The sequence below is a fragment of the Sorghum bicolor genome, chromosome 10 (genome assembly GCF_000003195.3).
Source record: "Sorghum bicolor cultivar BTx623 chromosome 10, Sorghum_bicolor_NCBIv3, whole genome shotgun sequence".
NCBI lineage: Eukaryota > Viridiplantae > Streptophyta > Magnoliopsida > Poales > Poaceae > Sorghum > Sorghum bicolor.
This window is the reverse complement of record NC_012879.2, coordinates 23,886,105-23,958,193: the sequence shown is the minus strand read 5'-3', so window position 1 is coordinate 23,958,193 and position 72,089 is coordinate 23,886,105. Positions and strand designations below refer to the sequence as shown.

The following is a 72,089-nucleotide window of genomic DNA, read 5'->3' as shown; positions in this document are numbered from 1 at the left end:
CATCTAGCCGATCTATGAAAAATATTGGAGTGCACGAGGAAACATGGCTTGAAGATGAATCCTAATAAATGTGCTTTCGGTGTATTAGCAGGACAATTTCTTGGTTTCATGGTGCATCAAAGGGGGATTGAAATTAGTAGGAGGTCCATTGATGCCATCAACAAAATAGTTGCTCCCACCAATAAAACTGAACTTCAATCATTGATCGGCAAGATTAATTTTATCAGACGATTTATATCTAATTTGTCGGGTAAGATTTGTGCTTTCAGCCCTTTGCTTAAGTTAAAAGCCGATCAAGAATTTGTGTGGGGAAAGGAGCAACAATTAGCATTGGATGAAATCAAGAATTATTTGACAAATCCTCCAGTTTTGGTTCCACCTCAACAAGGAAAGCCCTTTAGATTATATTTGTACCGATGATATGGTCATCGGTTCAGCTCTCATTCAAGAATTTGAAGGAAGGGAGTGTGTGATTTACTATCTAAGCAGAAGATTGGTAGATGCCGAGACAAGGTATTCGGCTATTAAAAAATTATGTTTATGCTTATACTTTTCTTGTGTCAAATTGAGACATTATTTGCTATTAGCCGAATGCACCGTTGTGTGCAAAGATGATGTAGTCCGGTATATGTTATCAATGCCGATTATGAGTGGTAGAATCGACAAATGGATATTAGTGTTGTCGGAATTTGACTTGCATTATGAATCGGCTAAAGCAGTTAAAGGTCAGATCATGGCCGATTTTGTAACTGAACATTGTGGTGTGGTGGATACTTTGGGAATTGTTCCTTGGATGCTCTTCTTTGATGGATCTACATGTGATCGGGGAGCAGGTATCGGTATAGTGCTAATTTCTCCTCGAGGAAAGAAGTATGATTTTTCTTTGCTGATTATTGCCACGTCGACAAATAACCAAGTTGAGTACCAAGCTCTGATCAAAGGATTAGAGTTATTGAAGGAAGTTCAAGCCGATGTCGTTGAAATTTTTGGTGATTCTATGCTTGTTATAAACCAGCTGGCTGGGAGTTATAAATGCCAAAGTGAGGTTTTAATAGCATATTATGAGAAATGTGTACAATTGTTGAAGGAATTCAGGGATTTCCGATTAGAGCACATTCCTCGGTTACATAGTGAAGAAGCTAACCGGTTGGCTCAACATGCCTTGGGATATCAGCCCATCCTAGAAGTATTATCGGCAGTCAGTACCGATGATTGGATAAAAGAAATTATTGATTATTTAAATGATCCATCTAGGAAAGTTGAGAGGCGTGTTAGGTTTCAAGCTACAAAGTATGTACTCCTTGAAGAAGAATTGTATTATCGAACGATACATGGAGTTTTGCTCAAATGTTTAGGTGAAGATGAATCCAAGAGTTTGATGGGCGAAATTCATGAAGGAGTATGTGGAGCACATGAATCGGCTTTTAAAATGAAGTGGATGATTAGGAGAAACGGATATTATTGGCCGACTATACTTGAGGATTGTTTCAAGTATTTCAAAGGGTGTCAAGGATGCCAGAAGTTTGGCAATATTCAAAGGGCGCCCGCATCGGCTATGAATCCTATTATTAAACTTTGGCCGTTTCGGGGTTGGGCTATTGATCTCATTGGTCAGATCTATCCACCATCAAGCAAAGGACATAAGTTGATCCTAGTTGCCACCGATTACTTCACCAAGTGGGTTGAGGGTATTCCTTTGAAGAAAGTAACATCGGCTAATATGATTGATTTTGTGAAGGAGCATATTGTTTACCGGTTTGGCATTCCCCAAATGATCACTGCCAATCAGGGTACTATGTTTACCTCAGGAGAGTTTGATGAGTTTGCAATCGGTATGAGGATTAAAGTGTTGAATTCTTCTCCTTACTATGCTCAAGCTAATGGGCAGGCCGAAGATTCTAACAAAGGAATTATTAAGCTTATTAAACGAAAGATTGAAGAAAATCCTAGTAAATGGAACACATGGTTAAATGAAGCCTTGTGGTCATATCGGATGGCATGTCATGGTTCAACCAAAGTATCACCTTATCAATTGGTGTATGGACATAACACAGTATTGCCATGGGAAATTAAAACTGGTTCCAGGCGGATGTTTTCTTAGGATCAGCTAACTGCCGATGACTATGCTACTTTGATGAAAGATGAGTTGGATGATTTAGTGGGGCATCGGTTGAGAGCTTTAATCAGCATAGAGGAAAATAAAAAGAGAGTTGCTAAGTGGTATGACAAAAAGGTAAAGGCCAAAGAGTTTGTTGATGGGGATTTGGTGTAGAAACTGATTCTACCGATTGGGACTAAAAGCTCAAGATTTGGAAAATGGTCCCCTATGTGGACGGTCCTTAAGTACCAAATATAATCATGAAATAAATAAAGAAAAGGATCCAAATGCAACCAACACCCAGACTTAGGGTTTTATCTGACAGAATTCCATGAGTTTTGGTGTTTGTCTATTTCCGCAGGGGGTTATCAGGAAATATGGAGGAAAGGCCCACACATCGGGTTTACATAGAGATATTAACGTGCCGCACAATTTTCTATCATCTAGAAGACTCTAGAAGCCACGGGAACAAAGCGGAAGCCGAGAGGGCTCACGGACAGGGCGCCCGCCCAAGTCCTTAGGGCGCCCGCCCACCTATTTCGCCCTATCATGTTCAACTTCGCGGATTACGCTCCACCGACCTAAAGGATCAAGAATAACCGTTCAATCAATGTCGGTTTGATCCGACGGCCCAGATTCACTTGAGGGGACTATATAACCAGACCCCCTGGCCCCTGGAGGAGGCACCCCCTTGATCCATATTCATTATTCATAGACAGAGCCAAAGCTAGGGTTTAGAGATGAGAGCTCTCCTCTCTTCTCTAAACTAGAGTAGATCTATATAGTAGCGAGATGGAGAGCGAGGGAGGATTGGAGGAGAGGCCGCCTGTCGGTTCTTCCTCCGGTTGTACTTCGCCATGATCAAGCTCTAATCGAGCTTGCTCATGGGATGACTCTGGTAATCTATTTCTAATTCATTATGCAATTACTAATCATGTATGTTCTGGTTCACAACTCTTTTGAGTACTTTAATCTATAGGACGCTATAGGTGAGAGTTGTAGTATAGGTGTAAGCGTGGTGCTTAGACCTAGATTACTTGTGGATATCCTCTGTCTAGCTGGATCGTGAGGTAGGCCGCGTAGGTGACAGTTACGTTGGTCCCCTGTAGTCCACCTCTTGTTAGCAGGACGGGTAGGGTTTATCAGCCTATGGATAAGCATCCTTTGTGGTGTATTCTTATCACGTGGTTCGTCACGGACATCGACATACTCCTTTGAAGTAGAGAAACCATAGTTATCCTCTCTATTCTCCTACCATCGCCCATATACTAGAATTGCTCTACTCTCTATTCCCATATTATCACCTATTGTTATCTTACCTTTAATATTGTTCTTATTCAATTCTACCATCTTTCCTATTTACACCTATCTATTTATCTTGGTTAAGTTAGAGCGTAGTTGGTTCTCCCGTTTCCCTGTGGATACGATAAAACCTTTAACCGGGAAAAAGCTATAACGGTATCTGTGCGCTTGCGGATTATCTGTGTGCGTATAAATACCATAGTACACTCTAGTGCCATGCTAGGGATGACAACCTAGTATTCAAGTGGTGTTAGCAAGTGTCAACAAGCATTTTTGGCGCCGTTGCCGGGGAAACGGTTGCTAAGTTGACTACGAACTAGCTTAATCGTTTTCTAAATAAATAAATAAATAAATAAATATATTTCCTTGTATCCTTTGCCTCATCTCTGCTATTCTTTCTTCTTATCTAATCCTTGATCTCTGGTCTATCATGAATTCAAACATGTCTCTCTACGAATTCCATAGACCTACGGGCACACATCTCGAACCACTAAAATCTTCAAAGCCTTTCATAGCATCTAGTTTTGAGATAGACCCCGAATACATAGAATTTGTTCAAAAACAACCTTTCTCAGGAGAAGGTGAGAAAAACCCATACACACACCTAAGAGTGTTTTATCGAGTCTGTGACCTCCTTCGCATAGAAGGCATGTCCGATGAGACCCTTAAATGGAAGCTCTTTCCATTCTCTTTAACAGGAAAAGCTAGACATTGGTACAAACTCAAAGTAGGGAGTATTCATGGAGATTGGAAGGAGTTATATAATAGTTTTCTTTTAAAATATTTTCCAATCTCTAAAGTGGCGGAACTTCGGCGTGAGATTATTTCTTTTAGACAACGGGAAGAAGAATCTCTTGGCAAATCATGGGACCGCTTTATTAACCTTACTCTCACTGGCCCAAAGCTTTCTATTCCACAAGAAGTTCTTCTAATTCACTTTTTTGAGGGCCTTAGTATGGAAAATAAGCAAACCTTGAATACAGCCTCTAGAGGATCCTTCTATCACCTACCTGCTAGTAAAGCTTGGAATTTGATTGATTTAATGAGCGGAAAGTCTCCTAGCTTTTATATCCCTGAGAAAGAGAAAGAACTAGTTCCTAGACAAGAAGAAGTTTCGATAGCCAGATCACAACCACTTCAATTCCAAACTTTAGCTATCGATCCTAAACCATCAATACCCCAAAATTTTCCAAGGGAGGAAGGAATTCCGACCTTAAATCTTTCAGATACTGATGGTTTAGACTTCTAGTTCCATAAGAGACCTTCAAGCAGGGATAATTCAAATCCTTGCAATAATGTTTCTCTTAGAGAATGTCCTAGTTCCTGTTATAAAGAAGTCGAGGATGACATATCAAGTGAAGGAGAGCTAAGCCATATAGAAAATTCTATCTGCTCCCCTTCCATGTTCACAAGTTCTAAATCCATCCTTGACCTTAGAGATCCCTCTTATCCCTCTTCTTTTCAGTCTCATGATGATCCTAGCAATTCACCAACACGACCAAACCATAGGAGTCATGAAGACCATAAGGATGGCATGTCAAGTAATGCCATAGAAGGAGAGCTAAGCTATATAGAAGATTCTATCAGCTCCCCTTTCCTGATCACAAGTTCCAAATGGCTAGAATGTGTAGAATGGATGGATAAGGAAGAAGTCTTAATGGATTCTGACTTTGGCTCAATTTCAAATGGTGAGTTCTTGACTCCCTTTGAAAATGGGATTCATCCAACTATAGAAGAGGACATAAGTGAGACCAATCTAGGAGAAACTCCAAACATTCAGATTGGAGACGAAGATAACATTAATGAGCATGGAATTTATTTCATAGCCCCTTTGTTCACTCCATGCTCATATGCAACATCTTCCCAATCTATTGGTCTCCCCAACATCACCACATTTGAGATTTCCAACCCCCTCTTCCTTTCTATTTATAAAAACTTTAAAAGGGCGGTTGTCGATGCATATGTCTATAATAAATATTGCAGATCTCGTTGAGTTGATCTTGATATAGGTCAGCGTTGGAAGGGAAACCACTTCGCCGACATAAATTGATGGTTTCCCAAGGACAAGTTTAGTGTCCTAAAATAAGCACTGATCAGATCGTAACATGAGCTTTTAATTATTTACAACATTACCTTGTGTATTGAGCATATAAGGATAATTGTAAAAATATTCCTTTGGGTATTCTTGTCACTAACCTTTCCAGGATTGGAGCAAGAAGATCGGATGAATGACAAGCACAAGGTATGTCCAACCGATCATCATACAACATTGAATCAAATTCATCCAAACTTGAATTTTCAAAATTCAAGCTTGGGGGAGTACTTTACATAAAAACATCCTTTGCCATGTTGCTATGTTGGTTGTCCCTACCTTTGAGACATGCTCAATTTGTTAAATACTAATCACACTACTTCATCTCCACTTGAGTAGATCTCTATAAATGCCATCACGCTACCTTTGTTTATCCTAGTAAGTGTTAGTTTGGAAGTGCTGCACATACTTCTATTGGCTTTTAAATTAAGCATGGTGCTTAGGTTAAACAACCTTCCTTAATCTGATTAGACATGGAGTCTAGTTTGGTTACTGAACTAAAAACTGCTTGAGTAGATATTGGTATATTTTGTCGGACTAACCCTTGCAGGAAAACTTTCAATATCGACCTGGGAAGTCCTGAGATAAACTCACATTGGAGATGAAGAGAGAGACACATCAAGTTTAACAATTTACACAAGGAGGACGTAGCTCATAAGAGATGATCCATGGAGGGTGCCACAAACACGATGCACAGAGAAGTTTCCACAAGGTGAGATGGTACCATCACTCTTCAATTATGGTAACATCTTAAGATATGTGGCTATCATTTTTATAAGCTTTTCCTTGGTTCTAGCGTTCACATAAATAAAGAGACAAACATGTATGATTTATAACTCCAAATTAACCAATCCAACTGATTCAACATGTTTAGTCCCTTAATCTTTGTTCCTAGTACTACCTCCAGGATCCCACACTCCTAATCATATGAGCTAAAATATTACATACTCAATCTTGGGAAGATATAAAGAAAAAGACATATACATAGATAGATTATATCTTCATAAGGTTGAGTGATCTGATCTGACAAATGTTTGAAATACTACACTCATGATCTTATTATCCATCACCTTTGTCTTGTTCACTATGCTTAAGGTTAGAGAAGAACAAATACACTTTTGGTTCTGTTGGTGTTTTCCACCAACAGGGCCCATGCACTTGATCTCTGCCTTGTCTCTATGAGCAGGACACATTTTGAGAAACATGGAGGAGTTTTACAACTCCCAGATCCCACCAAGTGAAGGACTTGGATCTACGAGTACAAACACACTGAGCAAGATACTGCCAACACCGCACTTCAAACTCCTGGGCAAACAAAGAACATGGGTGACACCGTATCAAGAGGTGCAGACGTCAAGGTCCACACCTGAATCAAATGACGCACCTAAAGAATGAACACGGTGAGAAGTCTTGTTCAGAAGACTTAAAACATTGAACCCTCGCTGAAAGGTAAAATCGGTAGTTCTCCATATTTATCCTTTCTGCATTCCCTTTTCCCTTTAATTATTTACTTTCCTTAAATGGCTTGTTAGTTAATCATGCTATATTGAAAAGAAAGAGTAATATTTATTAGAGGAAGCTCAACATGATAAAGACGAAGAGATTTTATGCTAACACTTAACCAGTTCCACAAAGCTTTGTTGTCTATTTGAGCTCCACAGAATTCAAGGATCAAAGAAGACTAGCAGACGGAGGACATTCTAATCGCTGTCAGGGTGCTGCCGACATTCAAATACACCTCCGCCACCTGCTAGCTACATCAGAAGAAATTACGTCAAAATCCAGCTTGGGGGAGAGCACCCCCATTTATCCAGCTAAGTGTTTCTACTCGCATTTATACTTTACTCAAATAATAAAAAGATGCATAATCATAAAAACCCAAATAAAGATTTTTGTGCTTATATATATATCTTTGCTTAGTTTTCTAAATAAATAAATAAAGTTTGCTATGAACCCTCATGATAAGCTCTCACATGGAAATGATGAATAGTTGCTCTGCCATGACTAGTTCTCAAAATTGAAATTTCTCTCAAGTTTAGGCATGACTGTTATGAATTAAGATTTGCTCTAAACCTGAACTTGTGGGAAGAGTACTTGATCTAAAGTCTAAGTCGTTAACGGATATGATATGGGAAGGTTGAGCTGCTGTTTATCTGTTCCTAGAGATACTAGAATTCTGGAAAATTTTATCTTTGAAAATATTTAAAATGTTGCATGATGAGTTCCTGTATGCAGTGTTCGCCTAAACGGCCTAAACGGCCGATTAAACGGTCATTAAACGGTAAACAGTGGCAAACTGTTTTGTTTAGGGGGTAAACGGCAAATTAAACGGTTGACCGTTTAAACGGTCAAAAAACGGGGAAAACGGTCTAAACGGCCTACATGGAACGGTTGTAAACGGTGTTAAACGGCTGTTTAAACAGCCGTTTAGGCAAACACCAGGTGAATCTAGTTGAATTTTATATTAACAATTTGTATACTTAAATTTATTATATTTATAAATATATAAAATTGATTTGTTATATGCATAAATATGTATATTTAATTATTCTAACATGCATAAACATATATACATAATAAAATAAATGGATTTTAGTTGCATAAATATGTATAAATGATAGAATGATTGATTTTACATTAAAAAATATGCACATTTTTGTAATATTGTGTAAAACCGTTTAGACCGTTTTAATCCGTTTAAACACCGTCTAAACAATTTAAACGCTAAACGAAGGGTGACCGACTGTTTACCGTTTAGCGTTTAGGATAACATTGCCTGTATGATGAGAGTTTAAAATCCTACCACAGCCATATATACATACTTATTAGACTATGAACCATACATTTACTTTTTACTGCTTATGAGCATTGAGTGTGGTCAAGCTATGTAGACCCTTAGGAGCTTGTAATGCGGTTAAAATCAAGATTCACTTGCACGTTCACTCATACATGCTGCTTCTACTCCAGAAGTATGCATCTACATACATCCATTCAATTCCATCTCCAGATTTACCTAAAATTATTCTACTCCTATCCAGGAGAGAACAGCCAAAAACATTATCCTATCCCTATTATTCCCCGTGAAATAAATGCTCGAGATATTTTGGTTACTATCACTTGCTACATTATTCCAGGAGGGTGAGTGCTCTGAAAAAAAAAGAGTGAATACGAGGAAATAAAAAGGGGCAAGTGTCTGGAATCTCAAAAGAAAAGAAAAAGTAAGACGAGAGGTAAAAATGGACAAGTGTCCGACAGTAGAATTAGGGGTACAAGATACCCACCTGAGAGAAAAGAAAAAAGAAAATATAGAGCATCTCATTCCTCTCAAAAACCTTCAAAGTGCAAGAATGGTATGTATCCCCTCAAATGAGCAAAAGTAGAATTAGACTTTCACCATTATTTTCACCATTATCACCATCATCACCATACACCATTCATCCGCCACACATGCACATCTTGGTTTGACTTATTGACTTGTTTCTCTGGATCCATGGTTTGACTATGCAATAAATGTCTTGTAAGTATGTATTAGCTGTCTCCCACCTATGAGCTCCAGATATCAAAACCTTATTAGAGTAGGGTGAGAGAGAAGGCAATGTCACTATGCCTCATACCAAAAATACCACATACTTTGGGAGAAGGCATATATCATCACTACCTTGGTAAGGATCTAGGAATACCACAAAAGAAAGATTTGAGAGAGTCATGCAAGGAATCTCTGAGTTTTATTTTGAAAATCTACAAAAACTCCAGAGCTATAGTTGATCAAAGAACAAGAGACATGGTGCTTGACTTGACCGTTCTATCTTTTATCTGCTCAAGACACAAGTAACGGTTGCAAGCCCCATGGTGGAAGGTAATATGAGTAAGTTTAAATCTTAACAGTTTACCCTAACCTGGAGATGAGATCTTGTTTAAATGCATGTGTACCTTTAAGGCATAAAACCACTGCAGAAACTCTTGAGTCCATCCTTGCTCACGGACGAGCAAGAGGTAAGCTTGGGGGAGTTGTTGGCGGTCCTTAAGTACCAAATATAATCATCAAATAAATAAAGAAAAGGATCCAAATGCAACCAACACCCAGACTTAGGGTTTTATCTGACAGAATTCCACGAGTTTTGGTGTTTGTCTATTTCCGCAGGGGGTTATCAGGAAATATGGAGGAAAGGCCCACACGTCGGGTTTACATAGAGATATTAACGTGCCGCGCAATTTTCTATCATCTAGAAGACTCTAGAAGCCACGGGAACAAAGCGGAAGCCAAGAGGGCTCAGGGACAGGGCGCCCACCCAAGTCCTTAGGGCGCCCACCCACCTATTTCGCCCTATCACATTCAACTTCACGGATTACGCTCCACCGACCTAAAGGATCAAGAATAACCGTTCAATCAATGTCGGTTTGATCCGACGGCCTAGATTCACTTGAGGGGACTATATAACCAGACCCCCTGGCCCCTGGAGGAGGCACCCCCTTGATCCATATTTATTATTCATAGACAGAGCAAAAGCTAGGGTTTAGAGATGAGAGCTCTCCTCTCTTCTCTAAACTAGAGTAGATCTAGATAGTAGCGAGATGGAGAGCGAGGGAGGATTGGAGGAGAGGCCGCCTGTCGGTTCTTCCTCCGGTTGTACTTCGCCATGATCAAGCTCTAATCAAGCTTGCTCATTGTTGACGGTGGATATACCATAGAAATCCACATACAAAACACCGTCAACATGCCTCGGTTGCAAGGGGAAATGACATGACATGAACATATTTTATCCATAACTAGTTCCACTTGTACTCTTAGCTTGTTTATGCAGGAACAACAAATTCAAGACATTATTTGACAAAGCCAACATCAGAATCATCAAGAGGAGATCGAGGGGACAACAGGTGACACCCTGGGCCCACAGGGAGGGGGTCGCCCGACCCCTCTTTGGTGGGACCCAGGTGTGCCACCTACTCCACCGACATAAGGGACCATTGTGGACACTGCTGGTGGGCCCAGGTGGTCAGGAGTGGGGTCGCCCGACCCCACATGTAAGGCGGTTTCAGGGTCGGTGGCCTCCCACCGACCTTCCCCACATGTCTCACGTGTTGGTTTGCCCCTGCCGTTGATCAAATGGCGGTTGTGAAGTCGGTTTGATCCAAGGGTGGAGAGGCATGATCACACGGATCGATGACGTGGCGGTGGAGTAGCCCCTACTCCACCTCTCCCTATAAATAGAGGCTGATTTCACCCTTCCAAGGCATGATGAATTCAAGGTTCAAGTGATCCAAGCTAGATACAAGTGAGTAGTAGTAGTAGTCTAGTGTGGGAGTTAGAGTTGAGTCGAGCGAAGCTCGGGGTCTCCGGAGTCGTCTTCTGGAGAGTCTGGTATAGCTCTTGTATCTTTTCTCCTGTAAGACTTGTTTTCTTAATATATTCTCTTTCTACTTTTCTAAGTATTACTTTGTGCAATATTATTCTTGCAATAGTATTGTAGTGTTCTATCTTGTCCTTTAGTAGTTACATATTAGATTGTGATCCTGTAACAAGCTCGTGGCTGTTTCCCATCGCCTTTAGCAAGGTGCTATAGTTGTTTGATCGCAGCTAGAGTAGTGAGAGTTAGCGTAAGCGCGGTGCTTAGGCTAGGTCTTGCCTTTGGGTGTCGCTGGCTCGGACGGAAAGTAGGGGCGCACTCCCTAGTAGGTGACAGATCGTGGGCGGCATTAGGTTCTCCTCACGTACGAGCTAATTCTTAAAAGATAAGGCGTCCATAAGCCCAATAGTCGCTTTCGGTAAGGGGTTAGGTGAAAAACCTTTTAAGCGTCTTACCAGCTCGGCTATCCCTGGCAGCCATTAGTAAGGTATCAATCTAGTGTGTCTCTGCTATTTGATTAAGATTAGTTCACGAGAGTAGAATTAGAAATCCTAGGAACCTGTACTCACTCGTTGTCCTCCCACCTAGCTACTCTACTCTAGTTATCTTGTAGTTATCCTTTTTGATTATCTCTGGATCATCATCATCCCTTCCTTCACCTTTCGTTACCACCTCTCTGCACTAGTTGTAACTAAGTTGAGATAGGATCTCTTTTCTTACAAGCATTTCTAGCTATTGCTTTCCCTTGGGAAAATATAAATTACGATACCTTGGAATACTCCCGGGTGAAGTGCTACAGCGGTACCTTCTGTGCGCTTGCGGAATTATCCAATAGTTAATAGAGTTACCACACCAGGCATTTCTGGCGCCATCACCGATATCCGGTGGTTGCGTTAAGAAGTGCCAACAAGCATTTCTGGCGTCGTTGCCGGGGAAAGCATAGCCTAGAAATCTTAGTAAGAACGAATCCGAAAAAAAAATATCATCAACTTAGTATCAATTAGTTGTAGGGGGGGTTTACCCCTTGCCTTTGTTTCTCTATATTGTGAAGCAGGGCATTGTATGAGTGAGTTCCAATTCAAGGCCACATTAGAAAATCCTGAGACATCCCGACAGAGACCTAGACACCGTCTAGTAACTTATCGGAGATCCAGCTCATACTTGAATTCACTCAAGGAAGGAGGCTTAGCACCGACACTCTACCAGTCAATGGCTTCCTCCTCAATCTCCGACTTCTCATCTCCATCAGTTGCCCATGTTACCATTGGACCGAGGGTGGAGGTCGAAGATGTCGACTTTGAGATTAAGCCATCACTTATCACTATGGTGCAAGCAAGTACATTTAGTGGGAAGCCACATGAAGATGCAAATGCACATCTCCAACACTTTTTGGAAGTGTGTAGCACTATTGCCATCAGAGGGGTAACGGCCGACGCCATCCGCCTTCGCCTATTCCCATTCTCATTGTTTGGGAAGGCAAAGCAATGGTTTTACGCTCAACCCGATGATGTCAACACCTGGAGAAGATGTGCCAATGCATTTCTCAAGAAATTCTTCCCAATGGGCAAGACATCTGCTCTGAGGGCAAAGATTTCAAGCTTCCAACAGAAGGCAGACGAGACTATTCCCGAAGCATGGGAACGTCTCCAGGAGTACATTCAAGAGTGTCCACATCATGGAATTAAAGAGTGGCTTCTGATTCAAGGTTTCTACCATGGGCTGACTCCAGTAGCTCGTAGCCACCTTGATGCCGCCGCAAGAGGATCGTTTACCTCCCTCAATGTCACTCAAGCTAAAACTCTCATTGAGAACATAGTGACAAATCAAACATGGAGAGAAGAACGCCCTCAACTCAAGAAGAGAAGCACGAAAACCATTGAAAAGGTAAATGAAATATCTCACAAGATGGAGTTCTTGTTGAAGAAGTTGGATGAACGAGCCAAGGTAAAGAAAGATCGAGAGGCCATCCAACAATATGCCACTGCACGTGCGAACCAACGGAGCAGGGTGCAAAATGCAAGCCATGAAGCTGTGCAATCCTTCAACAATGGACGACCAACTTCGCGCTTCCAGGGCCAAGGTAACTCTAGTAACTCTAACTGGCTTCCACTTAAAGAACTTGTCATTAATCAAGCTAAAATCAATGAAAGCATGAACAAAAGATTGTTAGCTAATGACAAGACTCTTGAATCATTAACTGCTAAAATGGATTCCCTTGTTTCTTTTGTTAAGGACCAATTAAACTTTAATAAAATTTTAGAGTCTCAAATAGCACAAATCGCTGCTACTGTTCCTTCTTCTGTAAATTCTTGCAATATCTTTAATGTGACCACGAGAGGGGGTAAGACCACTCGTGATCCACCATATCCTGACATGACAAAAAAGACTGCAAGAAAAGATAAGGAAGTTGAGGAAGACAAGGAAGAAGCACCATCTAAGCAGGAAAACACCAAGTTCTATGGAAAGACAGCTCCGCACGAGTTCTACGACACCAACATTATGCTGCCATTTCCAAGAACAAGGAAGCCAACCACCGATGAACAATTCGGGAAGTTTGTTGAGGTAATTCGGCAATTATATGTCAATATTCCACTACTTGATGCAATGCAGGTTCCAACCTATGCCAAGTATTTGAGAGACATCCTCAACAACAAACGCCCGCTGCCTACAACTGAGGTGATTAAGCTAACAGAAGAATGCAGCGCGGCGATACTAAACCAACTACCAGAAAAGAAGAAGGACCCTGGATGTCCTACCATTGACTGCTCCATTGGGACACATCACTTCGAGCATGCACTGTGCGACTTGGGAGCAAGTGTCAGTGTCATGCCAAAGGTAATATTTGATAAACTAACCCATGCTGTTTTGTCCCCTACATCAATACATTTGCAGTTAGCGGATCAGTCAATTCGCCATCCTGCGGGGGTAGCTGAGAATATCCCCATAAAGATACGCGAGTTCCTGGTCCCTGTGGATTTCGTGGTACTCGACATGGAGGTGGATGAAAAGACTCCACTTATCCTGGGAAGACCATTTCTCAGCACTGCTAATGCACATATTGACGTTGGAGCCGGAGAAATTCAATTTACAATCAATGGGGCCCAGGAGAAGTTCAACTTCAAACCAAAGGTAGTGCAATGCTCACTAATCTTGGCAGTGGATGTGGCAACCGTCACATTCATAACTAGGCCAAAGAAAAAGACCAATCCAACGCCAAGAGCAAAGAGCAAGAAAATATGGAAGAAGAAGGTAATACAACCGATGACACCTCCGAAGAAAATTTCTGTATCAACTCAAGGAGGAGGTCCTGTTCTAAGGACCTGAGGTAACAGCTCTTCCATCAAGGTAAGCCCACTGACCTTTAACTTTAAGTTACTTATTAAACTTCCTTCATCTTTTCCAACCCTTCTATCAACTTGAGTTAAGACAAGTAAAGTAAAAATAAAAACTCACTGAGCAAGGTGGACACCAGGTGGGGCCCAAAGGGGGGTCGCCCGACCCCACTTTGGTGGCCCCCACCTATCATCTCGTGTCCTTTGCCACTTCCTGTCATGACATGCTATGCTCCATTCAAGAAAACACCAAAACATTACCATGTCAACTCATGTAATCCCACTTGATCAACGAATTGAACCGTGCATGAGAATTCTCTAACTCTTTCATCTATTTTTCTTGCATGTGCTTGTTCTGTTACTAGTGTAGTGTGCCCAACATTACTCAAGAGTGAGAGGAGGGGTCGGCCGACCCCATGGTTGGCCCCACTTCCTCCCCTCCTCTGGTGTATGGCAGCACAAGTAATGTAGGGAGAGTGAGTATAGAAATAAAGACTCATAAACATCGACACTCACCCTAGGAGCTAGAGTTTCTAGTTCTCATCCCCTGCTTCCACTAAAACGTAAGTGAAATTAGGAGACACTGCTAACTTAACAAAAACCATCTTCTTCTTTCTAAAGTCACTTAAGCAACCCCTAGACAAATCACTCTTGCTAAGTATGGGAAAGATACTTGCTTAAAGCCTTAAGTAAATCAACATTTTGAGAAGCTCATCCCGTGAAGCATCTCATGAGCAAACATCCACCCATCTAGTCTTGTCTTGTTCCCTCCTTTCTCTTTCACCACATTCCAAGAAGAGATTCTTTGAGAAAACATCCAAAAGAAAGGAGAGAGTGAGTGGAGATGGGGAACCAGCCATGGCACACATTCATCATCAATCTGGTGAACAGCTAGCGCAAAGAGGAGGTGGTGATGGGGTCGCCTGACCCCCTCCCTGCAGCATTTCTTATTTCTTTCTTTCCCATCCATCTTTCCTTGACACAGGGTGTTGGCCATTTGTGGTTTCGTGGAAAAAGAGGGGTCGGCCGACCCTGACAAAGTGCCCTCTGCACTTGTCCTCTCTTTCATCCACTCACTCATTCACTCACAACCACTTTCCTCTACTAGCAACTCAAGAAAATCATCAACACTCTTCCTTTCACTTTCCCTATTGCTCAAGTGTTCACCCGTCGAGAAATCAAGAGAGGTAATCAGCCGGTAAGAAGAGTTAAAATCTAAACTAACCTCTCTGGTGGAAGTGGTGTTCGTTATTTTCTTGATCTAGCATGAAGAATCCACTCAAGAACATAGGGAAGAAAGTGCGTGGAGCGTTTAGCGGAAGCTCATCAAGGCGCTCCCATGGCACCATGAGTTCGGTAGAAGAGTACTCCTCTCATCAGGGACTTCCCTCTGAGACTCATGAGGAGCAAGAGCATGAGGCCATGCCACAGCAAACACCACCTAATGAAGAAGCAGCACCTCTACGGATGCAAGATATAGAGACCGGACTTTTGCTCACCGTAGAAGAAATGGAGAAGCTTAACCATCTATGCCACCGTGAATTCAAGCATACCAAGGTAATTGACCCTAAATTCCTCAAAGACACAGGTATGTATGAGGAATTCTTTGATGTCTTTGCTGCAATAGGATGGGGTGAATTTTGGGACTTTTCGGAACACCTAGGTAGCAAGATTCTCACTCTAGAATTTTTGAGCACCGTAAGGGTAACCGAAACAACCATTTACTTTCGCCTAAGAAACCAAGATTATGATTTCACATGGGACCATCTAGCTGCATGTTTAGGCTTTATGAATTTTAAAACCAACGTAGAAGTTGCCACAAGGGGTTTTAATAGACAAGAATTTTGGCATGAAATAACTGGGGAGAATCTAATTGGAAAGACTTACCCACGTACTAGCCATATTTGCCATCCCACACTACGGTTCATGCACAAATGGATAGGCATCACTCTATTCCCTAGAGATGACATTCGGATTGTGCGGGAAATTGATAATAGAATTCTATATGCCATGGTGAATAGAATTCGTATTGCACCGGTAAAAGCCATGGTACATCATTGGATCACTATAGCACGGAAGAATGACCCAATTGAGTTCACCTCTATAATTACAAAATTGTGTGATTACATTTTGATCCTTGATGACACCATCCAGTACATACCCACTCCTAGAACTGTGTTAGGAAAATATCATTTCATTCAAGCAAAAGTAATTACGCGTGGCCCCAATGACACAATTGAATTTATATTGCGTAAATCAAATGCAAGACTCATTTTGCCACAACCAGAGTTAAAAGTATACGGGGGCCACCCGTTAATGCCTAATGTTCCTGGAGTTGGAGGACGTAGAAGTTTTGCAGGGCCATTCACACGTGGACAGTCACGAGCTGAACAACAAGATGATTCAGATAATGAGGGCACTTCCAATGCCATGCACACCTCCGGGACGGGGAGGAGACGTAGTGCCCGGTTGTCTCTTTCTTCTTCGCAGGAGATTGGAAACCGCAGTCACCGTCATGACATGGAGCTACTCAGATCAGGTATGGCTACATTGCGTACTAACCATGAAGCCATTCACACTGCCACTGTGGAAACCCAACAGCAAATCCAAAATTTTGAGGAGAGCAGCAATAGAAACTGGTGCCAAGCCTACACATCATATCACCTGCCCGTACCACCATACATTCCTCAACCACCACATGCATATCCACCTCCTCCTGCACAATATCTCCACAGCAATATCCTCCACCATATCCACCATATCCATCGTATCCACCCCAGTGAGGAAGGACAAGCTTGGGGGAGATCCTCTCCCCCGCCAAGGTAAGTATTCTATCCTATTTATTTCCATGCATTTTATCATTCCTGCTCTAAAAAAAAAATTAGCAATTCCCTTTAGCATATATGCTTCATGTATGTCTATATCCCTCATGGAAATGATGACTAGTTGCTTGTTAATGTTTCTCTAGTACCTAGTATACAACTTAGTATTTCTCCAAGTATGGATCACTTAGCTCACTTAAACTGCCATGAACCTGAAAACTTTGTGGGTTGCAAGTGCTAGAACTAAGTCTAAGTTGTTGTGGGACATGAGATAGTGAGACAAGAGCTGCTATAATATTATTCTAAGCATGCATGATTATCAGAGATTTATTCTTAAAATGATCAAAACCTTAATTGTTCCTCAAGGGTGATGAATTCCTACCACAGCTATATATACTTTACATGATTGCAACCTTTCCACATAAGCTATTTGCTTTGTGTTGAGTGTCGTCAAGTCTTGTTGACCCCTGTTAAGAGACTTTTCATGCTCCTAAGATCAAGATCACGTACACACCACATATATATATGCTGCTTCTACACTGGAAGTACGCAACCACATGTATTTCGCATCCACTAAATAGGTTGCTCCATACTCTAAATGTTAGAATATCTCTCTCTAAGCATTATTTGGTAAATGAGACATCAAAAGCCTAGGCAAAATGAAATAAAAAGATGGACATGTGCAAGTCCACAAAAAAAAAATTGAGCACATAAAGCTCGAAGAAAAAGAAAATGCTAGCCATGTCTCAATATACAAGTAGAGAGAGTGTAGCAAATAAAGGAGCAACCTAGTCCACCATATATCACACTTGCACATCTTGATCTGGGAGTATGACACTTCTCTTCAAGGATCCGAGCTTTGACTTCGCAACACATGCAAAGTAAGTATGCTATCTCCTTTCATCCCTACCTTAAAGCTCCACATAAGCCTTTTAGAAATAGGATGAAATAGAGAAGGCAACTCTATCATATGCCTTGGTGAGGAATTATACACCATTTGAGTGACATGAGAGAACCATATGAGGAACATTTAAGTTTTCTTTTGAAAATATCACAAAACCTCTGATATGAAACTTGCTAAGAATGAGAAAGTTAGTGCTCAAGTCAAACTGTTCTGTCTTTCAACCACCTAAGACAAAGGAAAAGCCATAAGCCCCATAAGGGACTAAGGTAATATGGGTAAGTTTACATAGCTAAATTTTTCATGCAAAGAGAAGAACTTTGTAGTACACATGGTACTCTTGAAATGTGAACATAGTAAATATACCTGATCCACCGAGGCTAAGTTTGATTGTTTGCTCGGGACGAGCAAAGGTTAAGCTTGGGGGATCTTGTTGACGGTGGATATACCATAGAAATCCACATACAAAACACCGTCAACATGCCTCGGTTGCAAGGGGAAATGACATGACATGAACATATTTTATCCATAACTAGTTCCACTTGTACTCTTAGCTTGTTTATGCAGGAACAACAAATTCAAGACATTATTTGACAAAGCCAACATCAGAATCATCAAGAGGAGATCGAGGGGACAACAGGTGACACCCTGGGCCCACAGGGAGGGGGTCGCCCGACCCCTCTTTGGTGGGACCCAGGTGTGCCACCTACTCCACCGACATAAGGGACCATTGTGGACACTGCTGGTGGGCCCAGGTGGTCAGGAGTGGGGTCGCCCGACCCCACATGTAAGGCGGTTTCAGGGTCGGTGGCCTCCCACCGACCTTCCCCACATGTCTCACGTGTTGGTTTGCCCCTGCCGTTGATCAAATGGCGGTTGTGAAGTCGGTTTGATCCAAGGGTGGAGAGGCATGATCACACGGATCGATGACGTGGCGGTGGAGTAGCCCCTACTCCACCTCTCCCTATAAATAGAGGCTGATTTCACCCTTCCAAGGCATGATGAATTCAAGGTTCAAGTGATCCAAGCTAGATACAAGTGAGTAGTAGTAGTAGTCTAGTGTGGGAGTTAGAGTTGAGTCGAGCGAAGCTCGGGGTCTCCGGAGTCGTCTTCTGGAGAGTCTGGTATAGCTCTTGTATCTTTTCTCCTGTAAGACTTGTTTTCTTAATATATTCTCTTTCTACTTTTCTAAGTATTACTTTGTGCAATATTATTCTTGCAATAGTATTGTAGTGTTCTATCTTGTCCTTTAGTAGTTACATATTAGATTGTGATCCTGTAACAAGCTCGTGGCTGTTTCCCATCGCCTTTAGCAAGGTGCTATAGTTGTTTGATCGCAGCTAGAGTAGTGAGAGTTAGCGTAAGCGCGGTGCTTAGGCTAGGTCTTGCCTTTGGGTGTCGCTGGCTCGGACGGAAAGTAGGGGCGCACTCCCTAGTAGGTGACAGATCGTGGGCGGCATTAGGTTCTCCTCACGTACGAGCTAGTTCTTAAAAGATAAGGCGTCCATAAGCCCAATAGTCGCTTTCGGTAAGGGGTTAGGTGAAAAACCTTTTAAGCGTCTTACCAGCTCGGCTATCCCTGGCAGCCATTAGTAAGGTATCAATCTAGTGTGTCTCTGCTATTTGATTAAGATTAGTTCACGAGAGTAGAATTAGAAATCCTAGGAACCTGTACTCACTCGTTGTCCTCCCACCTAGCTACTCTACTCTAGTTATCTTGTAGTTATCCTTTTTGATTATCTCTGGATCATCATCATCCCTTCCTTCACCTTTCGTTACCACCTCTCTGCACTAGTTGTAACTAAGTTGAGATAGGATCTCTTTTCTTACAAGCATTTCTAGCTATTGCTTTCCCTTGGGAAAATATAAATTACGATACCTTGGAATACTCCCGGGTGAAGTGCTACAGCGGTACCTTCTGTGCGCTTGCGGAATTATCCAATAGTTAATAGAGTTACCACACCAGGCATTTCTGGCGCCATCACCGATATCCGGTGGTTGCGTTAAGAAGTGCCAACACTCATGGGATGACTCTGGTAATCTACTTCTAGTTCATTATGCAATTACTAATCATGTATGTTCTGGTTCACAACTCTTTTGAGTACTTTAATCTATAGGACGCTATAGGTGAGAGTTGTAGTATAGGTGTAAGCGTGGTGCTTAGACCTAGATTACTTGTGGATATCCCCTGTCTAGCTGGATCATGTGGTAGGCCGCGTAGGTGACAGTTACGTTGGTCCCCTGTAGTCCACCTCTTGTTAGCAGGACGGGTAGGGTTTATTGGCCTATGGATAAGCATCCTTTGTGGTTTATTCTTATCACGTGGTTCGTCCTAGACATAGACATACCCCTTTGAAGTAGAGAAACCATAGTTATCCTCTCTATTCTCATACCATTGCCCATATACTATATTGCTCTACTCTCTATTCCCATATTATCACCCATTGTTATCTTACCTTTAATATTGTTCTATTCAATTCTACCATCTTTCCTATTTACACCTATCTATTTATCTTGGTTAAGTTAGAGTGTAGTTGGTTCTCCCGTTTCTCTGTGGATACGATAAAACCTTTAACCGAGAAAAGCTATAACGGTATCCGTGCGCTTGCGGATTATCTGTGTGCGTATAAATACCATAGTACACTCTAGTGCCATGCTGGGAATGACAACCTAGTATTCAAGTGGTGTTAGCAAGTGTCAACACCCTAATTGGGAGGGTCCTTATCGGATAAATCGATCTGCTCCCGGCAATAGTTGCCGATGAAGAGTTCATAGATTCAGCAAAGCCTGGATGGACGATATTGCGCGCAGACGGATTTGGTTGGCCTCTTCTATTTGTTGAGTATCTTGATCGACAGAACCTTCGACTGTTTTCAGCTTCTTCTTCATCTGTAGTGCTTTGTGGGCTTGGACATCTCTCTCTTGCTGAAGAATATTGAGCGCATCGGGCAGTTGGCTTTCTTCTTGCCGAGCATGAGTCAGAGCCTCTTCCACTTGCTTAAGTTCAGCTAACAAGGCTTCTATTCTTGCCGATAGATTGGAAATCTTTTGTTTCACCTCATCTCCTGAGGACTATAGAACGCCGATGCTCTTGTGTTTCTCATCGGCAACATGCTTTACTTGCATCATCTCCTCTTTGAGCTAGGCATAAGCAACTCTATCGGCGAGGCGCTGGGCAGCCTTCTAATACTGGAGTTGACGACTTTCTAGGTGGGCAGCTTGGAAAAGGATTTCTTCTACATCGGCTGGAATTTGGCCAAGGAGGGTCTTGAATATAACTTTGGCTGAATCGGAGTCATCCACTAGCCGAGCCGTGTCTTGGTGCAACAGCGCTAGTAGGTCTTCCAACTTGGCCTTGATCTCTGCCGATGTGATTCCAATTGCCTGAGAGGAGCTTGCTTCTTTGCCTTCATCATCAGAGATGTCGATAGCAAAGGAGAATAGGCTATCTGGGGACTCTTGCTCCTAGAAAACGAAGAGGATGAGTTACTCAAAAAGTCTTGAAAATTGAATGACTTACTTGTTTCAGGGCGATTTCCTGTCTCTGACGTGGAGATGTAGTTGGTACTATAGTTTGATCGGCTAGGGATGCCAATGGAATGACTTCAACTGAAACTTTCCAGGGGTGATTATAGCTTATAAATGAAGTCATTGGTAATAATTTTGCAATCAGTGCTTTACCTCGAGGAGATATAGTGATTGTCTGCTCTGGGGGGGACGATCGATGATATGCCCAGGTCAACTGGTTCGGTGATCTATTTAGATACATCGGTGGTATTTTTTGTGTCTGGGGCTCCGATGGAGGAGGAGATGATGTTACTGGGATCGGGGAAACTGGACGAGGTGGAGAAGATGGTGCGGTCCTCTGTCGCTTTGGCTGGGTCTTGGTGCTCTTTGGGCCTTTTCTCTTAGGTGGATCTTGACTGGGCTAGGGGGCATCGGCACCTGATGTTTGAGTCTTCTTGGTCTTTGCCGATGCACCAGTCTGCTACTATTACGAACATCAAAATTTCATAAGTTAGATATAAGAAAGGGATACCAATGGAATTTGTAAAGGAATACAAGTTTAAAGAGGAGTTACCAATGATGTTCCTGTTGCAGCCGATGTACCCTGAAAGGATAATATAAGTAGGGGATGAAATCATTGTAAATAAAGAGAGTCAAAAAAATTACCTTGAAAGCCTGTGCCAAAGTGGCAGCAGCTACCGATGGAGACACTTTCGACCGCTTGGTCGTCTTTTTGAAGCGAATGTTGCGGTGCATCAGAGCTGATAGACTCGGCGCATTATGGCCGATCAAAGAAATTGGGCCTGATTGAAGAAGTTCAATCGGCCCCCCACTCCTGCTAATTGTCTGCGTTGGGTCATTGACCTGTTGAAATAAGAATAAGTAAGTTGCTGATAAAGTTAAAATTGACAGAGGAACTGAGGTATCGGCAGGGGACTTACAATGTCATTGGGAACTCCATAGTCGGAGTCGATCATGCCACGATACGTATGAGCTGATACCCTGAACAGATGCTCCTTCCATTCTTCCCACCAATGTTTATACAACTAAGTAATGAAGAGAGCTGGGACCCAGGCCGATAGATCAATGTCTATCGTATCGGCATCTGGCGGGAGTGGAGCTATCCTAATCCACTCAAGTCCACTAGTTATTGTCTCTCTTGGTTTTACTACATCGGCATAACAAAGTTTGATCGGCAGTTGACCAAAGGCCAGTTGGCGAGCCAATGCCGATGGGTTATAAAACTCATAGGTGGTGTTGATGTTCTTCTCGCTACCAAAGCTGTTCACTGAAATTACTCTCAGAGTGATGATTGCCATAATCAAATCATTATCCTTGTTGAGAGCATTGTCAAAAGGATGGAAGGTGAGCGAAAACCTGGTTTCTAGGTCTTCATAAGGCATCCATGCTCGCTGATCTTTGGAGAGGCCATCATACAGAGTTTGAAAGAATCGGCCGACCTGGTTTTCATTGCAACTGGTACCAGGGAGAACTATGACAGCTTCACCATAATTAAGGGGTGAGCGGGTTGCCAATTCATCGACTGCTAGTTCGTAGTCTTCGGCAATATCTCAAGGGAATCGTTGTAAAAAGAAGTCAAACCGAAGGCGTTTGTGCATATGAACGTTGAGCCACATGTTGATGAACCACCAAGGGCCTCCTAGATTGCCGATGGGTTCACCTAGAAGGAGTTTCTTAGTCACTTGATGAAGGAGATGATAGACGGAGCCTAGCAGGTATCGGCCACCATCGGCTAATCTTTCTGCTGCCGATAAGTAGACGGAGGTTGGTCCTACCGATCGGCCGCAGAAGATGAATTTGTCTAGCCACATGTTCAGAAAAGTGGCATGTTCCCTCTGACCGACCAATCCTGTTTTTTGATATTTCTGGATATACCCTGACCAACCGCCGATGTTGCGGATTTCTACTTTGCGTTCGGCTTTACGGCCGAACAACTGGCCATCATCGGCAGTTGCAATATCTAAACCAGTAAGCATGAGGACATCAGCGAGAGTAGGGGAAGCGAGGCCATGGCCAAAAATGAAAGCATTGAAAGTATCTAACCAGAAATATGAGGCAGCTATCAGCAGTGATTCATTCCTATCCATATCGGCAATAGACAATCTGATGCACTGATCTATCTTGCGCTCACCCCAATATACTTTATTGGTTTTGCTAACCCTCAAAAACCAATCCTTCCATCCTTTAGTGGTGTTTGGCCAGGATCGGAAGGTATGCTTCCACAGATCTAAAGAGAAATTTTCAGTCCTAAAAGGGATCTTGTTGGTCCCTGCATTAATCAAATCGGTAGGATCTGGGTCACCCATCAGACCGAGGCATTAGAGATGGGGTTGTTCAGTGGGAATGACAATTTTTTCACTCAATTCCTGGTGTTTGAAGATTGGAAGAAAAGGAGGAAAAGAAAGGGACAAAGATGCTAAGTAAGTAGACTAATAAAAAGGTTGTAGTAAAGGAAGAAGAAGATGAGAATAGATTTACCTCCAGGACGATGAAGTTGACGACCATTTCTTCCCGAGGAAGAGAAGATCGAAGACTTGAAAGGTTTTTGGGGAGGTTTTGTCGAGGTTCTTGAGCTCTTCGTCAATACCGCCACCAGAGAGATGAGTTTGGGGGATGAAGAATGGTAAGGTGGAGAAGGAGAGCTGAGAAAGGAGGTATTTGTAGGATAAAGTGAGCGGGGGTATTTTTGACTTATCTCCTTGCCGTATTCGTGAAATTCAAGGGTGTTCAGGTGGATATGGTAACTGTTCGCACAATAATCAAGGGATTGCATAAGTGATTTGACAGCAAGTAATCATGATTTTAGGGGATATTTCACTGTGCGAGATCTCTTGGTCGGCTCATCGGCAATCAACTCTAACAGAATAGTTGCCGATGAGCGAGTGTTTTGGAGATTTGGTTTGATGGTTGAGAAATTCGAGGTGCATGTGGAAACCCGAATTAAGTTTGTTTGGATTTAGCAATTAATTTCTATCAGAAGGAAATAATTGTGAAAAGGGCATCATTATCAGGAGAGAATTTCAGAGCATTAATGATTTTATACTCCAAAATTGGGGGGCATGTGTTGACATCGTATTCAGGAAAGTTAATAAAGCCTGGATCGACAGATGGAAAAGTGATGATTGACCATTGAGGGAGTTGCTGATGACTTATGATACTGATGAAAAGGCGACAGGAAAGAAATATGGTTAAGTCTGGAACATTGATTGATCGGTGTCGATGGCTGATATGACGGTTGCCGATGCCGATGGAAGATGATGTGCCGATGATGGTGAAGGAAGACGTGGGAGTTGTCGGAAGGACAATGACGATGTGCCGATCATCCAGGATGGATAAATTGTTGTTTTCCATAATTATTAGAGTTTATTTTACGTACAAGTTCTGTTTAATTTGGGAATAGAATTCTAGTCATATCTGGTTGTAATTCTTTAGGACAGAGTATAAATATAGGCCTAATGGCGATGTAAGAGAACAATCCAATCAATATTATACACAACTTTTACATCTACTTTTGCATCTACATTTTCGACGACTTCGTCAACTCACGTCTTTTCTTTTATTTACGAGTTCTTAAGAATTCACTGAGTCATACTCGATGAGTTCTCGAGTTCCGCATGAATACCTCTTGGCCGTGGCATCCGGACGCATCGCTGTTGTCGGGACCAAAGTATTCGAGTTATCACCTTTGTCGGTTGTAAGGTCAAATTGGCTGGCACACCTGAACAATTGAATTAGGTATTAGCCCTTTGTGTTTGCAGATCCACTTTTGCACCAACATTGTCTTCTTTCACCATCATCGGCATACTGTCTTTCATCGGCTTCGGTAATCATCAAAATCAGCCATCGGCACCGATGAACAACCGTCTCTGGACTTAGCCATATTTCCCTCTTGTTGCCTTGTCATCGGTATCATAGGCCATCGGCAACCTCCTTATTGGCCAGACATATTACTTCTCTAATTGCCGATCCAAGCTTCATTGACTATCCCAATTCGTGTCAAAAAATGGTGTTAACACATGCCCCCAATTTTGGAGTATAAAATCATTAATACTCCAAAATTCTCTCCTGATAATGATGACCTTTTCACAATTATTTCCTTCTAATAGCAATTAATTACCAAATCCAACCAGCCTTAATTTGGATCTCTAGCAAATACCTTGAATCTCTCAACCACCCAAACCAAATCTCATGGAAACACACTCATCGGCAACTGGTTGTTAGATCTGACTGCCGATGTGCCGACCAAAAGATCGTGTACAGTGGAATATCTCCTAAAATCATGATTACTTGCTGTCAAATTACCTGTACAATCCCTTGATTATCGTGTGAACAATTACCAAATCCAACTGAACACCCTCGAATTTCATGGATACGGCAAGAGATAAGTCAAAAATACCCCTGCTCACTTCCACCAATAAATACTTCCTTCCTCAGCACTCTTTCTCCATCTTGCCATCCTCTATCCCCAAACTTATTTCCCCAGTGGTGGTGTTGTCGAAGAACTCAAGAACTCTGGCAGAAGCTCCTCCAAAATCCTCAAGTCTTCAACTTCCTCTTCCTCAGGAAGAAATGGCCGTCAACTTCATCGTCCCTCAGGTTAATCTATTCTCATCTTCTTTTTTTTACTGCAACCCTTTCTCCTTTTGCAAGTCAATTTACTTAGTATTTTCTCACTTTTCCTTTCTTTCTTCCAATCTTCAAACTTCAGGATTTGAGTAAGAAAATTGTTATACCCACTGAACAACCCCACCTTTAATGTCTCGGTCCGATGGGTGATCCAGATCCTACCGATCTGATCAATGCAGAAACCAATAGGATTCCTTTTAGAGTCAAGAATTTCTCTCTAGATCTATGGAAGGACACTTTATGATCCTGGCCAAACCCCACCAAAGGATGGAAAGATTGGTTCCTGAGGGTCAGTAAAACAAAAGAAGTATACTGGTGTTGGGAATTCTTAACGTCATTACCAAAAATAGACTTAGTTTTCTAGTTGTGATAACGGCGCCAAAAATGCCGAACCTATGTCTCATGCCACTTAAGCCAAGTTGTCATCCCCAGCATGACATGAGAGACGCGGTATTGAAATATACAATTGCTCTTCTGAATGAATAATAAATGAGATCTGCAAGAGCACAGATTAATACCGATGTAGCATTTTAACCGGGAAGTATTTCAGGTATCGTTATTTATATTTTTACCACTGGGAAGGGATTGCTAATCATCAATGTTGATTATGGAATGAAATATGAAATTGAGTATCTATCATTGCATGTGTAATAGAGAGCATTTATCTATCTCTTTCATACAGGGATAAATGTCACATAAAATATAGATAAAGTATGAATGGTGACAAAGATAATTAATCTGATCAGCATAACTAGCCACATATAATAATGATAAGCACCTCAACAGATATTCTAGCAAGTCATTAGCATGGAATTAGGATGAACTACAAGAATATTTCCTAAGTTATTCTTAACTATAAAGTCTAGCATATCATAGTTAGTGCAATTATAGTGATATTATCAAGGAAGATGAGAAACATAGCAATCACTCCCCTGTAATAATGTTGCTCTGCCTGCCCTATACACGGGAGGGGGACTATATAAGAATCAACGGAGCTGTCACCACCACGAACTACCCCGCGATTCGGCATATAGGGTACAATTGCAGATAAATACGGTATAGGCACCACGCCTACACAATACTTATCATTTACCCATTGTACACATGGATAAACGCTATACGATCCTAAACATGTATATAATTCCAATCTAACTAAGCCAAACATATAACTATGATAACTAAGAACGATATATTGCAAATATAAACAAGTAGAGCAAAGTCATAATCAATATATTGAAGTAGAACAAAGTCATAGTCATAATATTGAAGAACAATGATGAACAAATGAAGAACAGTAGAGGAATTACCAAGAATCCTCTTGATAGATCTGGAAACCAATCGAAGATTGACTCCTTCTAGTTCTCATCCTATGTAGCTATGCTAAACTAGAGATCTAGTTGATGTGGTGGCTCTAATGCTTGATCAGAGACTTCTTATCCCGAGATGAATGAATGAATGAATTAGGGCTTTAGAGGTCCTCCTCTCCAGGGGCCAGGGGGCCTGCTTATATAGTCCTTCCAAATGAATATGGGCCGTCGGATCAAACCGACCTTAATCGCACGGTTTTCCTTAATCCTCTAGGTCGTTGGAGCATGATCCACGAGACCCAGCCTGATTGGCTGCTAAGCTAGGACGGGCGCCCAAGGGGGAGGGCGGGCGCCCTGTCCCGGGCCCGCTCGGCCTCCTGCTCGTTCCCGTGGCTTCTGGACTCTTCTAGGTTAGGGAAAATTGCGTGGCATGTAATTATCTCTATGTAAACCCGACATGTCGGCCTTTCCTCCATATTTCCTGATAACCCCCTGCAGAAATAGACAAACACCAAAACTCGTGGAATTCTGTTAGATAAAACCCTAAGTCTGGGTGTCGGTTGCATTTGGGTCCTTTTCTCTATTTATTTGTTGATTATATTTGATACTTAAGGACCGTCAACAACTGAGGTGAACGTAAGATAGACCAGTGTATCAGGCTTTCCATTGCCAATATGGAAAAGAATGAATCAATATTGATAGCCGCCTCGTACTTTTGGTCAGACACTTTTAATGCCTTCATCTTTGGCCACGGCCCAGCTTCCCCTACACTTGCCGATGTGGTTATGCTTACTGGTCTAGATGTTGCAACTGCCGATGATGGTTAGTTTTTCGGCCACAAAGCCGAACATAAAGTAGATACCCGCAACATCGGCAGCTGTTCAGGGTATATTCAGAAATATCAACGAATAGGATCGGTTGGTCAGAGAGAGCATGCCACTTTTTTGAATATGTGTGAAAGAGCATCTAGGCCCTTAGTGATTTCGGTGATTAATGACATTGTTGATTACTATGACTAACATGTGTTTTGCAGAGGCAAAGTCACAGGTAAGGTCATGGTAAATAGGTACTCGATGAACAGGGACGTACATGCCTACTTAATAGTGGAAATCGTTTTCGGTTTTCAAAGGATGGATGGACATCGTCAAGACTAGACTAGGTCTAAGTGCCATATGGTGAAGAAGGGCACTTAGAGTAGTTTAGGACTTTGTTTTCCTTTGACCGTACTATTAAGAGGGGCTTTGTTCTAGTAGCTTGACTTAGGCAAGGCTTTAGGTTTAGGTGTGGTGCACACTTGGTAAACCTAGCACTAGGCAGCTCAGAGATAGTCCTTAGATCGAGAGGAACCAACTTCGTTTTGGAGCGATCGCGTTTCGACGAAGTTTGGGTGCCCAAAGGGGCACCGGACGCTGCACCGGACGCTCTGTGAGTGCGTCCGGTGAGGTCCTTAGCCGTTAGAACAGTGTCGTGCTTAGGGTTAGGCACCGGACGCACCGGGTAGCGTCCGGTCCCTTACCCAGGGAGTTTGCAAAGTTTCCCTGAGCACCGGACGCACCGGGTAGCGTCCGGTCCCATGCGCAGGGAGCATGTAAAGTTTCCCCGAGCACCGGACGGTGCACCGGACGCTGAGAGTTAGCGTCCGGTGACCTGTCAGAGAAAAGAGCAGGTAGCCGTTATGAAGCACCGGACGCTCGGTGCAGTGCGTCCGGTGCAACATAATGTGCGTCCGGTGACCCCGTTTTCAGTGGAAAACGGTTGGCCGACCTTTGGACTTCGTGGATAGTATTTATACTCCTCCACCTCGTCCATGAGAGCTCTCTTGCCCATTTGAACTTCAGAGAAACTTGTTGTGGAGCAAGAGAGTTGCAAAGAGCCTAGAGAGGATTAAGATTTGAGTGATTTCTTGAGAGAATCCTCCTCTAGTGAGTTCCAAGAGTCAAGTGTGCATCCACCACTCTCTAGTGCCTTGTTTGGGTCAAGTGAGAGTTCTTTGCTTGTTACTCTTGGTGATCGCCATCACCTAGACGGTTCGGTGGTGATTGGAAGCACGAAGATCACCCGGAGCTCTTGTGGGTGGCTCGTGTCAAGCTTGTGAGCGGTTTTGGGCGATTCACCGCGACGGAGTGTCGGAGAATCAGCCCGTAGAGAGCACTTGGTCCTTGTGCGGACCAAGGGGGAGCAAGACCCTTGCGCGGGTGCTCCAACGAGGACTAGTGGAGAGTGGCGACTCTCCGATACCTCGGCAAAACATCGCCGAGCACTTTCTTCCACTACTCCTTTACTTTCTAGCATTTACTTTGTGCTTTTACATTCTTAGAATTGCCATGCTAGAATAGGATTGGAACTAGGTTGCAAAACTTTTATCCGGTAGCTCTCTAAGTCACACTAGGCACAAGGGGTTGAATTGGAGCTTATAGGTTGCTTAAATTTTTAGAGAAGCCCAATTCACCCCCCCTCTTGGGCATCTTGATCCTTTCAATTGGTATCGGAGCCTAGTGCTCATTATTTAGGCTTTACCGCCTAGAGAAAGATGTCTAACGGGGATGGACCGCCACCCATGTTCGATGGGGATGACTTCCCGTATTGAAAAATACGAATGGAGTCATATCTTGAGGCATGCGATGTAAAGTGCTTAAAAGCCGCGACCGAAGGGTTTGCCCCTTCGGAAAGAGCCACCGCTCTTACTCCACAAGAGCAAGAAAACGAAAAGTGGAATGCAAAGGCCAAAAACCACATCTTTAGAGGTCTTTGCAAAGAGGTGTTCAACCGTGTTCGGAGCCACAAAACCGCCAATGAACTTTGGAAGGAACTTTGTGCGCTCCATGAGGGAACTAAGAGTGAACGCGAGGAACGCTATCACCTAGTGATGAACAAGCTTAATACTTTTGAAATGCTTCCTAAAGAAAATGCTAATGAAATGTATTCTCGCTTGAATGTCATTGTAGAGGAGCTAAATGGACTTGGGCTTACACAAATGAGTATGGCGGATGTAGCAAGGAAGATACTATGTGTGCTTCCCATTGAGAAATATGGCCACATAGTAACCGTGCTTCATCAAGGCGATCTTTCCACCGCTACACCAACCACCATATTGGGGAAGATCAATGCTCATGAGATGTACATGCACATGAACCCTCAAGATGGCTCCTCATCGGCTAAGAAAGAAAAGAAGGACTTAGCTCTCAAAGCTTCTCACAAGGGCAAAGCCAAGAAGATTGAAGTTGAGTCATCAACTTCAAGTGATGATGATGCATCTATTGCCCTCATGGTGAGAAGAACCACAAAAATGTTGAAGAAGCTTAACAAGAATGGAGTCAACTTTGACTCCAAGAAGAAGAAGTTCTTCACAAGTAGCAAGAGGAAGCCCATCTCCGAGATGGATTGCTACAATTGTGGTGAGCTTGGTCATCTTGCTCATCAATGTCCAAAGCCCAAGAAGGACAAGTACAAGAAGAAGAACAAAGAGCAAGATGACTCAAGTGATGACGAGAAGAATGACAAGAAGCAATACAAGAAGAAAGGTGGCAAGAAGAAGGAGCACTACAAGAAGAAGAATGGCAAGGCTTATATTGTTGGTGATTGGCTCACCGACATTGAAAGCTCAAGTGGTGACTCCTCCGGCAATGAAAGTGATGATGAGAGGGTTGCCGCCATCGCCATCGATGTTCCATCACCATCATCTTCACCACCATCTACATCCTCTACACACCTATGCCTTATGGCCAAAGGTGACCGGAAGGTACAAAGTGAGGATGAGAGTAGTGAAAGTGATAGTGAATATGAATCACCTTCTTATGATGAACTTGTAAAATTGCTAAACAAGTACACTAAGGTCATAAGAAAATCTAGAAGTGAAAATGAAAAGCTTGAACTTGAAAATGAAACACTTCTAGCAAAGCTTAAGTCTAGTGATGAGCTTAGAGATCAAAATGAGATCATGACCACTAAGCTCAAGGAGCTCAAACTCTCTCTAAAAGAGCTCAAAGAAAAACATGACAAACTTGAGAGTGTTCATGATGAGCTTATCACTAGATATAGAGCAATGAAAGAAGAGCTAACAACTCTAAAAGCAAACTATGACAATCTTGAGATTGCTTATGAACTTGCAATGGATGAAACACATGTTGCTACTAACAATGTTGCTAAGCTTGATGTAGCCACATCTTGTGATGACTTACTTATGGAGAGCACAAGCAAATGTGTTGATTGCAAGGGCAAGAAAGTGGTAGTGGCCGAGAGTTATGAGGACACTATCAAGCTCAAGGATGAGATTGTCATGCTCAAGAAAGAGTTGCAAGAACAAGTCAAGCACAAGACCAATGTGATTGAGTCACTTGATCAAGACAAGAAGCTTGCATATGAGAACAAGTTGCTCAAGGAAGAAAATCAATATCTCAAGCTTGGTTTGATGTATGACAAGCAAGAAGAAGATGAGACATTCATCTTTGATGAGTTAGCTAGCAACAATGACCCAATCATCAAGAAGCTAACTCAAGAGAACAACAAGCTCAAGAAAGAGAAGGAACATCTAACCATGGGGTTAGCAAAGTTCACAAAGGGAAAGGACCTTCAAAGTGAGCTTTTTATGAACACCGTCATGAAGATGGATAAGAGTGGGATTGGCTACAAGGCTCATCAAACAAAGCTCATCAAGTCACTAGCCACTCATGATCAACCAAGCAAGCCAAAGCCCAAGAGATGCTTTGAGTGTGGTCAAGAAGGACACTTTGCTCATGAGTGCAAGGCACCACTACCACCACCCTTGCCCAAGCATGCAAGACCATTTGCCTTCAATGCTCACTACATTGTAAGGAAAGACAAGAGTGGCAAGGTCAAGGTTAGCTTCATGGGGCCGCCCAACAAGCAAAGGCCAAAGAAGATTTGGGTGCCAAAGCAACTTGTAGAGAAGGTCAAGGGTCCTAAGCAAATGTGGGTCCCTAAATCTCAAGCTTGATCTCTTGTGTGTAGGTGAACTACAAGACCGCATTGGGTAATTGATAGTGGTTGCACTCAACATATGACCGGAGATCCCCGGATGTTCACCTCTCTTGATGAAGATGTTGACAACCAAGAGAAGATCACATTTGGTGACAATTCAAAAGGGAAAGTCAAGGGACTAGGAAAGGTTGCTATATCAAATGACAACTCAATCACCAATGTGCTCTATGTGCAATCTTTGAGTTTCAACTTGCTCTCGGTAGGACAACTTTGTGATCTTGGATTTGAATGTCTATTCAAGAAGAAGGAAGTAATTGTGACCAAGGAAGATGACAATGAAGTGATTTTAAAAGGCTTCCGGCACAACAACTTATATGTAGTTGATTTCTCATCAAATGAAGTTGATGTCAAGACTTGCTTATTCACCAAGACTTCACTTGGGTGGTTGTGGCATAGAAGGCTAGCACATGTTGGAATGAGCACACTCAAGAAGTTGATGAAGAAAGAATTGATTAGAGGCTTGAAGGATGTGATATTTGAAAAGGACAAGCTTTGTAGTGCATGTCTAGCGGGCAAACAAGTTGCAAACACTCATCCAACCAAAGCCTATCTCTCTACTTCAAGAGTGCTTGAGCTACTTCACATGGATTTGTTTGGACCAACCACATATGCTAGTCTTGGAGGCAACAAATATTGCTTGGTCATAGTTGATGATTACTCTCGGTACACTTGGACATTCTTTTTGCAAGACAAAGCCGAAGTTGCATCAATATTCAAGAAGTTTGCAAAGAATGCTCAAAATCAATTTGATGTGAAGATCAAGAAAATTAGAAGTGACAATGGCAAAGAGTTTGACAACACCAACATTGAAGAGTATTGTGATGAAGTGGGAATCAAGCATGAGTTGTCCTCAACATATACACCGCAACAAAATGGGGTTGTAGAAAGAAAGAACCGGACATTGATCACCTTGGCAAGAACAATGCTAGATGAGTATAACACTTCGGAGAAGATGTGGGCCGAGGCAATCAACACGGCATGCTATGCTTCAAACCGGCTCTTTCCACACAAGTTCCTAGAGAAGACACCATATGAGTTGCTCAATGGAAAGAAGCCCGATGTCTCATTCTTTAGAGTGTTTGGGTGCAAGTGCTACATCTACAAGAAGCGTCAACACTTGGGAAAGTTCCAAAGAAGATGTGACATTGGCTACTTGGTTGGCTATTCATCGAAGTCCAAGGCATATAGGGTCTTTAACCATGCCACAAACATGGTTGAAGAAACATTTGATGTTGAATTTGATGAAACTAATGGCTCCCAAGGAGCAAGTGATAATCTTGATGATGTAGGTGGTGAACCGTTGAGGGATGCCATGAAGAACATGCCCGTGGGAGACATCAAGCCTAAAGAAGATGATGATGATGTGCAAGTCATTGAGCCACCATCCACCTCGCAAGGTCCACAAGATGAAGACAAGGATGTGAGAGATGCCCATGAAGACACTCAAGTCACTCATGAGCAATCGGTGGCACAAGCACAAGATGTTGATGCTCCCCAACCAACCCCTCAAGTGGCACCAAGAAGAACATCACATCTCCTCCAAGATCACTCTCAAGATCTCATCATCGGGAGTCCATCACGTGGTGTAACTACTCGTTCTAGACATGCTTTATTTATTGAACATCACGCTTTTGTGTCTCTTGAAGATGAACCAAAGACTATAGAGGAAGCTCTTCGTGATGCGGATTGGATCATGGCCATGCAAGAGGAGTTGAACAACTTCTCTCGCAATCAAGTTTGGACACTTGAAGAGCGACCCAAAGATGCAAGAGTGATTGGAACAAAATGGGTCTTCCGGAACAAGAAGGATGATCAAGGCAAAGTGGTGCGCAACAAGGCAAGACTTGTGGCAAAAGGCTTTTCACAAGTGGAAGGTCTTGACTTCGGTGAAACCTTTGCACCGGTGGCAAGACTTGAAGCAATCCCATGTCTACCGGTTGTCCAAGGCACTCTATGGTCTCAAGCAAGCACCTAGAGCTTGGTATGAGAGGCTTAGGGACTTCCTCATTGAGAAGGGCTTCAAGATTGGGAAAGTGGACACAACACTCTTCACCAAGAAAATGAAAGGGGAAATCTTCATTTGCCAAGTTTATGTTGATGATATTATTTTTGGCTCTACTAATGAAGATTTTTGCAAGGAATTTGGTGATTTGATGTCCAAGGAGTTTGAGATGTCCATGATTGGCGAGCTATCCTTCTTCCTTGGATTTCAAGTCAAGCAAATGAAGGAAGGGGTCTTCATCTCTCAAGAGAAGTACACTCAAGATCTTCTCAAGAGGTTCAAGATGATGGATTGTAAGCCAATCAAGACTCCCATGGCATCAAATGGGCATCTCGACTTGGATGAGGGAGGTAACCCTATTGACAAGACTCTCTATCGCTCCATGATAGGAAGTCTACTCTACCTCACCGCATCTAGGCCCGATATAATGTTTAGTGTGTGTATGTGTGCAAGATATCAAGCAATGCCTATGGAATCTCACTTGATTGCCGTCAAGAGAATTCTTAGGTATCTAAAATACACACCTTGCCTAGGTTTGTGGTATCCCAAAGGTGCAAGATTTCAACTTGTAGGCTATTCCGATTCGGATTATGCCGGGTGCCGGATTGATAGAAAAAGCACATCCGGAGGGTGCCATTTCCTAGGTAGATCACTTGTCTCTTGGATGTCAAAGAAACAAAATAGTGTTGCTTTGTCAACGGCCGAGGCGGAATACATTGCCGCCGGTGCCTGTTGTGCACAAATACTCTACATGAAACAAACTTTGCTAGACTATGGAGTAGTGCTAGACAAAGTACCTTTGTTGTGTGACAACGAAAGTGCCGTAAAACTTGCAAACAATCCGGTTCAACACACCCGCAGAAAACATATTGACATCTGCCACCACTTCCTTAGGGATCATGTTGCTAAAGGTGATATATCCTTAGAGAATGTGGGAACGGAAAACAATTGGCGGATATCTTCACAAAACCCCTAGATGAAGCTAGGTTTTGTATGTTGAGAAATGAACTTAATGTGCTTGACATGTCCAACTTCACTAAAAGATAAAAGTTGTGTGTTGAATCTTGTAAATAACCTTTGCTTTGCATATCATGCATACTAAAACTAAAAAATACAATTTGCATGTAGGGCTTGTCTAACATGGTTAAGATCACCCCCTTGAGTGAGTGAAAAAGCTTAACCTTGGATCAAACTTGACAAGCATTAGCTTACTTTCAAGTATTGCATTTCAACTCATTTCATATGCATGCTTGTTAGTTGATCTTTTCTTTTTGGTTATTCGTTGAGCATCTGCTGTGTTCGTCCATAGATAGGGGGAGCATTCAAAGCTCATTGTGATTCAAACCCCTAGCTTTATGGCCATACGATGCTCCTTGGTGTTTTTCTCGAACTATCTTCATAAAAACTACTAAGCCTATGGCTAAATATTTGTGAAAATTTGAGGGTTTGAGAGATGTCACTCATACCAGTTCCATTTTGTGTTTATTTGTGTGTTTTTGGAGATGGAACTTGGTTGGCTCAAAGTCGGACGTGGTACTTAGTTGAAAAAGTGCTCAGAGGAGCACCGGACGATGCACCGGACGCTCCCTCTGAGCGTCCGGTGCGGTGAGTGTGCTAGGCTGCACGCACCGGACGCAGGAACAGTGTCCCTGTAGCGTCCGGTGCGGTGCGTCCGGTGCTCACCTGGCGTAACCTAAAGCACCGGACGCTAGAGCCAGCGTCCGGTGCCCATCGTCCGGTGCAATGCAGTTTTGCAGACCTCTCTACGCATGAGTCCGGTGGTCACCGGACGCGTCCGGTGCCACTTTAAGAGCGTCCGGTGACCCCGCGGCGGGCGCATAAAGCCCGCGCCCAAGGGCTTCGCGCGGCCAATTCTTTTCTCTTCCGCCGCCGTCGCCCGAGCCTCCCCGTGCCCTAAGCCACCGGAACTCGCCGCCGCCGACATTGTTCTTGTCTCCAGCGTCCTCGAACCTCGACCTCGCGCCAGATCCGCCCAAAATCTTTCTCCTCTTCCTTCCCTTCGAGTGGATCTGCAAATCTCGAAGAGATTCAAGGGTTTGGGTAAGATCCTTGATCTTTGCCCTCAGGGTGTTTGTTCCTATGAGTAAAAGGCATTTGATTTAGGTTTTTATTCCGATCTCGATTGTCATCTCGCTGCAGCATCTTGTGGAGCAGATTTGCGTTCTCCGGTGGTTGTCGATCGATAGCTTTCTTCCAGAATTCATCTCGTCCGTGAATCGTAAGCCGTTCATGCCCGTATCTTATCTTTTCTTGCGATCCATAGGTTCATCTCATCTCTAGTCAATACATTTGCTTATATAGACCCTATCTTGTCAATTCTCTGCAGTGCATTGTTCTCCATTGCCAGTCAGTTGCTTGTCGGACGCTTGATTTGCTATGGCTCGTACCAAGAACGTCAGTGGACCGACAGCCGGCTCAGGAGGTTCCCCAGGAGGCGATGGTGGAGGTGATCCTCCTCGTCGTTTCTCAGCGGCAGAGAAAGGCAAGGGAAAGAAGCTGGCCTCCAAGAAGCGCAAAGCCAGTGACAGAGATGCATAGGTCGCAGAGGCAGTTGCAGCAGCGGCTGAGGCAGCCGAGAGGGGTGGTCGTTCTGGTTCTCTGAGGATTGGGGATGATCTTATGCCGCGTCAGAGGCGTGCAGTGCTTGAGGCAGAGGCTTTCCATGGATCCCCTCCAGGCACCTTGACGATTGGAGGACAGAGGGTCAGGCTCGTGGTTAGGGAACCGGCTCAGGAGGGTCCGGACACTGAGACAGAGACCCAGGCAGAGGGTCCAGCACAGGAGCAGGAGCAGGAGCAGCCCCTCAGGAGGTCGACTCGTGCCCGTACCCAGGCCGTTCCTCGGACCGGCACGCCGGGTCAGTCCACTTCCTCAGCTCGTGCCACACCAGCGAGAGGTACACCAGCTTCACGCCCGAGGCCAGTCAGGATCCACCGGGATCTCACCCTTGTGTCAGCCAGAGAGATCCAGCAGCTGCGGTTCGTTCCGTTTCCCACTTGGTTTCCAGCTGCCAGGGATCCCAGAGCAGGTGCCCGCTTCTACACAGTCGTCCAGGAGGACATCCACGAGGCACTAGTTCGCTCTCAGTCTCAGTTCAGGGAGCACAGGGTGATTGACCTAGAGATTCTCGGGAACGTGGTTGGGGCAGATATTCGTCAGTATTTCACTTATCTCCACGGACTCCCAGAGCTGCTAGCGCTCCCCGGTACTTATTGTGAGCAGTGGGTCAGAGAGTTCTATGCGTCAGTGTGGATTTCTCCAGATCACAGCTATATCCACTATGCACTGGCAGGGACAGACTACAGATTGACAGCTCAGAGGGCCAGAGAGGTGCTAGGACTGCGAGCCTCTCCCACCAGGATTCACCAGCTGTGCTACGGGAACATGGATCCTCCTCGTCGTCCTCACGGTGGTGAGATACCACCGGTTGACTTCGTGGCTCCATGCTTCCGTGCACCTTTTGGGGAGGGCTCTAGCAGGACAGTGGCAGATTTGACACGCCCAGCCAGGATCCTCGACTTTGTGTTGAGCAAGACTCTTCTCCCCAGGACAGGCTACAGAGATGGATTCACTCGCATGCAGCAGTGGCTCGTCGCTCACCTCATCTCCCAGACAGAGTTTGACTTGTGGGATCTGATTGTCTCAGAGATCGAGGACACCATCTCTGAGAGCTTCAGGGGCCGGCGTCAGTTGCCCTATGCACATTGGATCACCCTGCTTATACTTCGTGCTAGGCCACTGCCCCTGCCAGCTCACTTGCAGAGGGAGTTGACAGAGTCTGACACCGTCTTCCCCCACTACGACCCTCGGCAGATGTTGAGAGCGCACCACGACCTTCGCGGTGCCCCTCCTCCTCGTGCTCCACGTGGACCTATGCCCCCACCTTCTCCTAGGGGCACCCGCAGTACAGCAGCAGTTGCTGAGATAGAGGAGCAGCAGGATATAGCTATTGGGGCGTTTGCAGATGCAGAGGCAGAGAGGGAGTTTGACTTCGCCTCAGACAGTTCAGACGACGACTATCAGCCGCCAGTGACTGACCTTCCTCCCAGAGCTCACGACCTCGAGGCACGCGGTTCTTCGAGTGCTTTAGACCCCGCCCTGCTTGCTATTCTAGAGGGGATGAGGGCAGATCAGCGCCGTGCAGCTGAGGAGCAGGCGAGGCGCGACAGGGATCAGGCTGCCATCAATGCAGCCATGCAGGCCAGGCAGGATGAGCTCCAGCGTCAGCTTCTCACCTTTCAGGAGCAGCAGCTCGCCTTCCAGGCTCAGCAGACAGCGATGATGGCCGCTCTCATGGCCGCCTCCGGGATTCAGCTACCGCAGATACAGCTCCCAGGCACGTCGTCCGTTAGGCCCCCTACTCCTGCGCCTCAGACTCAGAGCCCGTCACAGCAGCCGCTCCAGCTACCAGCTCAGAGTCAGCCGTTTTCGACGCCTCAGCACCAGGTCTCTCAGGGTGCTATCTCTTCAGGCTTTGAGTAGGTACCGCAGTTTACCCCTCTCCGCTCAGGCTTCACTCCTCAGTCAGCTTCAGCGTCACAGCTTGTGCGGGACTCGCAGACAGATCCGCACCTCAGCTTCACCTACAGTGCTCTGACTGGTAACCCTACGCCTCCTCCTCTACAGGCTCCTGCAGTCTTTACGGCGCCAGTTACCACTACAGAGCTTCTGTCGTCGTCCGTAGCGTCGTCCGAGCAGCTTGCACCGTCTACTACCGTACCAGAGACGACAGCTACAGCGACCGAGTCCGTGCCAGCTTCGTCAGCCAGACTTGAGCAGCCAGCACAGCCTGTGACAGCGCCAGAGCAGACCCGGACCGCTTCTCCAGCTCCTGCAGCTTCAGAGGGTCACTCCACCTCCTCTGCCTCGACGGCCGATACTTCAGATGATGCAGCTCGCTTTGTGGCCGCGCCGAGAGACTCTTCTGCTCCGCCTCCTCCGCTGACTTCTTAGGTTTTTGGCGCTTGATGCCAAAGGGGGAGAGAGTGCGTATGAGAGAGTTAGGAGTTAGGGGGAGCTAGAGAGGGTGTTTAGGAGTTTATTCTTTTGAGATACTTTCTATGTGTGCTATCATCATACATCATGTTTACCTTTATGCATTACACTTGTGTGAGATACTATGGTCATGAGACATGATTTGTGCTTAATGTGATATCTTAATGTCATGTGTTTTGGCTCATATTATCTTTGCTTCCGCGTTTCTACTCCGATGTTCTTATGAGCCTAGTGTTTATATCCTGTTGCATACCACTCACATATTTGGATGCAGGGTATTGGACTTGGTTGATATAAGCATTAATTATCCCTTTGTTCTTATTGTAACATGCTTATTGAAACCAAGTCACCTTTAAAAAAAACCTCAACTCTTTTCATACTCGAGGTTGTCATCAATCACCAAAAAGGGGGAGATTGAAAGAGCATCTAGGCCCTTAGTGATTTCGGTGATTAATGACATTGTGGATTACTATGACTAACATGTGTTTTGCAGAGGCAAAGTCATAGGTAAGGTCATGGTAAATAGGTACTCGATGAACAGGGACGTACATGCCTACTTAATAGTGGAAATCGTTTTCGGTTTTCAAAGGATGGATGGACATCGTCAAGACTAGACTAGGTCTAAGTGCCATATGGTGAAGAAGGGCACTTAGAGTAGTTTAGGACTTTGTTTTCCTTTGACCGTACTATTAAGAGGGGCTTTGTTCTAGTAGCTTGACTTAGGCAAGGCTTTAGGTTTAGGTGTGGTGCACACTTGGTAAACCTAGCACTAGGCAGCTCAGAGATAGTCCTTAGATCGAGAGGAACCAACTTCGTTTTGGATCGATCGCGTTTCGACGAAGTTTGGGTGCCCAAAGGGGCACCGGACGCTGCACCGGACGCTCTGTGAGTGCGTCCGGTGAGGTCCTTAGCCATTAGAACAGTGTCGTGCTTAGGGTTAGGCACCGGACGCTAGCACCGGACGCACCGGGTAGCGTCCGGTCCCTTACCCAGGGAGTTTGCAAAGTTCCCCTGAGCACCGGACGCTAGCACCGGACGCACCGGGTAGCGTCCGGTCCCATGCGCAGGGAGCATGTAAAGTTTCCCCGAGCACCGGACGGTGCACCGGACGCTGAGAGTTAGCGTCCGGTGACTTGTCAGAGAAAAGAGCAGGTAGCCGTTATGAAGCACCGGACGCTCGGTGCAGTGCGTCCGGTGCAACATAATGTGCGTCCGGTGACCCCGTTTTCAGTGGAAAACGGTTGGCCGACCTTTGGACTTCGTGGATAGTATTTATACTCCTCCACCACGTCCATGAGAGCTCTCTTGCCCATTTGAACTTCAGAGAAACTTGTTGTGGAGCAAGAGAGTTGCAAAGAGCCTAGAGAGGATTGAGATTTGAGTGATTTCTTGAGAGAATCCTCCTCTAGTGAGTTTCAAGAGTCAAGTGTGCATCCACCACTCTCTAGTGCCTTGTTTGGGTCAAGTGAGAGTTCTTTGCTTGTTACTCTTGGTGATCGCCATCACCTAGACGGTTCGGTGGTGATTGGAAGCACGAAGATCACCCGGAGCTCTTGTGGGTGGCTCGTGTCAAGCTTGTGAGCGGTTTTGGGCGATTCACCGCGACGGAGTGTCGAAGAATCAGCCCGTAGAGAGCACTTGGTCCTTGCGCGGACCAAGGGGGAGCAAGACCCTTGCGCGGGTGCTCCAACGAGGACTAGTGGAGAGTGGCGACTCTCCGATACCTCGGCAAAACATCGCCGAGCACTTTCTTCCACTACTCCTTTACTTTCTAGCATTTACTTTGTGCTTTTACATTCTTAGAATTGCCATTCTAGAATAGGATTGGAACTAGGTTGCAAAACTTTTATCCGGTAGCTCTCTATGTCACACTAGGCACAAGGGGTTGAATTGGAGCTTATAGGTTGCTTAAATTTTTAGAGAAGCCCAATTCACCCCCCTCTTGGGCATCTTGATCCTTTCAATGTGGCTAGACAAATTCATCTTGTACGGCTGATCGGTAGGACCAACCTCTGTTTACTTATCGACAGCGGAAGGTTAGCCGATGGTAACCGATTCCCCCTTGGCCGATACCTGCTAGGTTCTGTCTACCACCTCCTCCATCAAGTAGCCGAGAAACCCCTGTTAGGTGAACCCATCGGCAATCTAGGATGCCCTTGGTGGTTTATCAACATGTGGCTCAACGTCCACATGCACAAACACCTTCGGTTTGACTTCTTCGCACAACAGTTCCCATGGGACATCGCCGAGGATAAAACCGTAAGTCTGGGTGTCGGTTGCATTTGGGTCCTTTTCTCTATTTATTTGTTGATTATATTTGATACTTAAGGACCGTCAACAAACTCCCCCAAGCTTACCTCTTGCTCGTCCCTAAGCAAGGATAATCTCAGTGATGGATCAGAAGTTACGTAATGCCTTTGAGTTTTGATGGTACACATGCTTTCAAATAAGGTCTCATCTCTAAGTCAGAGTGAACCGTCAAGACTTAAAACTTATTCATTTTACCTTTCACCATGGGACTTGTAACTGTCACTTCTGTCTTGAGCAGTTAAAAGATAGAACGGTCTAATCAAGCGCCATGTCTCTTATTCTTGATCAGCTATAGCTCTCTGGAGTTTTTTTTGCAGATTTTCAAATAAAACTCAGAGATTCCTTGTATGACGCTCTTAGATCTCTCTTTTGTGGTATTTCTGGATCCTTACCAAGGCAGTGATGGTATATGCCTTCTCTCAAAGTATGTAGCATAGTGACTGTTGATATTTGGTAATGCAATAAGGAAATGATCCGCAAGCGCACGGATATCGGTGAGCATTTCACTCGGGAGGTTATCCAGAGTTATCGTATTTATATTTTTACCACTAGGAGAAAGGGTGCATCTGACTAACCAAATCTATTGCTACTATCCCTTTAGGCTACAAAGAATGTCTCTCGATGTGAGTGATAAATAGAGAAGACTGCAACTGTAGTCTCCTTCTAACCTTGGTAAGGATGATCTACTGTTCTAATGGGGAGGCTAACGGAATCTAGACACCACAAAGGATGTTCAACCCGCACCTATAAACCCTATCCTTCCTGCTAACGAGATGTGATCTGCAAAGGTAACTCGGAATTGTCACTTTCCTCACTACTACCACGGTCCAGCTAGTCAGGGAATATCTATGAGTACCCCAGCCTAAACACCATGTTTACGCCAGTAAGGATTACTCTAAACCCTACGCGAAGAGATTAAAGTAAACTCATAAACCATAAGAACAATAAAACAAGAACTTACTAGAATTTAGAAGTCGAAATACTGAAGAATCCTAGGAGCAAGCTTCAGGTTAGGAGAACTTGATCCCGTAGGTACAAGCTTGGAGTAGACACCGACAGGCCGGGCTTCCTCCGATCTACACCTCCACTCTATCTCTCTCAATCTAGTAAAAACTAGAAGATCTATTTCTACCTTACATTGGTTGCTAAGCCTAAAAAGAAATATTAATTAGAGAAGAGGTTTCCTTCGAGGGCACTCCTCAATCTCTATGATAATTTCTTGTCTTCTCCAGGGGCCAGGGGGGTCTCCTTATATAGTCCTCCTCCTCTATGCGTTTTTGGGTCGGTAGGCGAGGTGGTACTATGTTTTCCTTGATCCAATAGGTCGGTGGAGATCTCCCGAGAGAAAGAGTCCTGATTGGGCTCGACAGGTGGGCGGGCGCCCAAGGAAACTGGGCGGGCGCCCAGGTCCTGGCCCCGTTTCACCTCTGCTTCGGTCTCGTGGCTTCTGGAGTCTTCTAGATGGTAGAAAATTGCGCGGTGCGTTGATATCTCTATGTAATCCCGACATGTGGGCCTTTCTTCCGTATTTCCTGATAACCCCCTGCAGAAATAGACAAACACCAAAACTCGTGGAATTCTGTTAGATAAAACCCTAAGTCTGGGTGTTGGTTGCATTTGGATCATTTTCTTTATTTATTTGATAATTAAATTTGATACTTAAGGACCGTCAACAAACTCCCCCAATCTTACATCTTGCTCGTCCCTGAGCAAGGATAGACTCAACTATGGATCAGAAGTTGTTGCAATATCTTAAAAATTTGACGGTACACATGCTTTTAAATAAGATCTCATCTCTGAGTTAGAGTAAACTGTCAAGAATTAAAACTTACTTACTTTACCTCTCACCATGGGACTTGTAACCGTCACTTCTGTCTTGAGTAGTTAAAAGATAGAACAGTCTAGCCAAGTGCCATGTCTCTTATTCTTGATCAGCTATAGCTCTGGGGTTTTTTTTGCAGATTTTCAAATAAAACTCAGAGATTCCATGTATGAATCTATAAATCTCTCTTTTGTGGTATTTCTGGATCCTTACCAAGGCAGTGATGGTCTATGCCTTCTCTCAAGATATGTGGTATTTGTGGTCTAAGGCATAGTGATATTGCCTTCTCTGTCACCCTACTCTAATAAGGCTTTAATATCTGGAGCTCATAGGTGGGAGATAAAGTATACATACTTACAAGACATTTATTGTATAGTCAAACCATGGATCCAAAGAAACAAATCAATAAGCCAAATCAAGATGTGCATGTGGCGAATGAATGCTGTATGGTGATGATGGTGATAACAATGGTGAAAGTCTAATTCTACTTTTGCTCTTTTGAGAGGATACATACCTTCCTTGCTTTTTGAAACTTTATGAGGAGAATGAGATGCTCTTTTTTTTCTTTCCTCTCAGGTGGGTATCTTGTACCCCTGTTGACACCGTTTTTGGGCACGTGTCTGGGATAGCAGGATAAGGTGGCAGTACGATGTTTACAAAGTGGGTTGCCGATGAGGATGGTTGCCGATGAGGGAGAGGTTGAACGTGATTAAGTCCACAGGCAGTAATATGGTGCCGATGGCTAGATAAGAAAGTCTGCCGATGACTATGGCAAAGGGTCTGCCGATGATGCAAAGAGGGAGTCTGGAAGCTGCCGGTCGTTATGTGGAGGAGTTTCGGTTTGTCACGAGGGATAGTTTTGTTATTTCCTTAATTATTTACATCGTTTTGTATACGGATTCCGTGTAATTTGGAATTCGAATTCTAATCGTGTCTGGTTGTAGCTCTTTGAGCAGGGTATAAATATAGACCCTAGGGCCTTGTAATAGATAATCAATCAAGAAATCAAACACACGTTTTTACTCATATTCCAGCATTTACTTTTCGACGACTTCGTCATACTTTTTCCTTTTGTTACGAGTTCTTAGGAATTCGTCGACTTAAGCTCGGCGTGTTCTCAAGTTCCGCGTGAGTACCTCTTAGCCGTGACATCCGGGCGCATCGCTGTTGTCAGGACTAAAGTATTCGAGTTATCACCTTTGCCGATAGCAAGGTCAAATCGGCTGGCACGCCTTAACGTTTGAATCGGGTATTAGCCCTTTGTGTTTGCAGACCAGTTTTGCATCAACACATCTTTTGGCACGCCCGGTGGGACAAGATTCAAGATCAAGATCAACATGTCGATCTCTGACCTCGATCAAGAGAACGTCATCCCCGTGACGGAGGCCAACCTCAAGGATGAGCAGAAGCAAGCTATTGCCCAAGCCATGGAAGAGTTCAAGCAGCAATGCCTGAGGTCTTTCAGCATAAACAGGAGCGGCGAAGTGGTCCAGAAAGATGCACTGCCGGCACCACGGTAGGTTACCTTTGACGCCAACCCTGGCAAGCTTCAAGATATGGTTGACAATGCCATCAATCGAGCGTTGATTAACCAAGCTAGTGTACTGTCTAATACGGTTTTCAATGCCGTGGCAAGAACTTTTAAGGAAGGACAAATCCCACCAGATTATGTGGGCCCCTCCCATCATCAGCCAACGGCACCAGAGGTCACGGCTCCATCGGCTGCCTTGACGAATGCAAGTGCACAATCTGCCGTCCCTCCAAGTACATCGGGGACTACTGGTGCACTATCTATGCCGATGGCAACCAACCCACAAATTTCAGTTGGGCAGCATAAACTGACAACAGATATGTTGGCATCGGCAATGTCAGGGTTGACTCTTCCTTCCAACTGGTGGGGTTACGGTATGCCTCCAGAGTTGACGCCGGGAACATCACAAATAACTGACATGAGGGGCAAAACTCCTATGACATCGGCACCTCCCAATGTGCCGGTGAACCAGAGTCCTCGGTATACCACAACTACTACTGCAAGGCCTCACACTGGAAATCCTCAAGATTCAATGTTCCAGATGCCCAACGCATCGGCAGAGTCAATGCTGATGCAACAGAGGCCTATGGCCCAGTCAGGGTATGTCAATTCAACGACGGTACCCAATTACCAATCATCGGCAGCACCTATGCCGATGAACGCTAATAATGGATGGCTTGGACGGCAAGCCTTTCCACAATCGCCCCAGCAGAGTTACCAGACTACAGGGTTCCAGCAAGGGCAGGTCTATCCCGGGTTCCAAGGTCAGGGGATTCCCAACCAGCCAATGAATTTTGGACAGCAACTCGGAGGACAGCCAATCGGTGGACAGCAGTTTGGTGGTCCGCAGATTGGAGGACAGGTGATCAATACAATGTTCCGCGCAGATCACGTCCCCAACAGATACGTGGAGGTTCACCACCAAGTACCAGATCCGCAGCCGCCTCATCGGCAAGATGCCGATGCATATTGGGCCGATAAGATTGCTGAAGTAATGAGGGAACAATTTGGGATAAAACCCAAAGTCAACACTTACTCTTATCGGACACCGTATCCTCCCGCGTATGATTTGATCCCGCTTCCACATCGGTACAAGGTACCGGATTTTACGAAGTTTTCCGGACAGGACGACACGTCAACCATGGAGCATGTCAACAGGTTCATTATTCAATGCGGAGAGGCTGGTAACAGGGACGAATTGAGGGTTCGTCTATTTTCATCATCATTGTCTGGATCGGCCTTTACTTGGTTCATATCGTTACCTCCCAATTCAGTAATTACTTGGGCCGATCTAGAGAAGCAATTCCACAAATACTTCTTCTCGGGGGTTCATGAGAAGAAGATCACCGACTTGGTCAAGTTGAGGCAACGTAATGATGAGTCGGTTGAGGGATTTGTGCAGAGGATACGAGAGGTCAAGAATAAATGCTATAGCCTGGTTCTGGATGATCGGCAGCTAGCCGATTTGGCTTTCCAGGGTTTGTTGCCACATATCAGGGACAAGTATGCCTCTCAGGAGTTCGAAAGTTTAAGTCATTTGGTGCAGAGGATTTCTGATCAAGACATCAAGCCTTTCGAGCCTAAGAGGGCATGGAATAAGAAAGTGTCATTTGTTGATGAAGCAACAAGCTCAGATTCTGACGAAGAACCAGTAATCGGCTTGGCAGAGTGGGTAAAAAACAAGAAGCCGATGTCTTGTCCTTTTGGGCAGAAGGAACCAGAGAAGTTTGCTTTTGACACCGCTAAGGCTGATAGGATATTTGACTTTCTACTTCAGGAAGGTCAGATCAAACTGTCACCTAACCATGTGATCCCATCGGCAGAAGAGTTGAAGAGGATGACATATTGCAAGTGGCATAATGCAACTTCCCATGACACCAACGAATGCAAAGTATTCAGACAGCAGCTGCAATCGGCTATAGAGTCAGGGAGAATCAAGTTTGACAGTTCCAAAGCCCAGAAGCCGATGAAGATAGACCAACATCCTTTCCCGACAAACATGTTGGATGCTAAGGGGAAGGCTAAGGTCTTAACATCGGAGACAGCTGAGAAGAGTGCATCGGTAGATCCTCAGCATCAAGTTACTACTGCCGATGCAAGAAGTAAAGGCTTGGTCCAGGAAGGAACTAGCTCAGGAAGGCTTCCTCGATCTGGTATCGTCATAACTCATAGAAGGCCTCGAGAAAAATGGCAACAACGGGAAGATCGGTATCGGCGCCAGCAGGAAGATTATCGACGGGAAGAAGAAAGACGCCGACAGGAGTGGAATCGGCACCGGGATCATTGGAATTGTCCATTCTTCATCCATTGTTGGGAGGAAAATATCAAGCTTCCTACTGTTAGAGACTGCCCTGAGTGCAACGGTTATGATCGGTACGATAGGATCGATCGGCATTATCATGATGATAAACGGCGATTTGATGGGCCGATCAGAGGAAGGGTGTCAGTTCATGACCGGCTGGGGGGCAGATTTAGTGGGCACGACAGACTTAGTGACTGTGTCCAGTATTTTCCCAGGAACCAAGAAGAGCTCGAGGGAATGGCTGATGCGCGGGTTCCCGATGAATTCATATTTTGCAGGGATGCTAACACGCATCGTATGGAGTCAAGGGAGAACCGACGCCCGACGGCAAGGCAAAGGCCACTTCCTCCATGGTGCCCTGGAGGATTAACCAAGACACAGAAAAGGAGATTGCAACGTGAAAGGCAGGAAGAGCTAAATAAGGGAGAGAACTCTGGAAGTCGGCAGCCGTCAGACACTAAGAGGGAAGGTCCATCGGCAGGCGTCAACATGGTCTTCATGTTGCCGATGGAGTTTCTTGCACCAGCCAGTGATGATGAGTTGGAATTTTCTGATCAGATAGCTCAGTTGGCTCTGGATCCGATGACGGCTACCTTTGAGAAACCTGCCGATGACGAGAGGCAGCATCTTAAAGCTCTGTTCCTCAAAGGAAGGGTTGATGGGCAGCCAATGACCAAGATCCTAGTTGATGGTGGAGCTGCTATTAATATTATGCCGTATGCAGTATATCGGAAGCTTGGGAAAGGGGATCAAGATTTGACCAAGACCGATTTGATGCTCAAAGACTTTGAAGGAAACGTGTCTCCAGTCAAGGGGGCGATATGTGCAGAGTTGACCATCGGCAGCAAAACCTTGCCGACAACTTTTTTCGTGATCAGCGGAAAAGGTGCTTACAACTTATTATTGGGAAGAGATTGGATTCATGCCAATTGTTGTATCCCATCTACAATGCATCAATGCTTGGTTCAGTGGGTAGGTGACAAGATTGAGATTGTCCCAGGAGATTCTTCTTATGTTATCGCGTCGGCAGAAGCGGATACTTACGAAAGGACCAGGTGCATTTCAGGAGAAGTTTGGGAGAAAGATTTTCTCAAAGTTGCCGATTATGAGATTCCACCGATCCAAGCAGTCGGTTCTGACGACGGTTTTTAATGGATAGATTCGCCGATGATGGAAAATTAGGCCAGGGATTCACATCGGCCGATGATTTGGTAGAAGTAGATATAGGTAGTGGTGATAAGCCTAGGCCTACTTTTATTAGTGCTAAATTAGATCCTGAGAGTAAGCAACAATTGACTAGTTTGTTAAAGGAATATAAAGATTGCTTTGCTTGGGATTATACTGAGATGCCTGGTTTAGACCGATCAATTGTTGAACATCGGTTACCCATCAAGTCTGGATTTCGGCCACATCAGCAACCAGCCCGCCGATGTAATCCCAACATTCTACCTGATATTAAGGCCGAAATCACCAAACTTATTGAAGCTAAGTTTATTCGGCAGTGTCGGTATGCCGAGTGGATTTCCAATGTTGTTCCGGTTTACAAGAAGAACGGGAAGCTTCGGGTGTGCATTGATTTCAGGAATCTCAATAAAGCTACGCCGATGGATGGATACCCAATGCCTGTCGCCGATCTACTGGTTGATGCTGCGGCTGGTCATCAGGTCATCAGCTTCATGGATGGTAATGCAGGTTACAATCAAATATTCATGGCGGAGGAGGATATTCCAAAAACCGCATTTAGGTGTCCTGGTCATGTTGGGCTATTTGAATGGATAGTCATGACTTTTGGGTTGAAGAATGCTGGTGCTACTTATCAAAGGGCTATGAATTTTATATTTCATGAGTTCATCGGCAAGCTCGTGGAAATTTATATTGATGATGTGGTGGTTAAGTCTGGAGATTTCTCAAAGCATCTTGCCGATTTACAAAAAGTGTTAGAGTGCACAAGGAAGCATGGATTGAAGATGAATCCCAACAAGTGTGCATTTGGTGTATCGGCAGGGCAGTTTCTTGGTTTCATGGTACATCAGAGGGGTATTGAAATTAGTCGAAGATCCATTGATGCCATCAATAAAATAGTGGCCCCTACCAACAAAACCGAGCTCCAATCCTTGATCGGCAAGGTAAATTTTATCAGGAGATTTATATCGAATTTATCTGGTAGGATTCGTGCTTTCAGTCCTCTTCTTAAATTGAAAGCCGATCAAGAGTTTATTTGGGGAGAAGAACAGCAGTTGGCTCTGGATGAAATCAAGAAGTATCTAGTAAATCCTCCAGTTCTAGTTCCACCTCAACAAGGGAAGCCCTTCAGATTGTATTTATCTACCGATGGATCGGTTATCGGTTCAGCTTTAGTTCAAGAATTTGAAGGGAAAGAAAGGGTAATTTATTATTTGAGTAGGAGGTTGATTGATGCTGAAACCAGGTATTCGGCCATTGAGAAATTATGCTTATGCTTATATTTTTCATGTATCAAGCTGAGACATTACCTGTTATCGGCCGAATGCACTGTTGTTTGCAAAGATGACGTGGTCCGATACATGCTATCTATGCCGATTATGAGTGGTAGGATCGGTAAATGGATTTTAGCACTGTCGGAGTTCGATTTGCGTTACGAATCGGCTAAGGCAGTCAAAGGGCAGATTATGGTCGATTTTGTGACTCAGCATTGCGGTCTAGTGGAAACCTTGGAAATTGTACCCTGGACGCTCTTCTTTGATGGATCTACCTGTGACCGGGGGGCAGGAATCGGCATTGTATTAGTTTCCCCTAAGGGGAGGAAGTATGAGTTTTCCTTGCCGATTGTTGCCACATCAACAAATAATCAGGCTGAGTATCAAGCTCTGATCAAGGGATTGGAGTTGTTAAGAGAAGTTCGTGTTGATGCTGTTGAAATATTCGGGGATTCTATGTTGGTTATAAATCAATTGGCCGGAAGCTATGAATGCCGAAGTGAAGTTCTCATAACTTATTTTGAGAGAAGTATGCAACTGTTAAAGGAATTCAAGGATTTCCGATTGGAGCATGTTCCCCGATTGCATAATGAAGACGCTAATCGGTTAGCTCAGCATGCCTCGGGATATCAGCCAATGATTAATGCGACATCGGCAGTCGGTGCCGGTGATTGGAGGAAAGAAATTATTGATTATCTAAAAGATCCATCCAAAAAAGTTGAAAGACGGGTTCGATTTCAAGCAACCAAGTATGTGTTCCTTGAAAATGAATTGTATTATCGAACTATCGACGGAATTCTTCTCCGATGCTTGGGTGATGATGAAGCTAGAAGTTTGATGGGGGAAATCCATGAAGGAGTGTGTGGAGCGCATCAGTCAGCTTTTAAGATGAAGTGGATGATTCGAAGGAATGAATATTTTTGGCCAACCATACTTGAAGATTGTTTTAAATATTTCAAGGGATGTCAAGGTTGTCAAAAGTTTGGTAATATCCAGAGAGCACCCGCATCGGCTATGAATCCTATAATAAAGCCTTGGCCGTTCCGGGGGTGGGCCATCGATCTGATCGGCCAGATTTATCCACCATCTAGCAAAGGGCATAAGTTCATTCTAGTTGCCACTGACTATTTCACTAAGTGGGTTGAAGCTATTCCTTTGAAGAAAGTCACATCGGCCAATATGATTGATTTTGTGAAGGAGCATATTATTTACCGATTTGGGATTCCCCAAACGATTACTACCGATCAGGGCACCATGTTCACATCAGGGGAGTTCGATGAATTCGCAATCGGTATGGGAATTAAAGTGTTGAATTCTTCTCCTTATTATGCTCAAGCCAATGGGCAGGCCGAAGCGTCTAACAATGGAATTATCAAGCTTATTAAACGAAAGATTGAAGAAAATCCTAGGCGGTGGCATACATTATTAAGTGAAGCATTGTGGTCTTATCGGATGGCTTGTCATGGATCGACCAAGGTATCACCCTATCAATTGGTGTATGGACATGATGCAGTGTTGCCTTGGGAAATTAAGGCTGGATCTAGGCGATTATCTTTTCAAGATCAATTAACTTCCGACGATTATGCCACTTTGATGACCGATGAATTGGATGATCTAGCAGGGCATCGGTTAAAAGCTTTAATGAGTATAGAAGAAAATAAGAAGAGAGTTGCTAGATGGTATGATAAGAAAGTGAAGGCTAAAGAGTTTGCCGATGGGGATTTGGTATGGAAAGTAATTTTACCAATTGGGACCAAAAGTTCGAAGTTTGGAAAGTGGTCTCCTAATTGGGAGGGTCCTTATCGGATAAGTCGATCGGCTCCTGGTAATGCCTACATTCTAGAAACCCTCGAAGGAATTGAATTTCCCAGAGCATTAAACGGCAAATATTTAAAGAAGTACTACCCCAGTATATGGGTCGATGCATAGAAGTTTAGGTGCCGATAACACTCCTATCGGCTGGATCCAAATGCTTGGGGACAAGACTTGGTGTTTCAAAAGTTTAGGCGCCGATAACAGTCCTATCGGCTAGACTAAAAGCTGAGGATACAATGCCGATGGAAACTCTATGTGTTAAGCAGCGTCTGGATTGCCGATATAGCGCGTAGCCGAATTTGGTTGGCTGCTTCTATCTCCTTGATGTCATCATCGGCAGAACCTTCTATCGGCTTCAGCTTCTTCTTCAGTTGGAGTGCTTTGCGACCATGGGCATTTCGCTCGCGCTCAAGAAGCCTGATGGTCTCTGGCAATTGGCTCTCTTCCTGTTGGGCTTGGGACAGAGCGTTCTCTACTTCCTTGAGCTCCGCCAACAGAGACTCTTTTCTTGCCGATAGATCGGATATCTTCTGCTTCAGTGCGTCTCCGGAAGATCTCAGGATACCGATGTTCTTGTGCTTCTCATCGGTCAAAAGCTTCTCTTTCCTCATTTCATCGGAGAGTTGAGTCTGAGCAGCTCTATCGGCAAGCCGCCGAGAAGCTCTTTGGTACTGCAGCTGGCGACTCTCCAGATGAGCGGCTTGGAACAGGATTTCTTCAACATCGGCTGGGATTTGGCCTCTGAGAGTTCTGAACAGGGTCTTGGTAGGGTCGGAATCATCAACCAATTGCGCTGTGTCCTGGTGAAGGAGAGCTGACAATTCTTCCAACCTGACCCTGACCTCTACCGATGTGATGCCGACCGTCTGAGAAGTGCTTGCTTCTTCACCTTCTTCTTCAGAGAAATCGATGGCGAAGGAGAACAGGCTATCGGGAGAATCTTGTTCCTGGGAGGGAAAGCAAAATTAGCTCATACTTAGAGAATCGGCAAATAGTGCTAACGGTAAACGGTGACTTACTTGCTTCAAGGCGATCTCTTGTCTGTGACTGAGAAGTGCTGATGGAGCTGCAGGCTGATCGGCCAAAGATGCCGATGGAGCTACAGGTTGATCGGCTGGGATTGCCGATGGAACGATATCAACTGAAAGAAGACAAAAGGAGTTATGAGACTAAATAAGAATAAGTTCATCGGTAGCGATATTGTTAAAGTATGTTACCTGGAGGAGGGACGACGGTTGTCTGAATCGGGAAAACTGCCGATGGTATAACTAGACCCACCGGGCCAGTTGTTTGTTCACCCATGTCAGCTGATGTATCTTCTGTTTGAGATCCTTCCTGTTGGGGTTCTTCTATCTGTGGTGCTTCCTGCATAGGTGGGGGAGATGGTGCTTGCTGTGGCTGGGCTTCTGGAGAAGAAGGAGAAGATTCCACCGGAATTGGAGATACCGGAGGAGGAGGGGGGATTGCTACCTTCTGGCGCTTTGTTCCAGTCTTAGCACCCGTGGTGCCCTTTCTCTTGGGTTCACTAGACTGGGGGCATCGGTACTCTCACGCCTGGCTTTCGCCGATGCGCCGGTTTGCTGCAATAATGAACAAGAGTTTATAAGCATAAATATAGCCGATATAAAGATAGTCAGCATAAAGGAAAAGATTTGACAAATTGCCTTGAAAGCCCGTGCGAGAGTGGGAGCAGCTACCGTTGGTGATGTCTGGGTTCTTCTGGTGGTGACTTTCCTGAGGCGTACACCCCGATGCATGATGGAAGCTAAGGTGGGAGCATTGTGGCCGATTGACGAAATCGGGCCTGATGGAAACAAGTCGATCGGCCTGCCACTCCTACTAACCAACGGAGGAATATTATTAACCTGCAAAAGGAATACAAGGGTAAGCTGCCGATGGAGGTAATATTGAGAAAATGAAACGTTGGTTTGAGTTACTTACAGTGTCATCAGGAACTTCGTATTCGGAGTCAATCATGCCGCGGAATGAAACTGCCGATCTACAGAACAGATGCTCTTTCCATTCTGCCCACCATAACTTGTATGCCTGAGTAATAAAAGCAGCCGGGACCCATTCTGACAGATCTACATCTATATCGGCGTTTGGTGGTAGTTGGGCTGCTCGAGTCCACTCAAGAAGGTTGTTGATAGTTTCTCTGGGTTTTATCACATCGGCATAAGGAAGTGCAATCGGCAACTGGCCGAAAGCTAGCTGGCGAGCTAATGCCGATGGATTGTAAAATTCGTAAGTTTGAGGGGAGGTTTTTGTGCTACCAAAGAAATTCACTGGAATGATTCTGGGAGTCACAATTGCCATCATCACCTCATTGTCCCTGTCGAGAGCTTCATCAAATGGATTGAATGTCAGAGGGAGCATGCTATCTGGGTCATCATAAGCCAACCATGGTCGTTCGTCTCTGGTCAAACCCTCATACAGATTCTGGAAGAATCGGCCGATCTGATCTGGATTACCCCCTGAACCAGGCAGAACTATGACAGCTTCGCCAAAGTTCAAGGGGGCGCGTGTTGCCGATTCCTCTTCACCCAATACATGGTTTTCAGCTATATCTCTTGGGAAACGCTGTGTGAACAGGTTGAAGTTGAGACGCTTGTGCAGATGCAGATTGAGCCACATGTTGACAAACCACCAGGGGCCTCCCAAGTTGCCAGTGGATTGGCCGAGCAGAAGTTTCTGGGCTACTTGATGGAGAAGGTGGTAAGCAGCGCCAAGCAAGTATCGGCCGAGAGGGAATCGGCCACCGTTAGCCAGTCTTTCTGCTGCCGACAGGTAGACAGAAGTCGGTCCTGCCGATTGACCACAGAATACAAACTTGTCCAGCCACATGTTCAGAAAGGTGGTTTGTTCCTTTATGGTGATAGATCCTTTCCCACGGTACTTCTGAATGTACCCCGACCAACCGCCGATAGCGCGGGTCTCCACTTTGGCACTAGGGGCAGTATCAAAAAAGTGGGTGCTATCGGCAGAAGATATATCTAGACCAGTAAGCATGGATACATCGGCAAGAGTAGGAGAAGCAGGGCCGTGGCCAAAGGCAAAAGCATTGAGGGTGTCTGACCAAAAGTAGGATGCAGCTATCAGCAGTGACTCGTTTCTATGCATATCGGCAATGGACAATCTGATGCATTGGGCTAGATTCCTTTCACCCCACTGAACTTCATTAGAGTTGCTGACCCTCAAGAACCAGTCTTTCCACCCTACAGTTGGGCTGGGCCAAGAGCGGAAGGTGTCCTTCCACAAATCTAAGGAAAAATTTTCGGCTCTGAAGGGGATCCTGTTGGTTTCTGCGTTGATAAGGTCAGTTGGATCTGGGTCCCCTAGAGGGCCGAGGCATTGAAGGTGTGGTTGATCGGTGGGGATGACAATTTTGTTGGACAATTCCTAGTGATTTTGGGCGTAAAAAGAAATACAAAGAGGAAAGAAAAGGAAGATATTCAGTAAAATGGATTGCGAGTGAACAGGGATATGAAGAAAAATACAGAAGACGGGGTGGAGATTTGACCTCAGGGACGACGAACCCGACGGCCATCTTGCTGCGAAGGAAGCGTTTGAAGGCGCCGGAGTTGGTGAAGAGGGGTACTTGTCAGAGACCTTGGGAGTTTTTGGTGGCGCCGCCGCTGGAAAAGTAAAGTTGGGTAGTAGAATGGTGTGATGGGGAAGGAGTACCCGAGAAGGAACTATTTATAGGACAAAATGGGCAAGGGCAAATCCGACTTATCTCTTTGCCGCATCCGAGAAATCCGAGGGTACTCAGGTGGATATGGTAACTATTCGCACGGTAATCCAAGGATTGTGCAGGTGATTTGACAGGAAGCGGTCATTATCTGAAGATATTTTACTGTGCGAGATCTCCTGGTCGGTCCATCGGCAATATTCTACAACGGTCATATTGCCGATGGGCGGATAGAGGGGAAGTAACCGTTTGTGCGAATATCCTGGTCAGAACATCGGCAGATCTTTGTAACGGTATTGTTGCCGATGTACGGCTGAGAAAAATGCCCGTTTAGAAAGTTGGGGATTTCGAGAAATCTGCGGAGGAATAGGATCAGAGTTGTTCAGATTGAGGTTGTCGGTTACCAGATTAGGAGCATTAATTGCGGGAAAAGGCATCATTACTGCAGAGAATTTCGGAGCATTAATAGTTTTATACTCCGAAACTGGGGGGCATGTGTTGACACCGTTTTTGGGCACGTGTCTGGGATGGCAGGATAAGGTGGCAGTACGATGTTTACAAAGTGGGTTGCCGATGAGGATGGTTGCCGATGAGGGAGAGGTTGAACGTGATTAAGTCCACAGGCAGTAATATGGTGCCGATGGCTAGATAAGAAAGTCTGCCGATGACTATGGCAAAGGGTCTGCCGATGATGCAAAGAGGGAGTCCGGAAGCTGACGGTCGTTATGTGGAGGAGTTTCGGTTTGTCACGAGGGATAGTTTTGTTATTTCCTTAATTATTTACATCGTTTTGTATACGGATTCCGTGTAATTTGGAATTCGAATTCTAATCGTGTCTGGTTGTAGCTCTTTGAGCAGGGTATAAATGTAGACCCTAGGGCCTTGTAATAGATAATCAATCAAGAAATCAAACACACGTTTTTACTCGTATTCCAGCATTTACTTTTTGACGACTTCGTCATACTTTTTCCTTTTGTTACGAGTTCTTAGGAATTCGTCGACTTAAGCTCAGCGTGTTCTCAAGTTCCGCGTGAGTACCTCTTAGCTGTGACATCCGGGCGCATCGCTGTTGTCACGACTAAAGTATTCGAGTTATCACCTTTGCCGATAGCAAGGTCAAATCGGCTGGCACGCCTTAACGTTTAAATCGGGTATTAGCCCTTTGTGTTTGCAGACCAGTTTTGCATCAACAACCCCTAATTCTACTGTCGGACACTTGTCCATTTTTACCTCTCGTCTCACTTTTTCTTTCTTTCGAGGTTCCGGGCACTTGCCCCTTTTTATTTCCTCGTTTATATTTTTTTTCTTTTTTTCTTTTTTTTCAGAGCACTCATCTCTTGAGATAATATAGCAAGTGGTAGTAACCAAAATATTTGGAGCATTTATTTCACAGGGAATAACAGGGATAGGAAAATGTTTTTGACTATTCTCTCCCGGATTAGGAGTAGAATATTTTTGGGTGATTCTGGAGATGGAAATGGATGGATATATGTGGATGGTACTTCCGGAGTAGAAGTAGCATATATGAGTGAACGTGCAAGTGAATCTTGATTTAACCACATGACAAGCTCCTAAGAGTCTACACAGCTTGACCACACTCAATGCTCATAAGCAGTAAAAAGTAAATGTATGGTTCATAGTCTAATAAGCATGTACATATGGCTGTGGTTGGAATTTAAACTCTCATAATACAGGAACTCATCATGCAATATTTTAATGATTTTTCAAAGATAAAATTCTCCAGAATTCTAGCATATTTTAATGATTTTTCAAAGATAAAATTCTCCAGAATTCTAGCATCTCTAGGAACAGATAAACAGCAGCTCAACCTTCCCATATCATATCCGTTAACAACTTAGATTTCAGATCAAGTTTTTATCCCACAAGTTTAGATCTAGAGCAAGCTTTAAATTATAACAGTTATGTCTAAACTTGAGAGGGAACTTCAAAATTGCAAATTAGGCAGAGCAACTATTCATCATATCCATGCTAGAGTTTTATTATTAAAATTCAGACTAGCATAGCCACTTTATTTATTTATTAAACATACTAAGCAAAAGATATATATAAGCACAAAATCTTTATTTTTTTTCATAGTTTATGTATTTTAATATTCTAACATAATATAAAGATAGGTAGAAATACTTAGCGAGAATAATGGGGGTGCTCTCCCCCAAGCTGAATTTTGACGTAATTTCTGTTGATGTAGCTAGCAGGTGGCAGAGGTGTATTTGAAAGTCAGCAGCATTCTGACAGCGATTAGAATGTCCTCCGTCTGCTAGTCTTCTTGATTCTTAAATTGTGGAGCTCAAATAGACAACAAAGCTTGTGGAACTAATTAAGTGTTAGCATAAATATCTAGCCTTCATCATGTTGAGCTTCCTTAATAAATGTTATTTATTTAGCAGGATCATACACTTATTATTATTATTATTATTATTATTATTATTATTTATTTATTATTTTCTTTATTGTAAGATGAAAACTTATTTATTTTATTTTTTATGCCACCACAGTGAATGTACTTATAGGTTTTATGCCATGAGCATACTCACATGGGGCTTACTATTTAACATTTTTATTTTCTTTTCAAGATAGCATGAACCTGATTAACTAAGCAAATTATAATTGAATAATCGAAAGGAAAGGGTAACTACCAAGTTTACCTCTTGGCAACGCGTTCGGTATTTTTATGTCCTCCGAACGAGACTCTCTGTTTTCTCAGTCGTCCTGGGATTCGCTAGGTGGCGTAGTCGGTGATTCCGGCGGCGCCTATCTTCGTGTATAACTATCTTCTCCCTCCACACCTGACTCGGTGCTATGGTCTCCTCAGGACAGTTCTGTTCAAGCTGTATGTCTTCAGTCCTTATCACTTCTCCTTCGTAGTCTACCCATCCGTTCTTGATGATTTGCCTCCTCTGGTTGCGTCGTCTTCTTGTCCTGACCTGCTTAGAGTCTTCAACTATATAGTTATGGTCAGTAAAATAATTGCGTACCTTCTCAGAGGGGAAGTACATGTGGACTTCTCCGGTTCCAATATAGATGATTGCTTTGATAGTGTTGAGGAACGGTCTTCCAAGGATGGTGGGTGGATCATATTCGTCTTCTCTCATGTCAATGACCTGAAAATCATCTGGAGCTCAATATATTGGTTGTAGGGGCATGGTTCCATGCAGGAGCTGATAAGTGACTACGGCCATTATGTTGTCGTCAGATCCGGTGTCGTAGAGTGTCTTCTGAAAAGAGTATCCATTGATTGCACACTCGATGCTTGGAACACCAGGGTCGTCCTTCTTGATCAAGAAAGGTGACTTGAGTCGACGATGTTGACCTCTTCCGACAAGGATCTAATGTTTTAAGTCTTCTGGACAAGACTTTCCACCATCTTCATCCTTTAGGTGCATCATTTGATTAGGTGTGGACCTTGACGTCTGCACCTCTTGATACGGTGTCACCCATGTTCTTCTTTGCCCAGCAGTTCGAAGTATGGTGTTGGCAATATTCTGCTCAGTGTGCTTGTGCTCATAGATCCAGGTCCTTCACTTGGTGGAGTCTGGGAGTTGTAGAACTCCTCCATGTTTTGCTTGAAGTGTACCTGTTCATAGAGACAAGGCAGAGATCAAGTGCATGGGCTCTGTTGGTGGAAGACACCAACAGAACCAAAAGTGTATTTGTTCTTCTCTAACCTTAAGCATAGTGAGCAAGACAAAGTTGATGGATAATAAGATCATGAGTGTAGTATTTGAAACATTTGTCAGATCAGATGGCTCAACCTAATGGAAAGATAATCTATCTATGTTTATGTTTTGTTTATATCTTCCAAATATTGAATGCGCAACATATTAGCTTATATGTTTAGGAGCGTGGGATCACGAAGGTAGTACTAAGAACAGAGATTAAAGGACTAAACATGTTGAATTAATTGAGTTGGTTAATCTGGAGTTATAAATCATACATGTTTGTCTCTTTATTTATGTGAATGCTAGAACAAAGGAGAAGCTTATAAAAGCGATAGTCAAGTACCTTAAGGTGTTACCTTACTTGAAGAGTGACGGTACAGTATCACCTTGTGGAAGCTTTCCTTTCTTAGCGGTTGTGCATCGTGTTTGTGGCACCCTCCATGAATCATCTCTTATGAGCCACGTCTTTCTTGTGCAAATTGTTAAACTTCATGTGTCACTTTCTTCATCTCCAATGCGAGTTTATCTCAGGACTTCCCAGGTTGATATTGAAAGTTTTCCTGCAGGGGTTAGTCCAACAAAATATACCATATCTACTATAGCATACTATCGGCTTAAAAATCAACCTAGACACCATGTCTAATTTGATTTAGAAGGGTATTTTAACCTAAGCACCATGCTTAATTTAAAATCCCTTGGAAGTAAGATCATCATTCCTAAACTAAGCACCATGCTTAATTAAGAGATAAATGAAACTATTCCAAACCTAGACATATACTAAAGCAAATAAAGGTAGCATGAGAGCATTTATAGAGATCTACTTAAGTGGAGATGAAGTAGTGTAATTAGTATTTAACAAATTGAGCATGTCTCAAAGGTAAGGACAACCAACATAGTAACATGGCAAAGGATGTTTTTTATGTAAAGTACTCCCCCAAGCTTGAATTTTACAAAATTCAAGTTTGGATGAATTTAATTCAATGTTGTGTGATGGTTGGTTGGACATACCTTGTGTTTGTCATTCCTCGGATCTTCTTGCTCCAATCCTAGAAAGGTTAGTGACAAGAATACCCGAAGGAATATTTATACAATATCTTTATATGCTCAATACACAAGGCAATGTTGCAAATAATTAGAAGTTCATGTTATGATCTGATAAGTGCTTGTTTTAGGACACTAAGCTTGTTCTTGGGAAACCATCAAGTTATGTTGGTGAAGTGGTTTCCCCTCCAACACCTACCTATATCAAGATCAACTCAACGAGATCTGCAATATTTATTATAGACATATGCATCGACAACCGCCCTTTTAAAGTTTTTATAAATGAAGAGGAAGAGGGGGTTGGAGATCTCAAATGTGGTAAGGATGGAGAGACAAATTGATTGGAGAGATGTTTTATATGAGCAAGGACTGGGTGAGGTATTTATGAAATAACTTCCATGCTCACTGTTGTTTCTCTCATTCTCAAACTCCAAGGATGATTCTTCATGAATGCTTAAAATTCCTCTAGGATTGTCTCTCAAGTTTGTTTTATCTATCCATTCAATGGTGATAGCACATGGATTTTTAATGCCCTCTAGCATGTTGCTCTTCTCGATCCTCCTTCTTATGCATGGGATGTCTAGAGAGATTCATAGGATTATCGGGAGGTTCAAGAGAAAAAGCATAGTAGAAATTATTAAGCTCAAGGATGGGTTGGATAGCCGAATTATGGGATTGAAATGTTTGGAAATCGGCTATTGAAACTTCCTCTCCTTGTATGGGAGATGATTCCTTCTCTATCTCTAAGATTTTTCTATGAAGACTAGTGCAAGAAGGATGTCTACGAATGAAGACATACCTTCCTTTACTAATAGATAAAGAAAGAAAGACTCTACCAAAGGTTATATGATTAAGACCAATGTGAAAATATCTAGGAAAAACATGGTCTTGTAGAGCTAGGTCTAAACCAAAATTTATAGAAAAATGAAAAGATTCCCTAGGTGTAGCTAAAAGTGCATTATCTTTTTGATTAAAAGATAGGACCTCAGCTATAGAAAAGGGTTGGTTTTGACCCATTGCAATCAACTCCGGACACAGATCATAATTAGGGGCAGGACGTGTTGACTCCCATGGTCTATGGCTGGTTTCCAAAGGTGCAAAGAATTTAATAATAGGTATGGAATTTGAGTTATCCATAAAGATAAAAATAAAAAGATAAAAGAATAAAAGTATAAAAGTATAATACAAGATAATAGCAAGATTCAAAGTTATCTCAGCAAACCGTCTTTCTCCCCGGCAACGGCGCCAGAAATGCTTGTTGATATTTGGTAACGCAATAAGGAAATGATCCGCAAGCGCACGGATATCGGTGAGCATTTCACCCGGAAGGTTATCCAGAGTTATCGTATTTATATTTTTACCACTAGGAGAAAGGGTGCATCTGACTAACCAAATCTATTGCTACTATCCCTTTAGGCTACAAAGAATGTCTCTCGATGTGAGTGATAAATAGAGAAGACTGCAACCGTAGTCTCCTTCTAACCTTGGTAAGGATGATCTACTGTTCTAATGGGGAGGCTAACGGAATCTAGACACCACAAAGGATGTTCAACCCGCACCTATAAACCCTATCCTTCCTGCTAACGAGATGTGATCTGCAAAGGTAACTCGTAATTGTCACGTTCCTCACTACTACCACGGTCCAGCTAGTCAGGGAATATCTATGAGTACCCCAGCCTAAACACCACGTTTACGCCAGTAATGGTTACTCTAAACTCTACGCGAAGAGATTAAAGTAAACTCATAAACCATAAGAACAATAAAACAAGAACTTACTAGAATTTAGAAGTCGAAATACTGAAGAATCCTAGGAGCAAGCTTCGGGTTAGGAGAACTTGATCCCGCAGGTACAAGCTTGGAGTAGACACCGACAGGCCGGGCTTCCTCCAATCTACACCTCCACTCTATCTCTCTCAATCTAGTAAAAACTAGAAGATCTATTTCTACCTTACATTGGTTGCTAAGCCTAAAAAGAAATATTAATTAGAGAAGAGGTTTTCCTTCGAGGGCACCCCTCAATCTCTATGACAATTTCTTGTCTTCTCTAGGGGCCAGGGGGGTCTCCTTATATAGTCCTCCTCCTCTATGCGTTTTTGGGTCGGTAGGCGAGGTGGTACTATGTTTTCCTTGATCCAATAGGTCGGTGGAGATCTCCCGAGAGAAAGAGTCCTGATTGGGCTCGACAGGTGGGCGGGCGCCCAGGTCCTGGCCCCGTTTCGCCTCCGCTTCGGTCTCGTGGCTTCTGGAGTCTTCTAGATGGTAGAAAATTACGCGGTGCGTTGATATCTCTATGTAATCCCGACATGTGGGCCTTTCTTCCGTATTTCCTGATAACCCCCTGTAGAAATAGACAAACACCAAAACTCGTGGAATTCTGTCAGATAAAACCCTAAGTCTGGGTGTTGGTTGCATTTAGATCCTTTTCTTTATTTATTTGATAATTAAATTTGATACTTAAGGACCGTCAACAGTGACCTTGCCTTCTCTCTCACCCTACTTTAATAAGGGTTTTGATATCTCGAGCTCATAGGTGGGAGATAAAGTATACATACTTACAAGACATTTATTGCATAGTCAAACCATGGATCCAGAGAAACAAGTCAATAAGTCAAATCAAGATGTGCATGTGTGGTGAATGAATGGTGTATGGTGATGATGGTGATAACAATGGTGAAAGTCTAATTCTTCTTTTTTTTGAGGGGATACATACCTTCCTTGCACTTGAGACTTTTGAGGGGAATGAGATGCTCTACATTTTCTTTTTCTTTCCTCTCAGGTGGGTATTGCACCCCTAATTCTACTATCGGACACTTGTCCATTTTTACCTCTCGTCACACTTTTTCTTTTCTTTCAAGGTTCCGGGCACTTGCCCCTTTTTATTTCCTCATATCCTTTCTCTCTCTCTGTTTTTAGAGCACTCATTTCCTAAAATAATATAGCAAGTGGTGGTAACCAAGATAACTCGAGCATTTATTTCACAGGGAAAAATAGAAATAGGAGAATGTTTTTGGCTATTCTCTCCCGGATTAGGAGTAGAATACTTTTGGGTGGCTCTAGAGATGGAAATGAGTGGATATATGTGAATGCGTACTCCCGGAGTAGAAGCAGCATGTGTGAGTGAACGTGCAAGTGAATCTTGATTTAACCACATGACAAGCTCCTAAGGGTCTACACAGCTTGACCACACTCAATGCTCATAAGCAGTAAAAAGTAAATGTGTGGCTCAAAGTCTAGCAAGCATGTATATATGGCTGTGGTAGGAATTTAAACTCTCATCATACAGGAACTCATCATGTGATATTTTAAAGATTTTCAAAGATAAAATTCTCCAGAATTCTAGCATCTCTAGGAATAGATAAACAGCAGCTCAACCTTCCCATATCATATCCGTTAATAACTTAGACTTCCGATCAAGTTCTCTTCCCACAAGTTCAGGTTTTTAGAGCAATCTTTAAATTATAACAGTTATGTCTAAACTAGAGAGAGAACTCAAATTTGAAAATTAGGCAGAGCAACTATTCATCATATCCATGCTAGAGTTTTATTAAGATTTAGTTTAGCATAGCCATTTTATTTATTTATTAAGCACACTAAGCAAAAGATATATATATAAGCACAAAATCTTTATTTGGTTTTTCATGGTTATGTATATATTTTTTTTATTTTTTTAATATAGCATAATACAAATGTAGATAAAAATACTTAGCAGGATAAATGGGGTGCGATCCCCCAAGCTGGATTTTGACGAAATTTCTTCTGATGTAGCTAGCAGGTGGTGGAGGTGTATTTGAACGTCGGCAGCACCCTGACAGCGATTAGAATGTCCTCCGTCTGCTAGTCTTCTTGATCCTTGAATTCTGTGGAGCTCAAATAGACAACAAAGCTTTGTGGAACTGATTAGGTGTTAGCATAAATATCTAGCCTTTATCATGTTGAGCCTCCTCAATAAATGCTACTTTCTTTGGTAGGATCACAATTTTATTTTTATATTTTCATTTTTTATAGAGCAGAAGAATATTTTTATTTTATTATTTTTTTATGCCACCACAGTGAATATACTTATGGGTTTTATGCCACTTGTATACTCACATGGGTCTTACTGGTTTTAACATGTTTATTTTTTTTTAAGATGATATGAACCCGATTAACTAAGCAAACTATTTTTAAGAAAAAGTAAATGATTTGAAAGGAAAGGGATAACTACCAAGTTTACCTCTTGGCAAGGCGTTCGTTGTTTTTAAGTCCTCCGAACAGGACTCTCTGTTTTCTCAGTCGTCCTGGGATTCGTTGGATGGCGTAGTCGGTGGTTCCGGCGGCGCCTCATCTTCTCTCTCCACACCTGACTCGGTGCTACGGTCTCCTCAGGATAGTTCTGTTCAAGCTATATGTTTTTAGACCTTACCACTTCTCCTTCATAGTCTGCCCATCCGTCCTTGATGATTTGCCTTCTCTGGTTGCGGTTGCGTCGTCTTCTTTTTGTCCTGACCTACTTAGAGTCTTCAACTATACAGTTAGGGTTAGTAAAATAGCGGCGTACCTTCTTAGAGGGGAAGTGCATGTGGACTTCTCCAGTTCCAATGTAGATGATTGCTTTAACGGTGCTGAAGAACGGTCTCCCAAGGATGATGGGTGGATCGTACTCGTCTTCTCCCATGTCAATAACCTGAAAATCTATATGGACAAAATGATCGTCTATTTTGATAGGGACATCAGTTACTATACCTTCAACCATTTGGAAAGTATGATCTACCATTTGGAGCTGAATGTATGTTGGTTTTAGGGGCATGGTTCTGAACAGGAGCTGATAGGTGACTGTGTCCATTATGTTGACGCCCGACTCGGTGTCGCAAAGCGTCTTCTCGAAGTTGTATACAATAATGGAGCACTCGATGCTTGGCATACCTGGGTCGTCCTTCTTGGTCAGGAACGGTGACTTGAGTCGATGATCTTGACCTCCATCAACTGCAGTGACCATCTTAGCTGACTCGGTCCACACTTGCTTGTTTCTATTCCTCCTATTGGTCCTCTTCCTTGGTTCATGACGGGATTGCTCTGGGAAACGTCCCCTTCCTCCCCTTGATGTAGAAACTGATCTTGGCAGCACTAGCATAGATGACAGCTCCCGAGGTGTTCAGGAATGGCCTCCCTAGGATGATGGGTGCCCTCTCATCAGTACCAGTCTCTATCACCACGAAGTCTGCTGGGGCGTACAAGGTACCAACTCGGACGCAGAGGTTCTTCAATATTCCCTTTGGGAAACTTAGTGTCTGATCTACAAGCTGCAAACACATGGTTGTTTCTAATAAAGGATGTGTAAAGAATTTTTCATAGAGTACCCTGGGCATAATGTTGACGCTGGAGCCAAAGTCGCAGAGTGCTTCTGGGAAGTCCACCATGCCGATGGAGATCGGGATGACTGGGCGTCCTGGATCGCCTCTCTTGACCGGCAGAAGGTCAGTAGTTACTTCCACAACAGGGTTACTCCAGTAGTTACCTATATCAAACATGTCTGAGTAGTTAGGCCTCTCTTGTTTCCAGCCTTGATTTTGTTTAGGACGGTTGTAGTAGTAGTTGTTTTTGTAGTTTACGTCCTCAAGCATCTCAGGACAGTGATTGCCTGAGTGTCCAGTATCTCCACTCTCCTCACAAGTCATGTGAGAGTCTTAGACGTGCATGACTTCCTTCTTATCTCCAGCTTTATCCTCGAGCTTCTTCATGAGCAGGTCTAGCTTGGCACACAACATGTCTACCTCCTTGAGCTGGTGCATACCTCCACCTCTCTTGCGTGTCTGGGTCCTTTCTTCATTCCAACCTTGGTTGGACGCCATCTTCTCCACAAGAGCTGTGGCTTGTGGTATGGTGAGTGACAGGAATGCTCCTCCAGCTGCAGCATCCATGGTTTCACGGGCACTATTGCCGAGCCCATGATAAAACGTCTACATCAGTAGCCAGCTCTCCATTCCATGATGGGGACATTCTAGGATGTAGTCTTGGATGCGCTCCCATGCTTCTAGAACGGATTCATCATGTTGTTGCTGAAAACTTGTAATTTTCCCACGGAGAGCATTGGTCTTGCCCATGGGAAAGAACTTAGCTAGAAAGTTCATGGAGCAGAGTGCCCACGTAGTATTCTTCTCCTTTGTAGCGTAGAACCACTGCTTCGCTCTCCCCAACAGTGAGAATGGGAAGAGGCGAAGTAGTATAGCATCTCTGGGGACTCTTGACATGGTGAATGTGTTGCAAATCTCCAGGAAGTGTTGGAGATGAGCACTAGCATCTTCATGCGCCTTCCCACAGAACTGGTTGGCTTGCACCATGTTGATGAGCCCAGGCTTGAGCTCAAAGTTGCAGTCGATCTCCACAGCAGGTCTAGTGAGGATGTTATCCATAGTGGGAGCTGAGAACTCGCGGATCGACTTGTTCGCCATGGCTTCGAACTCTGAAGACAAGTTCCGAATGAAACTTCGGCGGTCTTCTGGTTTGGACGAAGCTTTGTGCTGAAGTGTTGACGATCCGAGCTTGGCTCTAGTTTTTTCTCAATAATGCTTCGGGGTTGTCAACAAAATTTTCTGGATGATATCTTCTATTCATATATTACCCTGCATAAAATAATTCAAAATAGAAAAATATAGGGGTAAAGCTGTATGAGAGAATTGATAATCTCAATCATATTAGTGATGCGAATGATGACTCGAAATTCTGTATTCATTCCTTATTAGTAATCAACCTTCCCCGGTAACGGCGCCAAAAATGCTTGTTGGGCATTCTTAACGTCATTACCAAAAGTAGACTTAGTTTTCTAGTTCTGATAACGGCGCCAAAAATGCCGAACCTATCCCTCATGCCACTTAAGCCAAGTTGTCATCCCCAGCATGACATGAGAGACGTGGTATTGAAATATGCAATTGCTCTTCTCAATGAATAATAAATGAGATCTGCAAGCGCACAGATTAATACCGATGTAGCATTTTAACCGGGAAGTATTCTAGATATCGTTATTTATATTTTTACCACTGGGAAGGGATTGCTAATCATCAATGTTGATTATGGAATGATATATGGAATTGAGTATCTATCATTGCATGTGTAATAGAGAGCATTTATCTATCTCTTTCATACAGGGATAAATGTCACATAAAATATAGATAAAGTATGAATGGTGACAAAGATAATTAATCTGATCAGCATAACTAGCCACATATAATAATGATAAGCACCTCAACGGATATTCTAGCAAGTCATTAGCATGGAATTAGGATGAACTACAAGAATATTTCCTAAGTTATTCTTAACTATAAAGTCTAGCAAATCATAGTTAGTGCAATTATACTTGGCAATCATTGCGAGACAGGACTACGCCCATGCATAGTGATATTATCAAGGAAGATGAGAAACATAGCAATCACTCCCCTGTAATAATGTTGCTCTGCCTGCCTGTACACGGGAGGGGGACTATATAAGAATCAATGGAGCTGTCACCACCACGAACTACCCCACGATCCGGCATATAGGGTACAATCATAGATAAATACGGTATAGGCACCACGCCTACACAATACTTATCATTTACCCAATGTACACATGGATAAACGCTATACGATCCTAAACATGTATATAATTCCAATCTAACTAAGCCAAGCATATAACTATGATAAACTAAGAATGATATAATTGCAAATATAAACAAGTAGAGCAAAGTCATAATCAATATATTGATGTAGAACAAAGTCATAGTCATAATATTGAAGAACAATGATGAACAAATGAAGAACAGTAGAGGAATTACCAAGAATCCTCTTGACAGATCTGGAAACCAATCGAAGATTGACTCATTCTAGTTCTCATCCTATGTAGCTATGCTAAACTAGAGATCTAGTTGATGTGGTGGCTCTAGGGCTTGATCAGAGACTTCTTATCCTGAGATGAATGAATGAATTAGGGCTTTAGAGGTCCTCCTCTCCAGGGGCCAGGGGGCCTGCTTATATAGTCCTTCCAAATGAATATGGGCCGTCGGATCAATCCGACCTTAATCGCACGGTTTTCCTTAATCCTCTAGGTCGTTGGAGCATGATCCACGAGACTCAGCCTGATTGGCTGCTAAGCTAGGGCGAGTGCCCAAGGGGGAGGGCGGGCGCCCTATCCCGGGCCCGCTCGGCCTCCCGCTCGTTCCCGTGGCTTCTGGACTCTTCTAGGTTAGGGAAAATTGTGCGGCATGTAATTATCTCTATGTAAACCCGACGTGTGGGCCTTTCCTCCATATTTCCTGATAACCCCCTGCAGAAATAGACAAACACCAAAACTCATGGAATTCTGTCAGATAAAACCCTAAGTCTGGGTGTCGGTTGCATTTGGGTCCTTTTCTCTATTTATTTGTTGATTATATTTGATACTTAAGGACCGTCAACAACTGAGGTGAACGTAAGATAGACCAATGTATCAGGCTTTCCATTGCCTATATGGAAAAGAATGAATCAATGTTGATAGCCGCCTTGTACTTTTGGTCAGACACTTTTAATGCCTTCATCTTTGGCCATGGCCCAGCTTCCCCTACACTTGCCGATGTGGTTATGCTTACTGGTCTAGATGTTGCAACTGTCAATAATGGTTAGTTTTTTGGCCACAAAGCCGAACATAAAGTAGATACCCGCAACATCAGCAGCTGGTCAGGGTATATTCAGAAATATCAACGAACAGGATCGGTTGGTCAGAGAGAGCATGCCACTTTTCTACATATGTGGCTAGACAAATTCATCTTCTTTGGCCGATCGGTAGGACCAACCTCTGTTTACTTATCGGCAGCAGAAGGTTAGCCGATGGTAACCGATTCCCCCTTGGCCGATACCTGCTGGGTTCTGTCTACCACCTCCTCCATCAAGTAGCCGAGAAACCTCTGTTAGGTGAACACATCGGCAATCAAGGATGCCCTTGGTGGTTTATCAACATGTGGCTCAACGTCCACATGCATAAACACCTTTGGTTTGACTTCTTCGCACAACAGTTCCCATGGGACATCGCCGAGGATTATGAACTGGCAGATGATGAAATGGCAACACGCTCACCCCTTAACTATGGTGAAGCTGTTATAGTCCTTCCAGGTACTAGCTCCAATGAGAATCAGATCGGCCGATTCTTCTAGACTTTGTATGATGGCCTTTCCAAAGATCAGCGAGCATGGATGCCCTATGAAGACCCAGAGACTAGATTTCCGCTCACTTTCCACCCCTCTCATAATGCTCTTAATAAAGACAATGACCTGATGATGGCAATCATCACCCCAAGAGCAATCCCAGTAAACAGCTTTGGCAGCGGAAAGAACATCAACACCACCTATGAGTTTTACAACCCATAGACACTAGCTTGCCAACTAGCTTTTGGTCAAGTGCCGATCAGACTTTGTTATGCCGATGTTGTAAAACCAAGGGAGACAATAACTAGCGGACTCGAGTGGATCAGTATAGATCAACTCCAGCCAGACGCTCTTTATTACTCAGTCATACAAATATTGGTGGGAAGAATGGAAGGAGCATCTGTTCAGGGTATCGGCTCACATGTACCACAACATGATCGATCCCGAATATGAAGTACTTGACGACGTTGTAAGTTCCTTGCCGATACTTTAGTCCTCTTGTTAATTTTAACTTTATCAGCAACTCACCCTTTTTCATCTCGACAGGCTGATGACCCAGCATCGACGGTGAGTAGAAGCGGAAGACCGATTGACCTTCTCCCATCAGGTCCGATCTCTCTGATCGGCCACAATGCGCCAAGTCTAGTAGCTCTGATGCACTGAAACGTCTGCTTCAAAAAGACAACCACCAAGCGATCGAAAGTATCTCCATCGGTAGCCGCTGCCAATGTGGCACAAGCTTTTAAGGTAAATCCTCAATTTTCTCTATCATATTGATTTCATCCCATACTTACATTGTCTTTTCAGGGTACATCGGCTGCAACAGGAACATCATCGATAACTCCGTTTTGCACCAAATTTTTATATTATTATATTTTTAGCAAAACTCTAGCAATATCTGTTTTCAACCCATGAAATGTTGTTTCTTGTAACAGCAGACTGGTGCATCGGCAAAGACCAAGAGCACTCAGACATCAGGTGCCGATGCCCCCTAGCCCAGTCAAGCTCCACCTAAGAGAAAAGGTCCGAAAAGCACCAAGACTCAGCCAAAGCCACAGAAGACAGCACCATCCTCTTTGCCTCGTCCAACATCCCCGATCCATGCAGTACCTTCTCATCCTCGATCGGTGCCCTAGCCACAAGAAGTTCCTTCTCCTCCGCAAGTAGACCCAGCCATGTATCTGGATAGACCACCGACCTAGTTGATCTGGGCACATCATCGGTTGTCCCCCTGAGCAAACAGTCGCTATTCGTCCGCAAGGTAAAGTACCGATTACAGAATCATTACCAATGATTTCTTTCACAAATACCATTGTAACCCTTGATATTTTATAGTTGAAGATATTCCATCGGCAGCTCCAGCCGATCAAACTATAGTGCCAGCTACATCTCCACGCCAGAGACAAGAAATCGCTTTAAAGTAAGTAAGTCATCTGATTCATCAGATTTTGCATTGTCAATACTTAATTTTGGGTAACTTATCTTCTTCCTTATCCAAGAGCAAGACTCTCCCGATAGTCTATTCTCCTTTGCTATCGACATCTCTGATGACGAAGGCGAAGAAGCAAGCTCTTCAAAGGCTGTTGGGATTACATCGGGAGAGATCAAGACCAAGCTAGAAGATTTACTGGCTCTATTGCATCAACACACAGCCCAGCTAGTGGATGACTCGGACCCGGCCAAAGCCATATTCAAGATCTCTGTGCCCAGATTCCAGCGGATGCTGAAGAGATTGTTTTTCAAGTTGCCCACCTAGAAAGTCGCCAACTTCAGTACCAGAAAGCCACTCAACGCCTTGCCGATAGAGCTGCTCATGCCCAGCTTAAAGAGGAAATGCTGCAAGTGAAGCATGTTGCCGACAAGAAGCATAAGAGTATCGACGTTCTCCAATCCTCAGGCACCGAACTGAAATAGAGAATTTCTGATCTATCGGCCAAAAGGGAGGCTTTGCTGGCTGAACTCAAGCAGGTGGAGGAAGCCCTGACCCAAGCCCAACAGGAAGAAAGCCAACTGCTCGATGCGCTCAAGACTCTTCAGCAAGAGAGAGATGTCCAAGCCCGCAAAGCGCTGCATATGAAGAAAAAGCTGAAGCCGATGGAAGGTTCTGCCGATGAAGACACCCGAGAGATAGAGGAGGCCAACCAGATTCGTCTGCGCGCAATATCGGCTATCCAAACCTTACTGAACCTATGAACTCTTCATCGACAGCTTGTTTAATTTCTTTTTCTAAAGCTCTGATCATTTGGTCCAGCCGATAGGACTGTTATCAGCACTTAAACGCTTTATGCATGGCCCTAGATACACTCGACATTTTGTCTAGCCGATAGGATTGTTATCGACACAGACTTTTATGCGTCAATCCAGATACTAGGGTAGTATCTCTTTAAATATTTTCCATTCAATGCTCTAAGGAATTCAACTCTTTCGAGATTTTCCAAAATATAAGCATTGCCAGGGACAGATCAATTTATCTGATAAGGACCCTCCCAATCAGGAGACCATTTTCTAAATTTTGAGCTTTTAGTCCCAATCGGTAGAATCAACTTCCACACCAAATCTCCATCGACAAACTCTTTGGCCTTTACCTTTTTTTCATACCATTTAGCCACTATGTTTTTATTCTCCTCTATGCCGATTAAAGCTCTTAACCGATGCTCTGCTAGATCATCCAACTCATCCTTCATCAAAGTAGCATAGTCATCGGTAGTTAACTGATCTGGAGAAAACATCCGCCTAGAACCAGTCTTAATTTCCCAAGGCAGTACTGCATCATGTCCATACACTAGTTGATAGGGTGATACTTTGGTTGAACCATGACACGCCATTCGATATGACCACAAAGCTTCATTTAACAAAGAATGCCATCGTCTGGGATTTTCTTCAATTTTTTGTTTAATGAGTTTAATAATCCCTTTGTTAGAAGCCTCGGCCTGTCCATTAGCTTG

At 43.7% G+C, this 72,089-nt stretch overlaps 1 protein-coding gene across 1 annotated transcript; it reads left to right on the top strand.

The window, feature by feature from the left end:
* Positions 13,211–70,139, top strand: LOC110431119. Its single transcript, XM_021449826.1, has 5 exons — positions 13,211–13,654; positions 13,730–13,966; positions 69,016–69,112; positions 69,952–69,989; positions 70,080–70,139. The coding sequence occupies exons 1-5, from the start codon at positions 13,211–13,213 to the stop codon at positions 70,137–70,139; spliced, it is 876 nt and encodes a 291-aa protein (XP_021305501.1).

Excerpts from the sequence above, each read along its gene's own strand:
- LOC110431119 (XM_021449826.1), top strand. The coding sequence starts at position 13,211 with ATGACAAAAAAGACTGCAAGAAAAGATAAGGAAGTTGAGGAAGACAAG. Across the intron at positions 69,113-69,951 it reads AGCTGTTATAGTCCTTCCAG|GGTACATCGGCTGCAACAGG; the intron begins GTACTAGCTCCA and ends TTGTCTTTTCAG. Across the intron at positions 69,990-70,079 it reads GGAACATCATCGATAACTCC|CAGACTGGTGCATCGGCAAA; the intron begins GTTTTGCACCAA and ends TTCTTGTAACAG.